Genomic DNA, 61,193 nt, shown 5'->3' with positions numbered 1-61,193 from the left:
GCCTCACTATGAGAGATCCAACCGTTGATTTGTTAGGTGGTTGGTCCATCATACGGTGTACAGAGATGACGACCTGTACCGTCTTGACATTTTATACGTTTTAATCAAAGGCCTTTCCGTTTTACCCGCCCTCAGGAATGGCTACTGGATAATGAGCAGGTGCGGTGGTGCGCATACCTCGTACTATGGCCTAACATGGGGAACAAAACTGACGTCGTACCAGAAAAAGCATTGTCATCACTTCTGTAATCTGACAGATATGGAAGGAGACCTTTCGTGACATCATATGGGGACTAAACCCATCCTAGGTCTTTTCGTAACCTGCATAAGCGCACTCAAGGAAGTCCTTGGCCTTTGAAGGATGCTTCCCTTCCCGGAGAACGCACTTGGGCTTTTACTCCTGGGAATAAGAAATGTCATGCATACTGACGCTCCACCTGTTGGGTTTTGTGCCCTAAATAAAACTCATTTTAATATAATCAGATTAACTTATTAATAAAAGATCATAAATTATTTTATGTTGCATGGTTAACATGATTTTATATTTAATGTATAAATTCTATGATTATAGTGCTGTCAATATAGTGGAATATAATCATGATTATATGTTCAAAAGTTTAAGTCTCATGATTTGTCAATACACTAGATTTAGACTGACATGATAATCAGCGATATGGTATACTTACAGCTTGGATAAGTGCTAGGTCCTTTCTAGGGCATTGGCAAAGTATACCAATATTGGATGTATGGAGTATACATTGGATTGGATCGGTATTGAACTTGGATAAGATATCATAAACTTATCGTTATATCTTTCTGAGTCAATATCACTGGTTGATCTTAGGTCTATAAATCTTAATCGTGATATGGTTAGGTTCAATCTTAATTGTACTATTTATGTTCTTCAATTTTTTCGTTAAAGTAGGCCAATTGGATCTTCTCGTGACATACAGATTAAGGACATGGTAGTTCAATTGAGTGGGAGCGCTAATCATAAATATAGAAATTCATAGCTTCTATAAGTATTTAGAAGTGAAACGATGATTTCCTTTGAGCTTGACTTAATAGAGATAAATGATTGAGGCCTCATTTCAGTAATTATATTAGTTTACTGAAATATCATTTATAGGTAGCTAAGTATTTTAAGGATAAAATACATTGAAGGGTAGAACTGTAAATTTATCCATATTCGATGTAGATCATCAATAGAGGATTTTTGACTATTTGGATTGTAACAATGGATAATTCATAATGTATCTATATCTTGGTACATATAGAGCGTTCTATATAATTAAGAGTGCAATTCCGAATCTATAATGGCACAAGGAGGAATTAATAAGTTAGAGAATTTACTTCGCAAATTCTAGATCTACTTATTGGAAGCTTGGTTATATAGGCCCATGGTCCACACACTAGTTGAGATAATAGTGCTTGCAGACTCAATTAATTGGTTTTAATTTATCAATTATAATTCTAAAATTAAACTATGCCTTAATTATGAATTTTCACTAAGCAATGGCTTATTTGTGAAGAAAAGAGATTTTGATGTTTATCTGTTAATTAAGAGACTTTGTTAAGTCTAACTAATAAATAATATAAATGACAATTTTATTTGATAATTAATTATAATTATTAAATAAATAGTTTTGATATTTATAGGATTAAAATTGAAAAATATGATATTATTGAAAGAAGAATAAGTGGTTGGAATGAAGTGGTAAAATTATAAATAGTGAGGCCCATTAGTGGTCGGCCACTTAAGTGTAACTTTTCCCATAATTTTATTATTTTTTAATCCATATAATTAAATCCTAAACCCTAATTGAAAATACTATAAAAGGAACATGATGCTCTCATCTCATTCAACAACTCACTTCAACCAACCTAAACATAGTTTTCATTCTCTGACAACTAGTAGATGAGAGACTCCTTTTCTTAGTGATTTCGCACCTTATGATTGTTATTCAATAATTCGAGCTATTGTGACAGGGTACCATGCCCACACATAGCAAGTCAAGTACTCAATCATAGTGCGGAAGACGGTGGTAACCAACCCGAAGGAGAGAAAGAGATCCAGGCTCAGATTTTGTATTACTCTGTGACAGAAAGGAACAAGGGTTAAAGATCTTAGCGGAATGAGTCATTATTATTATGTTGCATCAATGTAAGGTTTTCTAAACTCTTATGTGTTTAATTTCATCGAATTAGAAATTCATATTTAGGGTGTTAATGAAACATACATGTTAGTAAATCTAGATCCTGTTAAAATAAATTGCAACACCACATCCTCTACCTTACGATAAATGTATCCTTGGCAGAAGCCCCTCATGGGAGCCAAAGCTGCACTAATTAGTGGAAGATCGACTTGGCCTCTTCTGTTAGGTCCCACGTGTTACACTTACAAAAAACTGGACAACAATCATGTATATCTCATGCTCATTGTAGAAAGAATACCCCCTTAGGTAAAGCATTCAATATTTTGTGAGTAGAAACATTAAGACCATTGTGGAAAGTTTCCATTTGAATAGAATGTGGAATACCAGGTGGAAGCACTTTTTCAACAACTTTTTGAATCTTTTCCAAGCCTCACAGAAAGACTAATCCCCAATTGCTAAAAATACATAATCTCATTCCGAACCATGGCATTCTTGGTTGGAAGAAAATACTTCATCAAGAAATTTTCAACTTGTTCATTCCATGTGAACACCGAGTCGACAAGAAATGTATTGAGCCAAGCCATAGTTTCATTCCTTACCGAGAAAGGGAACAATTTCAATCTCAAGGCTTCTTCGAGCACCTCTTGTAACATGAACAAATCATTCACCTCCAAAAAATGATTGTAGGTGGAGGTGAGGATCTTTCGTGGACAATCCACTAAATCGATCCATCATTTGCAACATTTAAAATATCACGAGCTTCAACTCGAATTTGGGTGCTTGAATTTCAGGCCCAATAATACTCGGATTAAGCTCATTGAACAATGAGGCATCATACTCCATTGTAGCTCTCTCAATATATATATCACCCATAGCAATAATATTAGCGACATTGTTAGCACACTCAAGTCCTTCAACTAAGCTCATACTTCTGGTCAATGGAAGAAATTTCTGGTGAGCTTTGGTGTCGTTTCTTAATAACAATTTGGTAGGGTAATTTTTTTATTAGGTCTAACCTTCCTTGAAAAATGGACCGAAATATTTGAGTTCAACACAAATAATGCAAATAAAAAAAAAAAAAAAAAAAAAAAAACTTTTTATCTTAGGAAAAAGGGAAATTTCATTCCACAAAACCAGCTGAAATAAAATATATGAAGTAAAATAGATATAAAATATTATACTTAAAAGATTAATCTATATATATAAATAAAGAAAAATATCAAAGAGTTTAAGTGGCAATCTATATAAACTTTTCTTCTTAATCTCTTTTTTCTCATTTTTTTCTGATTTAGTTTATTTTTATTCTATCGATTATTAATTATTAAGTAATGCTAATAATGTATGGAGCGTGTTTATAAATTTTCCTATGCAAACATTAAAATTTAATGTCAGTTATTGAAAACTTTTGATTTTTTATATTCCTCAATTAAGTGGTTGTTAATTATGAATTGATTGTTAATATGTAGAAACAATTTTTCTTCATAAGAAAAATGAATAATGATTTAATGCTTTTAAAACGTTTCTTCTTATTATTTTTAAAAAATAAGCATTTCTTGAGTATAAAATATGCTTTATAGCAGACACATGACTGCCAAAATGAGGGAGGAATGGAGACAAATAATTCTTTTATAATTATTCACTTGAATCCTTGATTACTTTTTTAAGTTGGAAAAGGCTTATCAAAGAATGTTATAGCTTAAAAACTTAAAAAGGCTTGAATGGGTAAGTTGATTTATATTGGATTAAGATTACAAATTGTCTTATTTGTCTCTTTATAAACCATTAGTATTAGAATTAGTTGTACTTTAGTTTGTTTTGGTATGAGTTTTGCTGTTGTTTTTGTTGCTCCCTTGCTACTGTTGTTTTTGTTTGCTTTCTCTTTTTTGTTTTTTTTATTTGATTTTGTATTTTTCTCTTAGCAGGTTGTTGCTCGGAGTGTTACTCTTTTCTCTGGTTTTTGAGGTCTGTTGTGCAACGCCTATTCTATTTATGATTTTTTACACTATATTTATTATTCTTTCTTGACCTTATAGCTCACCCTTACCATAATTCTTATAATACTATATATCTATAAAAATGGCATTTTCAATACACCACAACAAAATTTCATATCACAAATTTAGTATATATGAACACTTATACATATATATAGTTTATATTTTATAGATATTTTAAAGATATTGTTCTGTCACATTTATATATGCCATGAAAAATATCTCTTGCTAATATTCACTTTATGGTTGTTGCAATGTTTTGAGGCTTATTTGCAGAAATAAAAAGTAGAGATGTGACCATTGTTATTGTTAGATTAACAATCATCTTATTGTGTTTGTCAATAGTTGAGTTTCAAAATGTGTTAATTGTAACAATTAATTTTCTCTATTAATTCCTATTCACATTAATTAATTCTTAACCCTTCCTCTTCAACTTTTCATTTTTTATAGGGACTTTTTCATTTTTACACTTAAAAACAGATTTTTTTTTTTTTTTTTTTTTACATTTTTACAAAATTCTACATAGAAATCTCTATTGCAATTAGCGCCGCAACCTAAATTGCAACAAAAAATCGTATAAAAACTCCTATTGCAACTAGCGCTGCAACTACTTTAGAAACACAAACCGCAAATTTAAAAACAAGTTAAAAAATAGTATATGGGGTAATTCCCCATAACTCATAATTTAATATTATTTTATCTTTTTCATTTCATTTTTATTAATTATTTATTTTATTTTCTTATTATTAAAATATATATATTTCTGCCATTTTTTCTTTAATTTTCTACTTTCTCTCATTTATATCTTTTTTTTTTCCAAATTTTAAAATAATAATAATAATAGCATTCCCTATTTAAATAATTTTAAGCATTATAAATATATATTATTTTCCAACCTAGGATAAATCTATATATCTATAAATATATGTTTATATATATAATCTTGATGTTAAGATGACATGACATCCTACATGTATATTTATTTATATTTTATTTGCTCCCTTTTTTTTTTTAATTTTCTTTTGTTAATTTTTTTTTTCATTTAACCATTTATGTTCAATAATAATATAGTTTTATTTAATTGAAAAAGTTAGTCGCCTTTCATTTTTATAACTCTAAATTCTAATACTATTTTATTATTATAACTCTTTTTTTATTTATTATTTTATTATAAACTCCATTCAATTCATAAAAAAATATAATTAATATCGGTTACAATACAACTATTTCACTCACCTCTTTTTTTTACTGGATTGAATACCACTATATATATATATATATATATATATTGGGATGTGCAATATGTAATAGTTTGTAAATTGTTATATCTTTTAAAATATAAATTCGTAGTTTTTATTACTATTTTGTTTAGTGTTTGTTTATATGTTTATAGTATGTATTATTTTTTTCTTTCTTTGAACCAATCAAACCATCTTTATCATTTTTTTAATTGGAGAAGTTCTTTAATGCTAACACTTTCTTTCAGTATACATTTTGTCTTCGATGTAGTCCACCACGACTCCAAGCACAAAGCTTATGGCCTCCCCGACAAGATTTCATCAAAGACTCCCATTTTTGGTAGCTCAAGTAAAATATCCTTTTGGGCTTTTTATATCCAACAATGTGAGTAACTCTATCTACTATATTTACATCATCGAGTTTAACACCAATAACGAAATCATGAATAAGAATTAAGTTATTGTATATCTATAATTGTGATATTAAAAAGGCGAGGTGATATCTTCTCTTTTTAATTTTCTTTTTTTTTAAAAAAAAAAAATGTAGTGTTTTCTAATTTTTTCTATTTAATGATAATAATAAAAAATGTATCATCCCTAACTCTAATTCCTAACAATACTATTAGTTATAAATTTAAACAACAGTATTTTTAATTCAATTTCTCTATTTATATATATATATATTTTTTTTTTTTTGAAAAATAAAATATCAACTTCATTGAAATTAGCATTCTAAATACAAGATGGCATGAAGATCAGCCCGAACATTATCCTCAAAAATGCTACGATCAGAGTAAAATCGAGAGCGTCTAGCCACAAAATAGACCACTCGATAGTTATTGGTGTAACTTATAATAATAATAATAATAATAATAATAATAATAATAATAATAGTAGTAGTAGTAAATTGATAAAAAAAAAAATATATATTATTACAATTAAATTATATGCACATAATTAATGTCTAACTCTTATTTATTGTTAAATAAAATTTATTTATATTCTTATTCTTATAACTAACATACATGCATGAAATTCATTAATATATATTGAAAAATATAGATATATTTTATAATTTAATTTTTTTTATATGTAGTTCATATATTGAAAAAATTGATATAAATTTCTATAGATTTTATTTTTTAAAAGATTTATTATTAATTAAATAATATATATTTCTTATGCATATAATTTTCTAATACTACACAAATAAGTAAAAGGCGGTTATATTTTCTAAATCACAAATAAGTTTAAGTGACATATTATATTCATTTAGTTAAAATTTTAAAGTTTTGAGAATAACACATATATTTGGTCCCAGAAAAATTAAATCGGACATGCATTCTGATATTAATTTTATAATAACAATTCAATGTATATTTATTTTATTTTGGGGGGCAAATATAAAATAATTACACAATATTTTTTTTCTTTTACATATTTTATATACAAGATTGTGTAATTTTTTTTCTCTACAGTTCTATTAGTTTGGTTGATTACAAGTTCTCTTTTTATTATTACACTTTAAGATACAAATTTCATATTTATATCATTTGTTAAAATTAATGCTATAATCTAAAATTCTAAATATTTATATAGTAACAATCTATTTGTAATATATTTTTTAGTAATTTTTTTTTTTTTGGTTCCTTTATTCATTGAGTCAAAGATATTAAGTTAGTTACACAAAAACAGTATTGCAAAATAATAAAAGATAATCATTCTTTGTGTTGAAGGAAAAAAAGGTTTTCTGTATCATCGGTCATAAGAAGAGTTTATTAAACTTATAAAAATAAGAGTTTACTATAAAAACACATGCAATTTCTCTGTTAATTCTACTATTTTTAATATTTATCATAAAATTACCATCTTTTTATATATTTTGACAATAACAAATTTCGTTTATAATTTTAAAAGTGTTATTTCATTTATAATACACACATCAAAATATTATATTTTATATTATATCGCTTAATTAGTACAAAAAAATCAAAATATAAAAAGATTATAAAAATTGGACAATTAATATTGCGCGAAGCTTAGTTCTCTAGTTTTAAATATACTATGCAAATGATACAAGCAAAAAATACAATATAAAGAGGTGAATCAAATCCACCATCAAAGTAAGCCTTCATTTTGGAACAAGAATAATATTGACAAAACCAAAAATTGAAACATTATAAGAGTAAAATCTGAAATTTTAAATGAATAGAAGATTGTTTCCAATTATATAAGATCCTAAAGTATGGTCAATTGAGTACTAAATTTTGTTAATTAAGGTGGCTTTTATTAATATTTTTTATTTTTTATTTTTTTAATCACAAAAATAAAAGTTTAATTTGTGTTTTTTTTTTTAAAAAAAAAAAGTATATTTTATAACCACTTTATTTTTTTATTTTATTTAAGTCGAGTCTAGGTTTGGATCCGGACCGGAGCCGCGTTCCAATTCCGAACCTGGGGTGGTGGCTAGAGTCCAGATTCCATAATCTAGGTTGGGGTCGGAGTCCAAAATATTAATTATGAAAAAAAAAAATTGTTTAAAAAAAATTTTGAAAGTTATTATTTTTTCAAAATTTTTAAAATTTTGACTTTCAACTAAAAAAATTGAAAAAGTGAAAATAGTTTTATAGAATATATTTTTTGAAGATATTTTCACTTTTCTAATTACAAAACAGAAAAATGATTAAAAAAGTGTTACCAAATGCACCGTAAATAACTAAAAGATTGAGAAATTGCTATTTTGTACATCCAATAAAATTTTAGTTAAATTAATTAAATGTCAATAAATTGAGTAATTTAAAGAGTAATTTGCGGTATAAATATCTAAGTTTAACTCTCAGTTGTTGATAAATATTTAAATTTAATTTTTTATGGTAATAATACCTAAGTCCTTATTTACGTGTTATTTTTTTATTAGTATATTTAAATTAATTTTTAAATAAAAAAAAAACAAAAATTCAATGACTTAAACCATTCAGGATTCACCACGTGATCATTAACTTGACACTTAACGTTTAAGTACTTACGAAAGTTTCGAAAATATAATTAAATTTAAGTATTTATACCGCAAATTACTCTAATATAAATTAGAGCTAGATAGAATATAAAATCAATGTATATATGGAATGTACAAAATAAAGAAAGGAGAATGGGAGAAATAACTTCATTAAATAAATAAAAAAAAAAAAAACAAATTCACCAGTACAAAAAGAACAGAAACAATATAAGGAGGCTAACAAGAGTCCACCAAAATGCTGACAAGAGAATCTTCAAAAATGGAAAATGAGTAGAATAATCATATTTCTGAACTCCTTCGCAATGGCAAACCATGGACATTGACCCAAAAAAGAATAAACTTAATGTCAGCAGGATTTAGCTGAACCGAATGAGGGGGCTCAGTGAAGACAACATGTCTTTGTAAGAAGTACCAAGGTTGCCCTTCCAAAATCCTAAGTTCTTCTGCTACAGAGCCATACGTTAGCATTAGAAGGGCCACCCGCATAACTATCTATAGCAAGACCATTTCTTATTTTGCACAGGCTGATCTAGTATTAGAGAGAGTTAGATAAATTGTGATATATAAGATGAATGAGCTACTCTTCTCATTGCTAATTGGTTTTGAGATGAAACTCCATTCATTTTATCTCAAATTCTAACATCTAGTAGATGATGAAGAAGAAAACTGCAATTGAGGAACACTTTCCTAGTCAGCCGCAATTTCAAGGAAGGATCTTGTGCTATAAACATTTCGTCTTCAACAGCCAAAAGAGAACCAGTAAAATCAACATAGTCACAAAGACAAGATTGTATTTGTAGTAGAGAAACAAGAACGATAAGTAGTTTTTGAACAAGAGAAGAGAAGGAAAGGTGACAAAAATTAACATTAAACAAATATTATTACAGCAAACACGTGGAATATTAAAAAAAAATATCACAAAAAGATATCATTTATCTACTAATATAATTTTCAAAACAAGCAATCAAAGATTATTAATTATTTGTTAAAAAGAAATAAATATTGCTATGTTGTCTCCAGTAATTTACAAATAAGAAATGGAACTTCAATCAATTTATTTTTGGTATTCTGAACTTTCAAGAGGTGGTGCCCGCTGTGATCACCAATTTATTTGCTCCCTTTTAGTTTTCTTTTGATAAAGACAAAAAACGAAGTGGAGCTTCTTTCAAACAGGACACTACACAAGCTTGTCTGTACTCTCATTACCAAGGAATTTCTTGACCATCCCAAGCAAAAAACTTCCCGTTGTCGCCGCTCTTTACATTTTTAATTATATGCAGGAGTTTCTGTGCTGAGAATTCTTTAGTGAATAGCTTGTCTTTGGCAACATTCCTCTGAAATGGCCTAGAGAGATCTGTGTCGACTGTGCCCGGATGTAGTAAAATGCATGCAATAGGATCCTTCTTTCGGGCTAGCTCAACAGATATGGTTTTTGTCACTGCAAGAATCAATGGAATTATGAAGCTGAAACACAACTTCTAAATCTAAGGCTAATTTTTGTTGGTTTCTTTTGATATCAAGACCCTTATCGATTTATTGCAAGATCTTATAGTTAATTCACAAGGCATAGAAAAGTTGTGGGTAAACTTGCACTGATTTAATGCGGTCTTCGAAGCACGATACGAGTGCCAACCCCCAAGGTGATTATCCCCAATGGATCCCACCCTTGCACTTAAATTGGCAATAACTGCAACATCTCTTTCTGTCCCAGAGCCACCTCCAATCTTTAGAAGCGGCCACATATGCTGTTTCCACAAATGACAAACAATATTCATTTCTCAACAAAAATGCAATCATGCTACTACAAGCAATCAAATAAGAAAAAAGTAGACTATATAACCTTATTCCTATTTGAAACAAAAGCACAAGAACTAGTGTCAAAACTTTTGTTTCTTAGAGACAGATAATAAAGGGAATTGTTTCTTGGAGGATTATAACAAACTGCTGTCAAATATGAAAAGATATGCCACTTTTTTTTATGCTTGTCTTGACTCTAAAATTGCAGTTTCTATAAATATGAATATGTGGTGTTGCATGTAGATTACTTGCCATATTTTGTTCAAGAAACATGTTAAACCACCAAATACAATGGAAACATTCACATTTATTTAGTTTTAGCACTCAAAAAGAAACCCTATATAAGTCGGGTCAATGGGAAATAAAATATACATGCATAGGATGAAACAGTACTAGTTTATGAGGAAAATCAAATATTCAAGGATAAAATTAGAGTACAGAATACCTTAATCACTAAAATAGGACCGATAGCATTAACCTCATAAGCAAACATCAAAGACGACTTTTGTACCTTGCTCAGTGTTGTTTCTGTATTGGAATTTAAAGACAAGAAAAATGGCATTCTTAGAAACTAGAAATGCGAAAAAGTTTTGCCAATCATAATTTAAGCTCCTAGTTGTAATGTTGTCAAATTTGTACCTGGTTGTAGAACATCGGGTATTGACAAAATCCCAGATGCGTTTATCAGAAGATTTAAGCAGCCATATTTTTCACTAATAGATTTTGCGGATTCCTGAATGTTTGAAGAGTAGTGCAACATAAGAAGATAATCCTTCTTGTTAATCTTTCAGAAGCATGAAACCAAAACAGAGAATTAATCATGTCTACACCAGGGAGGATTGAGGACATGAGAACCACTAATATATGATATCCGTTCATATAAACATCACTAGAAACAAGCAAGGACTTCTTTGAAACAACTCCTAGATAAGCCAATACAAGAGTAAAAGATTACAACTCAAGTATTGATACCAGTGCAACCAAAGGCGTGTCACTTTCAGTAATAAGTAAGATAATGCAGAATTATAGGAAGAGTGAAATAGCCTCAATAATGCTTTTTTAGGCAATTCCAACAAGAAGAGGCAAAACAAAACTAAAGAACTTGGAAACATTGATATCTCAAGAGCCACTAAGTTTTGAAATTTTGAAGTTATAAGCAAGATCATATACACTTAAAGGAAAATGAGTGAAATAACCTCAATGGTGCTTTCATCAGTCACATCCAGCGGCAAAATACTAAGGCGTTCTGCAAACTTGTTTTGTAGATCATAAAGCCCTTTTGCCCCACTAGGATTACGACAAGTGGCAACAACATGGCCTTTATCATCCTTCTCAAGCAGCTGTTTAACCTAAACATGAGATGGGACATAAAGCATAAACAATCTGTTGAACAACCTAAAACGACAATTAAGGTAGAACATTCAAAATTGAGCACAAGTATAAAGGTCATCATCAAATATAAACCAAAAGCCAGATAAATTACTGCAAAATATGTAACTAGAGACAAAGCCCAGAGGCTATAATGTCAATGAGTTGCACAAAACATAAATACAAATCAGTTTAACCAAAACCCATTTGAGAAAGGATTATTCTGCACGAATGTTGGTTATTAGTGAAACGATATAAAATTCTTGAGATATGAATAAAAATCAAAGAGAAATGTTAAATCATTATACAAAATAAAAGAAAGAAAGTGATTATACAAATTCAAGGCCGATTCCTCTGGAAGCACCCTGTACCATAGAAACCCCACCTTCCCGCTTAGCAAGAGAAGAAGAAAATGAAGCTGTACGGGTAACTGATCGCATCACCCGCGTCAGAGGATGATGGGTCGCCATGAATCTTTCCTGGTGCACCAAAAACTTCATCACATCCTATTCGAGCAATAATATATGCAGAAAGAGAAAAAAGAAGTGTGCACAAATTTTAATTTGAAGTGCGATTAAATATTTCCTAGTAAATGTGTAATTTTTTTTGCGATTACAGCTATTTGAAATAGTGTCAAAATAATTTTTTTTTTTAAGATTTACTAAAAAAAAAATATTGAAGGTTTCCATTTGATAGTTGTCAAAATTTAATGTAAATTTTTTAATTTACAAAGACATATTAGCATTTTAAATAATAATAAGACAAAATTTAATAAAAAGACTAAATTTCTTTAATTAAGAATTCTTAACAAACTATATATTTTAGAGACAAATTAGTATTGTCGAAAGTTCAAAGACCAAAATTACTAATTATTTTTATTACAAACTTAGTTATTAGGCAGGCCAATTTGGTATTATGGGACCTACATATTATTTATTTCTCCATTAGCAATGAATGAAACTTCATCAGCAATTTAATTAAGCACCCAATAATGTATAACAAATTATGTATAAGGAATTTAAAATTTCATATACAATTTTTATATTAATTATTTTGTTTAATTGGTGGGAAAGAAGTTAGAAGTTAGAGGATCATTTATTTATTTATTTTGATATTAATATTTTATTATCTATTTTTTTTTTTTGCCTATCTAGTTTTCTTTTAGAAATTATTACATAGAAAATATACATTGATATTTTATTTATAAAAATACTTTCATAAGGTGTGGACAACATTTATACCTTTTATGTAATTTTAATTACCAAAATACCACTTACACTATAACTTACACAATCAGACGATGGTTGCAGGGTAGTTGCTGCGTGGTTGCGCGGTAGTTGCATCAGACAATGGTTGCAGGGTAGTTGGCTGAAGGTTGAATCAGACGAAGATTTCAATCAGACGAAAGTTTCTAAGTGGTTGTTGGATGGTTAGTCGAAGGTTGTATCAGACAAAGGTTTCAATCAGACGAAATAACTGTTAGCAAAATGTTTATGCAACTATAATGTAACTGTTGTGAAACATTAAAAATTAGAACAATGTTTCTATGTACGTAACTCTATCTACATGTCTCTTTATGATTTAATATGAACAAATTCACCATTAGAAATTTAAAAAACAACAAAAATACACCAAGATAAATATTTTACAATAGTATTGATGAATTTTTTTTTGGATTATACTTGAGTTGGATTATTTGGGAACTCCAGATTAATTTTTTGAGATCTGCCTTTCATGAATCTGATAACTGAAGTCAGGACATCAGTTTTATGAAATTAAACTGAATTTTCGGTTGAATTTTAGTTTCGTAGTAGTTTTTCTACACTTTTTTTTTATGAATTCAAAACAGCCCATGTTTTGATTGATTCTGATCGTCTTCTCAGGTGAAGTCGTCAGAATTAATGGTGGTTCTCTTTCTGGTTGAATTTTCGTTTCGGTTACGTTGGATTGCTACATGGTTGTACGATAGTTGCGCGATAGTTGCTCAGGAAGTATGGATCCTGGGTTGAAGGTGTGTGTTGGTATTTGTGTATTTTCTTTTATTTGGATTGTATATTTGTTTATTTGGCCAGATGAAAGTATTTTTGTAATATTGTTACTTTTTTTTTTATTAAAACTGAAAAAAAATCCTTTAAAAAAAGAAGATCAAATTGTATTTAATCAATATAACTATTATTATATCTAACAAAAAATATATATAAGGTGAAAAAATTAACATATACAATTAATAAAATAAAAAATGGTAATAAAATAATTAATATTAAAAATTTAATATAATTTGAACAATTGTATGAAATATAATATCATAGGATAATACTTAGGGAGAGTCACAAAAAACGTGTTTACATACAGACATTTTTTTTATTATGTGTCACTCTCATATTTAATACCAATATTTAATTAATTCCTTTCATATTATTTTTATTTCGTTTTTTTTAATAATTTCGTGATATCAATAAGGAAAGTTATTAATTCTGTTGTCGAGTGAATTTCGCAACACCAAATTATATTATTTTGTTAATATCAAAGAGAATTTTATGTGTAAAGACAAGTGCGAGTATTCAACCTAAAATGGCGAGTACTCGACTGGGAATGGGAAAACAATCAACGAAAGCTGGAAAATAACAATAAACAGAGAATTATAATGGTTCAGTCAGATTATGATCTGCTTAGTCCACTGTAGCAAGGGATTCGTAGGTGCCATTTCATGGTGGATCACCTCTTTATATACAAAGCAGGTGTCCAATCGGTTACACAAGGATCACATTCATTGTTAATCCATTATTTACATATTCAATTGCAATAATTAAACCCAAGCAACGTTAACATTAATAAATGAACGACAGTTATCAAGTCCATCAACGTATGCGTCTTCCACATCTGCGAGTTGACTGTTCATGTTCCGTTGTTGAGCTCGCAGGGTCACCAGTACGTTTGGAACGTCTGTACCCTTAGGTAATTGCCTCTTGTAGACATCGCATGTCGAGCTGGTAGAACCTAGACATGCGAATCTATATCGTCTTGTCAGGGCTATTGGGTCGTTGGGACCAAATCGCATCATAGAGAGTTGGTCTCTATGCTTTCGTATAAGTATAGAGGGGATACTCGCATATGTCCTGGCACATGCGAGTTGGTCTACCTTGCATAATGCGAATTACGGTTATGCGATCCGACTTAGGTCATACTCGCTGGCTTTATCCTGGCGAGGTTAAAACTTCGAGTAGTCTCTCACAGATATTTCAGCTTTCATTGGAAATCTGAATACACCTGTCCCTTAAATAGGAGTATGGTCTCGAGTTTCTAGGTGAGAGAAATCTCACTATAACACATGCCCCTAGTTTCGCGATGTGACAGGTGCGGTCACAGAGGGAAACTATTGCTCGAGAGACAGGTGAAGGGTTGTCACGAGGAGGTGACCTTTTGGTTGTCCCATCGAGGGTTTCGAAAAATGACGGCTGTAATTATTACCTTTTATTGCATTTATGGTGCCACGTCACTAAAACTCCTCGATTTTCGTGTAGGCGTGGCCATCGTTGGCTGTTGGATTGGGTGACCTTATGTATTCTGGTTGCCGCGTGTTGTGATCCCATTAAGTGAGGGATATGGGTATTTAAACCCTTTGATACGAATCAAATTCCCCATTTTTCCCTCTTGTTTCTTAACTTCCTTCTTCCCTCCCTTACAGAGACTCCAAAACCGTTTTCACCTTTTGCCCAGATTTCTACCGATCTTCTAAAGCATCCTCAATCTCAGAAGTAATCGAGAGCAACCGCAGGAACAACTTGCCAAAACTAAAGGTTAGTTTCGAGTTCCATTGCATTTTTTGTTTTCTGTGTTCGAGAAAGAGTGTTTCTTCTGGGTTTTGGTATTTTGGGGCTTCTTAGGAATGTATGTTTGTAAGGGATATGTATGAGGTTACGTTTTTTGGGTAAAAAAACTGGGTAATCCTATGAAAAATGACCTGTAAATTGGAATAACCGGATACTGTATAAGAAATATTCAAACAGGCGCTGTTTCATACTTTGAATACTCGCGGGTATTCGGATGAACATTTCGAATACTCGCACACTGACAGAACTTATTTACTTCTGATTATTGGCTAGATCTTTTAGGATTTTATATGCTGTGAGTTGAATTGCGAGGGTATTAATCGCTATTCCAAATGGTGGGTGTGTCACAGTATTCTAATGGTCATATATGCGATTATATGCCCCTTGAGATACTGTGATACACCCAGTCATTTGCGACATGCGTTAATATTCAAATGAGCATACTCCTTGGCTGATAGGTAGTCTCAGAACGGTGGGAGTAACTCAGTAATTTCAGGGTCATGCTTGAGAGCGCATGCCCCTTGAGTAACTGAGTTTCTCCCAGCCGTTTCTGGAGATATATCACTTGGCCCAGGATGCGCGACTTACTCGCATCTTAACTCGCATACAAATGGGGTGGTCAGCATTCGTAAGGATGCTGACCATTCTAGCAACTGCGATTTTATAGTTTTAATGCGGGTGAGATCACTTATTTTTGTTTTTCACACATTCATCACACTGAAAAGATCTTCTATCTTTCAGATGAGCGACTTGTCGGATAGCCAACTGCTCGGCTCGGGAGGCCATGCATTCGATGGCGACGATGACCAGGAGGAAGACAGCTTTCTCCCAACCTCGATTTCAGAAGAAGAGGCCGCACCAATAGAGCTAGGTCCGATGTCTTCTGCAGACATCGAAAGAATGGTGCAGGAACTCGCCGATCCTGGGACCATCGACATTCGAGACAGCGAGTCTACGGTGTCGGCCCGCGACTACCTTATTCACTTGAGGCATGCTCCTGACGTCGAGGTCGAGGAGATGGACGATGACTGGACGGCCCCGACTCGCGAATCAGGCGAGGATGAAGAAGAGGCGGAAGGGAGTGGGACAGACTCGGTCGACGACACCCAGCTGAACGAGCCCTTCGCGTGCGAAGATTTGATTTCGAGGGTCACCAAATCAGACTTCACTACCTTTACGAGATTAAATCTGCTACGACTTGCGTTTTAGCGACCTAATCCAACCCAGAGGGCGCATCTCCCTTTTACCAACCCTGCGATTATTCCCACAGAGGATGTGGTAGTCTCAATACCCATTCTCCGATGTGGGGTATCAGTCCCCTTCCATCCTTTCATCGCAGCCATTCTTAAACGGTACGATGTATCACCTTTCCAACTAACTCCAAACATTTATCGCACTGCCCTAGCCTTTTACTCGATGTATATGGAGTACGTTCATAGGGCTCCCTCAGTAGAAGAGTTCAGCTATTTCTACGATATAAAAAGCGTAGGCCTTCATAACGGTTTCTACTGCTTTAGTAAATGGGCGACTTCTGAAATTAATGGAGTAGAAGGAATGGTGTCGAACATGGGGAACTGGAAATCAAAGTGGTTCTACGTCTTTAAAGTCCCTGGGATTAGAACTGACTTTAATCGCAGACCTAGTATGTCGCGCGTTTTTTAACTTAGGCATTTTTTGAATTACTTTGAGATCTTATGCTAACTCGCTCTTTCTTATTCTCGCAGATAGACCAGCTCGACCGGCACTTGACGTGACTCGCAGAGAAACAGCTGAAATCCTCGGGAGCCTCCCGGTACAAGATCACGACTGGCAATTACTGTGTACGACTGCCAAGCTGCGAGAACATCAGCTGATTCTAGAGAACGCAAGTCTTCAAAGAGAGCCAGTATACAAAGAACCGTCTGAGAGACAACAAGAGCGGATAGACAAACACCTCTCTAAACAAACTTCTCGACCAGTCTCAGGTAATTTATCTCATGTTATAAACTGATGCCTTGAATTTTATTTATACTTATCTTTTATTATCTTCGCAGAGATGACTTTTCTGAAGTCCGCGCCCGCCCTTAAAATCAAGTCGAAGAGTGGAACAGCGACGACATCACCCGTTGTCGCTCAGAAGAGGAAGAGCGATGTGGTGGCTACTCTTGCCGCAGATTCTTCTAAGAAGCTGGCTAAGACCACGCAGGACAATGGGAAGAAAGTTCTGATCGAGCCAACCGTTCGAACCCGCGACTTCCTGGCTATGCAGGAGAAGTTCGTAGGCGAGGAGTTCATATCCAAGGCGGAGAAGATCCCTTCTGAGGAGCTTGTTCCGCGTTCTGTGGAGTTGGCTTCGCAGTCGATGACCTTGTTCCTGAAAGCTGTTGCCGCTGGTTTGAAGGAAGCTGACTCGCTGAAGAGGCACAATGCCTAGCTTCAGGAGAACATGAAGAGGCTGAAGCAAGAGGCGGCTAGAAAGGATAAAGAGCTTGAAGAAATTTGCAAGGCTAAGGAGCAGGCTGAGCTCGATGCCAAGAACTCTCGGGCGAAGATCGAGGAGATGACTCGCGACTTGGAGGTCGAGAAAGAGAATGGGAAGAAACAATATGATCAGGTAGTTTCTAATTATATTTACACCACTCTTTCCAAAGTCCCAGACTTCGACTTCTCGATCCTCAGAGCAGAAGCCGCTGAGATGGCCGAGGCTTTTCGCGCTATGTTGCCCACTCAAACTCAAGGTGGTGGAGGGAACCTTCCTGAAAAGGTCGAGGGTGCGGATGCTGAGGAAGCCGAGAACGAGGCCATCAGCAAAGTCGCGGATGAGACTGCTCCTGTTGCTCCAGATGCTTGACTTTTCTATGTTAAAACTGTTATGCTTTTTAATTTTACTTGTTTAGTTTTTATGCGGTACAGGGGTACTCGCGCTTTGTACTTAGACAAATTTGCTTTTTACTTTGGACAAATTTATATCCTCGCGGGGATAATTATCCTTTAACATTTTCGCAGTACACGAGTACTCGCGTGTTTTAATATATATATATATATATATGCGACTTTAATTACAGCTTGGTGTAATAAGTAGAAATATTTACAAGTCTTTGACAAAATTTGAAATTTGAAAATTCAACAATCATGAATCAATTTCCTTTATATAATCAATAATACATTCTAGCATATATACCCCCCTATACTTAGGATTTTTTTTATGAAAAATATCTAAGTATAAGTACAAGAGTAAACATAGTTTAATAATGCGAGTACTATTGATAATATAATTTTAAATTCTCGCCATTCCAAGCTCGTGGAATCGCAGTTCCATCGAGTGTTGCGAGTCGGTATGTGGCATCACCAATTTTTTCTGTGATGAGATATGGTCCTTCCCAATTATCCCCAAAGACCCCATGTGATGGGTTTTTGGTATTTGGCATTACCCTTCTAAGGACCAAGTCTCCTGCTCGCAGGACTTTTACTTTCACCTTGGAGTTAAAGTATCTTGCAGTTCGCTGCTGGTAAGCCGCATTTTTTAAGTGCGCTTGATCACGCTTTTCCTCCAGAAGATCAAGGCAGAATAGCTGTTTCTCGTTGTTCTGCGAGATGTTGAAAACATCTCTGCGTAGGGAACCTGCCCCAATCTCAACTGGCAACATGGCCTCGCACCCGTAAGAAAGTGAGAAGGGTGTTTCGCCAGTTGTAGATCGAGGGATTGTATTATAAGACCATAGGACTTGCGGTAACTCGTCTGGCCAAGCCCCTTTGCGATCTTCTAGTTTCCCTTTCATGGTGTGCTTGATTATTTTATTAACAGCTTCAGTCTGTCCATTGCTCTGCGAGTAAGCAACCGCGGAGAATGCCTTTTTGATTCCCAAATTGTCGCATAGTTGTCGCATCTCTTTGCAATCAAACTATCTTCCATTGTCTGAGATGAGTTTGTATGGAATGCCAAAGCGACAAATGATGGAGGTATAGACAAACTCGCGCAATTTTATTGTTGTGATGGTTGCGAGTGCTTTGGCTTCGGCCCACTTCGTGAAGTAATCTACTGCGACTACCGCATATTTGACTCCACCTTTCCCTTTAGGTAACTCGCCGATTAAGTCAATCCTCCATATTGCAAAGGGCCATGGACTTGTGATAGAATGGAGGTTACTTGGAGGTTGGTGGGTATACGTGGCTATTCGCTGGCACCTGTCACACTTCTTCGCAAACGCGAGAGCATCTTGTCGCAAGGTTGGCCAGTAATATCCTTGCCGCATGATTTTCAATGCAAGGGAGTTACCTCCGGTATGATTGCCACAAATCCCCTCGTGTACCTCACGAAGTATATAACCACAATCCTCTCCGCTAATGCATTTGAGAAGAGGTTGACTAAAACTTCTGCGATACAACCTTTGGTCATATATTACATAACGGGCGGCTCGCTGTCGCAACTTTCTTGCTTCTGTTTTGTCATCAGGCAAGAGCCCTTTTTCTAGATATGCGAGGATAGGAGTCATCCAGGTGATCTCCTGAACAGTATCTATTTCCATGATCACTTCTTGATTTATAGTTGGGTGAGCCAATACGTCTACCGGAATCACATCGAGCAATTCGGCTTCTCTAGTTGAGGCCAAACGGGCCAGTGCGTCTGTGTGTGAATTTTGAGCACGCGGTACTCGAGACACGACCACTTTTTTGAACTTCTGCATTATTTCGCAGACAATGGCTAAATATTTAACCAATCTCCCGCCTCTTGCCAGATATTCTCCATTCACCTGGCATACCACAATTTGGGAGTCGCTGAAAGCCTGAAGATACTCGACTTTCATCTCGAGAGCGAGTTTCAATCCTGCGATTAATGCTTCATACTCGGCTTCATTGTTAGATGCAGAAAATTCAAAACGTAAAGCAGCGTGTACCTTGAAATTATTAGGACTGATTAACAAGATCCCACTACCGGAACCTTCGCTATTTGAGGCTCCATCGACGTACATACGTACATTGTCCACGTCTCTCTATTTGCCATAGCAATGTCGCTTCTGTCTTCAATGAGTGCTACCTCGGTGCTGGGAAATTCAAGTATAAAATCTGCCAAGGCTTGCCCCTTGATCACAGTTCTTGGTTTATACTTGATGTCAAACTGACTCAACTCCATTGCCCATTTCAACAATCTCCCCGATGCTTCTGGTTTCGCCAGAACTTGTCTTAAGGGGTAGTTCGTCAAAACTTCAATACTGTGAGCCTGGAAATAAGGTCGGAATTTTCTTGATGATATTATCAAGGCAAATGCCACTAGGGTTGGTGGTTCCGTACTATTGACGTATCCTGTCGGTACAGGCTGGAGTATGACCAGCAGCCGGAGTATGACCGGTTTGACCGATCAGGCAGATATTGTAACACGTCGGTACAGGCTGGAGTATGACCAGCAGCCGGAGTATGACCGGTTCGACCGATCAGGCTGTTACTTGTCAATAGTACCGTCCCTATGAACGTTCAGAACTCAGTACCGTGTTGGACACGGCAGTAGTGGGACTCAGTATCGTGTTGGACACGGCAGTTAGGGTTATGATCAGGGGTATGGGCGTCTGATCATGACCGGGATTTATGTATGAGTATTATTATGCTTTTCTTACTGAGTCTGTCGACTCACAGTTCTACGTTTATGTGTAGGTAAAGGCAAGGCTAGAGCTGATGGACCGTGAGCGAGCTTATGAAGATTGTACATGTCGGGGCGGTTAGGCCTGGAGCGTACGATCCTCGGGACAGCAAGGCTGATTTTTGTAACTAGTCGCTAGGCGACATTTATTTTGTATGAACAGTAAACTTTTGTAAATGTTTTTGTAATCGGGATCCCGAGTCTTTTGTAATTATATTTTACAAGTTTAATTAAAAAGCAAAAATTTTAATTAATCACGTTTTCCATAAACCTCGTTGATTAGCAACGAGCTGCACAGCATGTTTAAAAATCACGTAATACGCCTATGTTAGTTAGGGTGTTTCAGCATTATACGCTGAGTACTGGTCGATAACTGTGAAATCTGCCATTGACTTGGCTGTCACTGGGGTAGTTCCCAAAGTGATTGGGAGTTTGATCATTCCTTTTATTGTTATGACGTCTCCCGAAAAACCATAAATGCTCGACGTCATAGGTCGTAGATCCCATTGTCGACGAGTATGCGATGGACATTATCCCCGCCAATATTAGCGACTATGACTAGTGCATCGGAATGCGGGTGATGGACCCATCTCGCATCACTCTCCATAAAGGTGATGTCGTCGCATTCCTTCTTAAACAGGTTCTCGGGCCGCTCACTAAGATTATTCACATTGGTAAGCGGCTTCTCCTTGGCTTCTCTGGCATATCGCTCTTGTGACTTGCGAGAGTCCCCTGCGATGTGAGGTCCTCCAATAATAGTTAGGATGTTGCGAGGTGTTCTAGACCCACTCGCGTTTTGGTTTTCTCCTTTGTCGTCCGCTTGGGGACGACTTTCCTCGCTCTTTTTATACTTGTCGAATTTCCCTCTCCGGATTAGCTCCTCGATTTCATCCTGCAAGACCCAACATTCTAAAGTAGTGTGACCAATGTCCTTGTGGTACTTACAGAATTTTTTAGGGTCTCTCCTGTCGCGATTTCCCCTGATGGGGGGCGGCTTCTTGAAGACTCCGTTTCTTTCTTCGATTGAGTAGATATGGTCTCGGGGGACTGCGAGTTCAGTATAGTTGACGAAGCGAGGTCCACCTTTCCTTTTCGGCGAGGATTCCTTCTTTGGAGGAGACTTGGCCAACTTCAGACTTTGCTGTCTCCGCGGGCTGCGTCTTCTTGGGCTTCGGCCCCTGGAGTTCTTCCCTCGGGGACTGGGAGATCGTGAACGCGGTATAGGTGACCGGCGCTTGTCCTTTCCCTTTTCTAACTCCGCTAGAGAATTCTCGATTCTCTTGTGAGGTTCGGCCATGGCGAAGAATTCAACTAAGGATTCGGGCCTTCGAGCTTGTAACTCCTTCCAAAAGTCGATCCTCGGCAAGATACCTGTTATCAGCATGCAAACAAGCGAAGACTCGGGAGCCTTCTCGACCTTTGTTACTTCTGCATTAAAGAGTTTAAAATAGTCTTGTAAAGACTCACCAGGTTCTTGTTTGATGTTGGCCAAAGTCGTATAAGGTGGCCTATATGTCATTGTGGCCTGGAAATGTGTGAGGAATAAGTCGACGAAAGTTTCCCACGTCGATATCGAAGCCTCAGGTAATTGGGTAAACCAATCATGGGCATTCTCCTCGAGTGTTGCCGCAAGAATGCGGCACTTTTCGAGCTGTGGTACCTGATCCACTTCCATTATAGTATTAAATTTTTCAAGATAATCTATCGGGTTAGAAGTACCTTTATATTTGAGGGATTCGGATAGACGAAACCCCTTTGGAAGTTGAGCCTGTCGCACTTCTGTAGTGAAGGGAGAGGTACCATGCAACTTGTATATAGGCTTTCGTTGCTGCTCGAGCATTTTCAAAGCCTACAGAAGCATGCTTTGGTCAATCCCTCAAGCCGCAGGAGCCGGGGCTACTACGACTGCGGGACTCGCAACTACTGCGGCGAGATTTGCTGGGACATTGATCCCAGTGGTCGCGATCGGCGCGGTAGGCGGGTTATTATAAGTATTGGCACCCTGATCGTCCGCATGGGGATCACAGAGTGTCTCAGTATTACGTGGGACGCGAGAGCGTGCCCTGAAAACTGCATTGAGGTGATCACGCAGATCACCTCGATGTACCTGATAATGTCCTCCCTGTTGTGTCTGTACAGAGCCGGACCTTGTGTACCTGCTTGGAGTGCGACCATGCGATGACGAAGAGGCTGATTCTGCCTCGTTGTCTCTTGATGGTCGACTGCGAGGATTACGCCGTTCAGGGTCTTCATCAACTTGTGTGCTTTGGTTTGGATACCTTGCGGATTGATCCCTCGATGTTGGATGGTTCAGGTCCAAACCTTCAGGGTTGGTTCTCCGTTCCCTGCGTACACGGTTAGTATGGCGTCTAGAAGTCGTTACCTGAGGGTTATTGGTGTGAATAGCAGGAACTCGAGGAGGGCGTCGGGCTCGGTTTTGTCCATCTACTTCGGCCTGTAGCGCGCGCAGTTGATCCTGAATCGCAGCATATTGATCAGTGGTGAGCTGGATCATTCCCTCGGATACCACTGCCGGAGTGACAGGGGAAAAATGCATGGTTGCTGGTGGCGTGGATGTGTCCCCGACTTGAGGGTCAGTCGTTTCTGGGAATAGGTTGAGAGGTCTGATATTGCTTCTCCCTACTCCACCGTTAATGACGTCTACAGGTGGCGCTCCAGCTCTAGATAATGGTACGTTCATCATCCCAATGTTGATGGACCCGTCGTTAACTCCTCCGTTGGTGTGATTTCCAGCCATGATGATATTTTTCTTTGAAATGAATGAAATCTTAGTCGATTTCCCACAGACGGCGCCAAATGTTGTCGAGTGAATTTTGCAACACCAAATTATATTATTTTGTTAATATTAAAGAGAATTTTATGTGTAAAGACAAGTGCGAGTATTCAACCTAAAATGGCGAGTACTCGACTGGGAATGGGAAAACAATCAACGAAAGCTGGAAAATAACAATAAACGGAGAATTATAGTGGTTCAGTCAGATTATGATCTGCTTAGTCCACTGTAGCAAGGGATTCGTAGGTGCCATTTCATGGTGGATCACCTCTTTATATACAAAGCAGGTGTCCAATCGGTTACACAAGGATCACATTCATTGTTAATCCATTATTTACATATTGAATTGCAATAATTAAATGCAAGCAACGTTAACATTAATAAATGAACGACAGTTATCAAGTCCATCAACGTATGCGTCTTCCACATCTGCGAGTTGACTGTTCATGTCCCGTTGTTGAGCTCGCAGGGTCACCAGTACGTTTGGAACGTCTGTACCCTTAGGTAATTGCCTCTTGTAGACATCGCATGTCGAGCTGGTAGAACCTAGACATGCGAATCTATATCGGCTTGTCAGGGCTATTGGGTCGTTGGGACCAAATCGCATCATAGAGAGTTGGTCTCTATGCTTTCGCATAAGTATAGAGGGGATACTCGCATATGTCCTGGCACATGCGAGTTGGTCTACCCTGAATAATGCGAATTACGGTTATGCGATCCGACTTAGGTCATACTCGCTGGCTTTATCCTGGGTGAGGTTAAAACTTCGAGTAGTCTCTCACAGACATTTCAGCTTTCATTGGAAATCTGAATACACGTGTCCCTTAAATAGGAGTCTGGTCTCGAGTTTCTAGGTGAGAGAAATCTCACTATAACAAATTCAATATATGACACACCTTAATAACTTTAAAAAAGAATTTTTTGATTAATGGGATTCATATATATAACTGTGTATATATTGAATTCTTTATTCAAATAATTATTTTAGACTTTTACGTGATTATTTATTGTTCATATATCTAGAACCCTATTTGATTAAAGTTAAGATTATAAGATTAATTAATTTGTGATTTCTTCTTATACACATAATGATAATCTCACCTAATAACTAATAATATTTTTTTCTTTAATTTTTAATTGTATCACTTTCAAATAACATAGAAAAAAACTAGCATAAGCTTTTGCTGGTATATATATATACTAGCAAAAAGCTACGTGCGAGGCACATATACTAAATTTTATGCTAGTTTTTTTCTATGTTATTTGAAAGTGATACAATTAAAAAATTAAAGAAAAATATTATTAGTTATTAGGTGAGATTATTATTATGTGTATCTAAATATTATAGTTTATAATGTTGTTAATTAAAAGTGAATACCGAATGCAATATATTAGTGTTTAAGAAAGCTTGATGATTTAAATATGTTCTTAAGTTAGTCCAAAAATAAATTAAAAATTGATGTTCCAATACTTAAAGAAACATTACTTAAATGTGTGTAAGATAAAAAGAAAATTAAAAATGAATCTCTAAATTATTGATAATTGAAGATAGCATTTGTCTAAAAATTGTAGATAAGAAAACTAATGATAGTTATTGGTGGATTTCAATCTTCATTTGCTTCGATAGAGACAATAGTGTAATTTTTGTATTTTGCACTTTTCATTCTAACTGGGTCCGCATATATCTGGATTGTCTATTTTTTCGTTGGTAAATTGAATATGGTAGTGTCGACAAAAAAGTAAAAACCATGTTTAACAAAAAGTGATAGTATTCTATAACAAAATACTATTAAATTATTTTAAAATACTATATTTTATTAAAATAAAACTCTATACGATTAAAATTTCATATTTATCTTTATTAAAAAAGAAATCAAATTGATATAAAAAAAAATGAAAAGTTTCTATTATTACCTCTACTGCCTTTCTAGATGTGAATAATGATCTCTTCTTTCTTCCATATTTTTCTTTATTTTTTGTATATTGTGTTTGCAGCATATATGTAAATTATTACATAATTTTAAAAAACTTTGCTCCTGGAAACTAATGCATATGCCGAGCACTTACAATCATTTGTTAGCTATAAATTTTGTTGGGTTTTTTTCGCCATTGATGCTTGGTTTTGTGAACTTTGATAAAAGTCACACTTCTTTTTTATTATTATTATTACTTATATATTTTGTTATTAAGTTGTAAAGAAGAAAAAAAAGAAGTGCAGATTGGAATATTATGTGTGATCCCATGGGAATGTCCAAATTATAATAGGAAAATGAATACAATAATAATTAAAGAAAACCCAATCGTAGATGTAAAAACCCAATCATATATTTTTTTTTTTGAATTTAATGAGATTTATTTTATTATATATAAATAAAAAGTGATCTATCAATTTCTCATAAACCATTTTATTTTTAATAATAAATCATTTTATTTTTAATATAAATAAAAAGTCACTCATAAATTTCTCATAAACCAAGAATTCTCTTACACTTTATATAGAATATATATATATATAGAACACTTCTTAATGGTATTACCCATGAATAGATACTAAACAAATTTAACTATAAATATTAATTTTAAAAATATCAAATTATCGAATTTTGATCAAATAACGAATAATGAAATCACAAATTTGAATTTTTATGATTACTTTAACTACTTAATTAAGAAAAATATAAAAAAAAATATCTCTTTTTACACTATATCAAAAATATGTTCATACAAAAATATTTAACTCAAACTCAACTTTTTCTTTTTTAATTTTTCTTGCTAAAAACTTTTTTTTAATTTTTTTTTTACTGATGGAACAATCTCAAAATAAGAGATTTTTTTTAATTAGATAGAAAAATTAAGTATAAAAACTCAAAATTTTCTAATTTTATCCTGGTAATCCCCCTTAAGAGAGCATATATATATATATACTAGATGAAAGTTACGTGGCAAGCCACGTAAATATTAGTTTTATATAAGTTCTAGTAGATTTTGTTTAAGAATTTAGTAACTAATTGTAAATTATTTTATAAACGATATGTTTTATGAAAGTAAATTTGAATATACACATTGTAATTCAAATGTTATAATAGGGATTTCAACCCATCCCGTTATACATCTCTCACACACTCACACACCTAACCACTTTGAGCTATCTCTAAGTAGCTACACACTTAATTATTGTACTCTCAAAATGACAAAATATTCATATATAAAGAGATATATAATATGAGAGTGAGAGTGAAAAAGTAATATGTATACGGATGTTATAGTCAATTTATGTATACGGATGTGCGTGCCCTGATATCTCAAAGGGAAAAAAATCAATTAACATATATATATATATATATATTATAGTCAATTTACAAATAAAAATTTCTATAGACGATAAATAAGAGGAAACAACGAACATACCATTTGGTTTCTTCATTTTTCTTAATTTTACAAAAGTGAATGTATATATATAATAGAAAATAAAGAATCGAAAAATTCTAGTAAACCATATTCATTCTCAATTTTAGAAAAAGACATCCACTATAGATAGAAAAGAAAATAATAAAGAATGAAAAATTCTCATTGCTGTCACACATACCCTCAAGTGTATATATGATTTATCATATAGGGAGCCGTTGTTGTCAGGCAAGATAGCTAACACAAGCTCTAACTCTTTTCCTTTTGATTTGTTTATTGATGCATGGTAAACATGCTTCAATGCCTTCTCTACATGCTCAGGTCGAGCATTGTAAAATGGAATAACAGGTTCTGTGTTAAATTCCTGCAAGCCCACACCAAAATTGAGAAGAAAAGAATTTCAAATACCGAACTATTATATGGAAATATGCAGACAAAATACACAAAACTTTACCACACCATAGTTGAATACGACTATGGTGGATACATACACAATTACCATACCTAATCATAGATATTTATTGTCACAGTCAGATATTTAGAGCTTTTAGTTTTACAACATGATCAAAGCCAAAGAGCCATTATCCTTCGAAAAAACCTGTCTTCGCAATCACTAATTTTATGATGATTATTTTTTATTAGCAAAGATGCATAGCAAAAAACATAATCACCCTTAATAAATTAGCAAAACAAGCTTTTTTCAGCCAATGACATAAGACATTTATTGCTTAATTATACAAGAAAGTGACATTGAGTTGGGCCCCATGTTAAGTTAACTCTCAGCACTAATTATACAAAAATCACAAGTATTTTTATAGAGAAGAAACAAAAAATTGGATTAGTAATTTATGCCACAATTATAATATTTTCTTCCATTTATTTAGGATTGAAAAACAGTAAGAGGAGTCTACGCAATATGGTGCAGCAGTGAAAGGAAATTCAAAGCAGAGGAACTTACCAGTCACTTGCAATGATGAGGTCGAAAGAGTAAGAAATATTTGAAATTTTATCCTGATTCCAGTGCAACGTCATGGACTTTACTTTTGTGGCACCAAATGCTTTAGAATTGGCATCAATATTATGCTCAATATCTGAACATTTAGGAATCTCCTTAAAGAAATCGAAAAAAAAAAAAATTATCGATATCAACAACATTCAGAACAATAAATGCGAACAATCTTAAAAGTGTAATTAGGACTCATGAGAAATCAAACATAGAATTCCCATTTCAAATTTGAAGTAACTGATAGTTTGATCAAGAGGAAAAAAGGATACAATTAACAACTTGAGGATTTCCATCTGAGATTATGACTTCTGTAGCGTCGGTAACTGCTGCAATAACTAAACCAGCTAAACCATAGCCTGATTCAACTTCAATAACCCTTTTGGACCTGAGTAATGTAAGAAAACAAAAGTGAATCTATTCCCACAAACAGCACAATCAGAAACAACAGTCAATACATACATAAAATACCTGAACAAGTCAGCGTGAGACAAGCAAAAGTAAGCAAGAACATCTTCTGATGGCCACTGACCTGTAGAACATTTCAAGGTATAAATTCATACAAACAGAGGACCTTATAAGATTACGATCAGTTGAACTAATTCAGCCTAAGTAATTTCGTAACAACAACAACAGTAGTTAAGTAAAGCACTAAGAGTCTAAATTCATGTAATTACATTATTAAGGAAGACAATTATCTCTAATGCATGTTCCAACCACATTTGATCATAAACTATTAACATACAATGCCTGAACATCACAATATACACTTTACTGAGCTTGACAAGGAAACACAACAATCATGAAATTTAACAATAGAACTTAAGGATCGAGGTTTCAATTGTTTATTAACTTGTAAACATAATAAACATGAGTGCTACTGTAAAATTTAAGTTCAGTTGGGTTCAAACCAAGTTTGTATAGCTTCAAAGTGTACTATATGGGGGACTTACATACAAGGCCAGTATTATCGATGTCATGCTTATTACAAAACTCAAGATCACTGATGTCAGCAACGTTGTTCACTCTTTGGCTGCACAAAAGGATCCATATCTAATCACAATCAAGCTGTAAAAAACCTCACATTGCCTTGCAATCAAGCAAATTACTTCCCAAGTAACTCTTTTCAAATTTATTGTATAATGTAAATGAAAAAGAGTCAATCTTTGAATTTTGCACCTGAACTTTTTAATAAGATCGTGGCCCCCGAATTATTAGATTTTGTTAGACTTCTGTTAATAATTAGCAATTTTACCTTCAAAATATGACCACTATCATATGTTTCCATTGCCAAATCGTGCCCCCGAACTTCTATTAAACAAAAATGGTACGATTTGACGGTGATATAAAATCGGTAAAAGTTGAGGGGACATAACTTTTTAGGGCCAAAGTTCAAGGGTAAAATACCCCTATTTATTCTATCTTCAATTCAACTATGGTAAATTACAAACCGAAAAAGAAAAAAAGATCATATATAAAAATGTAAAGCGTCCTGATCTATTCTCACATAACAAAATTCAATTTTGTATAACTACAAAAGCATTAGAAAAAAGTTAAGCTTAAAATCAGACAAAGTGTTCGATAAAATGTGTGATAGACAAGTAAGTAAGTAAGTAGAAACACAACATAAATACAAAAGCTTTCACTTCAGAAACTCACTCACGTCAAGAAAAGCTTATTATTAGGAGCTCCATATCCATGAATGGGTAAAGTGTAGCATAAAGTAGCATCCTTTGAATTGTAATTTCCATTGCGACGATTCAAGATAATAGCCTCCTCCTCGGAATCTTCGTTCTCCAAATGATATGGTATCATGTTAAATCCCTGCATGGCTTTTCTAGAAATTCTCTTTATAGTGTTCTGTGATTGCCCTTCTGCTTCCATAGCTCACAAGAATCAAAATCAATCATTTATATATATATTTTACCATTCAAAAATAATAACAATATATTTTACCTTCGTGAAGAACATTGCTAGTAGTGAAATGTCAAAAATAAACAAATAGTGGTATTTTACCGCATTGCTTGACGACGATGCTTGGATCGGAGGGAGTCTGAATGAGGTGAGAAGACGGAGTGAGAGAACGAAGGGGCAGATCGTATAACACCAGCTGGTCATTGTCTTCAATCGTATAATACCATCGGATTCTAATTTTTTTTTTTCTTAATATTAATTTATATTTTAAGGTTTAACGTAACATTAGGGTTCGGTCTATTTTTTAAATATAAAAAATGTAAATTTTGATGGTATAAGCGAATATTTAATATGAGTTGAAATGTTAATAGGATTTATTTTATTATTATTTTATTATATTTAAATAATATTTTATTATTTTATTAAATAAAAATTAAAAGTTACCCATGAATTTCTCATAACCCAAGTTATTTAGAGAGATATGTAAGTTAATCGTAAATATTATTTAATTTTTTGATTTAATTATTGGGTTTATTTTTTTGAAATTTGAATTTAGGCGTGTAAAAAAATTCAAAAATGGTTGTTAGAGAGATATGTGGGTAAGATATTTTTTTAATTTAAAAAAAAGATTATTTAATTTTTTGGGTTTAATTATTGGGTTTATTTATTTGTTAACGTTTAAAGCTGTTAAGTTAATCGTGTAAGGCTAAATAAAAAAAAGAATCGTTAAACCGTTACATAGTCACTTTTAATATAATGATTAGATAGATAGATAAATGATCCAACACACCTTTACACTCTTCACGAAAAAGGAAACATGATCAAAGCATGCCTATAATTTACCAGTTCGATTTCCTAGCTACATATATCACAGCAGAATTTTATTCTTAATAAGATGAATAGCTCAATCGCAGAGGAAGAACAAATTACAAAAAAAAAAGAAAAAGAAAAAATCAACTAAAATTAAATCTTAGGTATGTTTTAATGCATCGACATATTCCATAATTAAACGATGCGTATTTGATTTGAAGTGTGAAACAAAACGATCAAAAGAAGGTTGTATCGAAATAATAATAGAAACAAGACGATTCAGAAATGTACAAAGAACCACAACCGAACCTAAATGAACATCTGCCTTGGCCGATTGTAAGCGCGAAGAAATATTTGGTGATAAATCAAGTAAGTCCACGACAACGATAGAGAAGAGCCCAAAAATAAAAGTGAAAAGGAAAATGGTGAAAACAACAGACACGGCAAAAAGAAGGATGGCCACTATGAAGGAGCCATGGATGAATGCAAGAAGGAAGAGATCTAAGTTTGGTATCATATTTGCTGCTTCTGCTAATTGCTGAAAGGAAGAAAGAAAGTGTTTGTGAGTTTGGAGAATAGTTATAAGGTAGAAAGGAAATGGGCAACTTCATTTGTGTCTAGGGAATGAGAAGGAAACTTGGAGAGAGGGAAGCAAGGATTCTGTATTCGGAAGACATTGATATTGGAATGACTTGGAGTTGAAGAGTCAAAGTTTACTTTAATAGATTTAACAAATAAATAAAAAAAAAAATGCATAATGAAGTTTCTATTTGATTTCAAATAACAAAAGAAGGAAAAACGTCGACAGCAGGATTCGAACCTGCGCAGGCAAAGCCCAACAGATTTCGAGTCTGTCTCCTTAACCACTCGGACATATCGACAAGTTGTAGACGTTTGGCATAGATTTCTAAATATTATGTATAAACAGATGGGTTTGTTTGTCATCAAACTAAAAAGGAACCCGAAAATGGCTTTGGAAAATAATAAGAGCCATGCTTTTGCTTGTTTGTACTTATTTCTTTAATTACATTGAACTGTGTAGGCTTTACTTGATGAACCTTTATTTTAAGTTTTGTTCTTCCATCTTCATGTAAACAAGGAAAGATTAAGTTAGCATACTGTGATTTTTTTTTTTTCAAAAAAAAAAAAATGTAACTTGAATTGTGTATCCCCAAACCTTATGCTAGTTTATTTATTGTAAAAAGTGAGCCTAAAACAAAAATTAGCGTACAGAAAGATGCACGAAAGTAGTGTTAAAGAATCTTTCGAAAGACACCCTTAAATTAGAGAACAGGTACAATATAATATACTAGGCTATACCTCAAAAGACTGACTATTAACAGTAAACATTTTGCCTCAAAACCAACTCATAGAGTCAAAATAAGAGAGACAGCCTCCTTAAACTATGTTCCAACACATAACTGACACCACATTCAAAAGCTGTTCTATTTTGAAAACTCATCAATTTATGACTTGTCCACACAAACATGGGATTACTAAGGAAACTCCAAAGCCATTATTATTACCACCTTCTAATAACTCAGTTTGCGGTCTAACTCTACTGATAGAGCCAGAAGGAGTGGATGGACATGGGGCAACTAAGCCGTCAACAAACAGCGAATTCACGTTCGAAATAGTGGGAACTGGGGAGTAATCATTAGGTCCATAATAGAGTGGACTTTGACTCCTCCTCTTGTGAATGTTACTACCACTAGTTCTACTTCTAGTCCTCTCTGTCTCTAGAAAGTGGCCAAGAGAAGGAGTGCTGTTGGAGTCAGTCACAGCATCAGTGGTTAGCTTTGAGCAAAGTGATGAGAAGAGCCAAGGCTTGGATTTGAGGATCTTTCCACCACTAAAATTTTCTGGTGTTCTTCCTCTAGTGGATCTTCGGGACAGTTGAAAAATACTAGAGACGCCAATTAGATTCCCCAGTGTTTTGCTCTTGTCATGGAAGAAAGATCCAGTGGACTGAAAACAAAATATTATACAAAAAATGATTTAATTAAGAAAAGAGAGCTGCAAAACATTTTAGGACACAAATTACTGCTACAAACAATAACAGTTGAGATAGACCCAAAGGTGAGCTCCCTGCCGATACCCTCTTCTCACAACAATGTGATTCAAATGTGAGGTGCTCTTATGATCAGTTATGGCATTTGATTTTTAGTAATTGAGCGTGGATTGGCGTCTCAGATCACAATGTTCAGAAGGCCACTGGCCACATTGATTATTTAAATTTGAATAGCATCTCATAACTTTGTGACTTCTTAAAACATCTTTCAAAAATAAAAGACTACAACTGCATACAAGTCTTGTCTATTTTTTTTTAAAGTGATACATTCATGTCTTTTCGCATTATGTTTTTCATGTGATGCAAACTATTCATTTAATGCCAAAGACACAATGGATTGGTTATTCGTTAATGTTATCGACCAATTAAAGAATGAGAGCACCAGGGGCTTTGAAAGGGTATGAGAACCTCCATATACATAATACAATACACATGTATATGATAAAGAACAATACAACCAGTGCCATGAAAAATATGATGTGTGAAAGAAAATGGTAGTTTCAAAGTGGATTTTAGGCTGTAGAAATGGTACCCTTTTATTCATGTAAATCTTCACAAACAAACGAAAATAGAAATATAGTTTCCTTCTTCAGTGAAGTAAATGGTGTTGGCTTAGAGAAACGCTAACCTCTGTATCAAGATCTGAGGAAGATATGGTGGAGGAGGTGGGAGAAGCAGTTAGAGAAGTGTTGAATGATGCTGATCCAGAAATATCGAGGGTACTTATCAACCCAAGCCTGGCATTAAGTGGTCTGAGTCCGAGTGGCCACCCTTCTTCCTGCACACAACAAAACTTCAGTGGAAAATCATTGATTGGTTTTCCATAATAGCACAAATCATTTACACCGTTTTAGTGTTTGATTAATGAGAAAAATAGAGATGGATATTACTACCTGTTGAGCCATGAGTCTTACTATTCTCTACTGAAATACCAGATTGATGTACCAGGAGAATTCAGGGTGAAGAGAAGTTACTTCAGAGAGAAAGAAGTGTCGTTTCTACCAATATGCTTAAAAAGACAGAGAACGAATCCCACCAGACAATAAAGAAGGATAAGGATATAAGACCAAAGAAAAAGGAGAATGACAAAGCTTTATAAGGAAGCCATATACAGGTTTTTGGGGTTTAGTAAAACACTTTATTAAAAAAGGAAAGAGAACTGATTGTTATGAGAAATGGCTTTGTCATTGGCAGCAGCATGGCATGATGGCCAAATGGTATAAGCCTCGTGAGGATCAAAGAGTCAGCTTGAACCAACAGCATATAGAAGAAGAGGCTATGGAATTATGGAATTGAGGAAGAGAGAAGAAGAAGCTGAGAGTGACGTCTTAGGGTCTGTTTTCGACGATTGAGCAGACAGAATAGATACTGGGGTGTGGTATCAACACAACAGCAGCAAGAACTATTCTGTACGGGCGTCAGATTAAAGGCCACTCTGCACAAAACAGAGGGCCCCAGATACAAGCTCATGCACCCACCGTAATGTGGATTGACAACAATGCCCCGCCTACCCTTATTATTATACTTATATAATTTTTCTATTCAAGTCATGTTACCCGACTCCCAATTCACTCACACACTATGCCACTATTTATAACTGTAGAATTAAAATGTGAATTTATTGTGTAACTGTAAACTAGGAGTAATTTTACAGTTTTGTATTTAGGTGCGTACACATCCATAGTAAATTTCAAAATTGGGAGAGTTATTTTTTTACGGTAGGTTAGCTATAAGAAATCTTATACCCATCCAACTTGAGCTCTACTATATTATTATTATGTCCCTTTCAATGTGGGCTAACATAACAGAATTGTAACATGTGGTACAGTTTCTCCAGATTAAAAAATCTTTATAAGACTGTCCCAATAATGAAAAGTTAGTCATCTCTCGAAAGTATGTTCCCGGATAGCTAACTTGTGCATCCGGAAAGAGTCTTGTAGAATAATAGTTGCCATCCGAAAGGGCGTTCTCAGATAACTATTATGTCCACTACATGTGTAGTCTTCAAGAAATCTAACCTTCCTCTAGAAAAGAGTTCTCGATGGCTAGTTGTTCCTTTTGGAAGGGTGTTTCAAATAGTCGACTCTAGCTAGCTCTTTTCTTATCCGAAAGCTCCTTCAGCATTTGCTTCAGTCCGTTGTCCAAGAAGCGTATGTATCATCCGGGAGCAGCTTGTGTTGTACTGACGTGGAGATTATGTTACAAAGAGTTTGTTAAGTTATTTAAGTCATAACTAACTTAACAACTTAGCATGTCCAGCCATCGACTTAGGATCTTCATCTTGAGCCTACAAATACCACCAACACTTATCTTTTGAAGTACAATGGATTGACGAGTTTTAAGAGGAGACTTTGAGTTTGAGTGAGAAAGAGATTGAAATGTACAGAGAAAAGAGAGAGTTTGGGTTTGGATTTTGTATGAAGAATCTTCTGTAGATGAAGAAGATTCTTGAGCAAGAGTGTGAGAGTTGAAACACTTTGAAGAGATCCAACATTTCTCGACTGTATTTTTATACCTGTTCTTACTCAATCAATAAAGAGGATTCGGTGGTGTTCCAAAACTGGAGTAGAGTCATAGATTACATTGAGCTATCGAATTTGAACCAGTACATATCATGGTATTGATTTTATCGTTTTATTGCTTTTAATAGTTTCTGATTTTAGATAACTCTGTTCATCCTTATTTTTCTCTGATTACTGTTTGCGTTTAATTAATCTTGTCATTGCTAAATGTTATGCGTGTTTCCAGCATTGGAGACGTGGATTCCAGGTCAACACCCAAGACCCACCAGTGGGACCCTTAATAAAGGTAAAGTGGGTCGAGCCCACCTAGATATGTCCTTCAAGGAACGTATTTGGGTTTTGCACTTGCAGAGCCTTTTGCCTTCAGCAAGCCGTACCCAGAAGCATGTCCGGTACCGCGAGACCAAAAGGACGAGACAATGTGCGCCCGGAAGACCCTTCCTGTTTCCCTTTTTATTCCTGCGAACAAATAAGGAAATTCCTATTTTCATATCACAACAGAGTATTGTATCAAGATTAATGTGGAAACCTCTTATAACAAATATTATGAAATCAATTCAGATTAATTGCCCACAATCAGTGCAGATGGTGTTGACCAGATCAATTCAAATTCGATCCGCCTAATCAGCAGATCGTCTTCTTTATGGGTTAGACTTCATGAGAAAGCCTAAGGGTATTATTTACTGTAAACTCTCCAATAGAGAGAAATGGAAAACTTAATGTAATTCTCAAACTACTATAAATACCATACGAATCCTATGGATTAGGGGTTGAACTCTCTTGAAAACTTTGCTCAAGAACTTGATAACATACATTCTTTTTATTCCCTAAGGCATTTACAAGAGAAAGACTTGCTAAATAATACTGACTCGTGCACTAAGGCTAGTTAACGCCCTAACCACGTAAAAAACTGTTTGTCTCTTTTTACTCTTTCTCTATTGATTTTTGTTCTCCAGTTCTTATTATTTATATTCTGTTTTCAAAAATCTCGATAAATATTTTGATGCTTTCATTGAGAACTAAAGAAAGTAGTGAGACCACTTGCAGATTACGTTCAAATAATCATGGCCCTCACTCGAACCAAGTCTAATCTTCGTTTCAATGTCCCTAGTGCCAGAGCTAGAGATTTTAGTGACCCCAAAGAGGTGACTAGTTGTCAGAAAAGTCGTTTGGATGAAGATTAGAATCGAGACAATCCCATCATTGAGGATGCAAAATTTAGAGAAAGTAGTTCTGAAGATGCTGAATGTAATACCAACAAAATACCAGAGGATATGCATGAAGATGACCCTTAGGACAAAGTCACTAATGATAATGTTGGAAAGAAGAGCCAGCCTGATGAGTCAGACCCCGTGGACATCATGGCAAGACAACTGCAGCTGGACAAAAGAAGGTTAACTTGACAAGATCAATTCAACGAGTTACTACTCAGCAAGATGACCAGAATGGACGCTGTAATGACTGCCCTGAATATACTATCTTCCAACGTGTTAGTGTTGGGAATATTTTACCAAGATTTAGACTTACTAACAAGTATGTTGAATTAACATTGTAAATATGAATATCTCCAAAACAATGAAAATAAACACATAAGGGTTTTAAAAAAAATCTTACATTGATTGCAGCGGAATATAATGACTCATTCCATTCAGATCTTTAGCCCTTGATTCCTTTTTGTAGCAGAGCATTATCAAGATCTGAACTTGGATCTCTTTCTCTCCTTCGAGTTCGGTTACCACAGTCCTACTCACTATGATTGAGTACTTGACTTACTATGTGTGGGCATGACACTCTTGTTAGGTTTTATGCCCTAAATAAAACTCCATTTCAATGTAATCTATTTTATTCAACATCAATAAAGAAACAGAAGTATTTTTCATTCATTTGTGTATGTTTTGGTTCACTTTATCAATTGCTTGTCTATTTGATTTATAAATTCATCTTAAACCCTTTTCACATACTTGATCATGTTTATTGTGCTGTCATCACATTGGAAAGTAAACATGACTATGTGAATAAAGTTTCCTAGATTTATCAGACACAGGGTTTTACTGATATGATAATCTACAACAAGAGTTTACTTGCATTTGGAGAAATGCTATGTTCTTTCCAAAACGTTGGTTAAAGTAAAGCTCAGGTTGGATGCATGGAGTATGCATCGGAAGGGACCGATATTGAACTTTGACTTAGATTTAATTAAACTTACCGTAAAATCTATTCAAGTCAATATCGCCAAGTTGATCCTAGATCAAATGTTCTTAATCCTGTTATGATTAGGCTCAATCTTGAAAGGCTATTCGTGTTCTTTGATTTGTTAGTTAAGCCTACTTTTAGGTCAGGATGATACGTACATTTTGGGAACACGGTAGTGCAATTGAGTGGGAGCACTAGCATAAACAAGGAATCTATAGCTTCTATCTGGCGAATAGTAAGCAAAGGATGATCTCCTTCGAGCTTGACCAAACGAAAATAAATGGTGGAGTACTCATTTCACATAAGCTGAAATATCATTTATACGGGGTCAAGTGTTTTAAGGATAAAATACATAGTAGGGTGTTATGGTAATCTAATCCCTTTACAGTGTAGATCATTCATATAAAGGATCATTGATCACATTAGAATTATAACAATGGATAACTAATGATGCGTCTATATGGTGGAACATATAGAGCATTCTATATACTGAGAGTGCAATTCTAAGTTCTATGCGTGGATTCAACGAAGAATTAATAAGTTAGTGAATTTTAGTGCTAAATTCTTGATCTACTTATTGGAAGCTCGGTTATATAGACCCATGGTCCCCGCACTAGTTGAGATACTATTGTTTGTAAGACTCATGTAATTGGTTTTGATTAATCAATTATAATTCTCAAATTAGACTATGTCTATTTGTGAAATTTTCACTAAGTAAGGGCGAAATTGTAAAGAAAGAGTTAATAGGGGCATATTTGTTAATTATGATACTTTGTATGGTTCAATTAATAAATATGATAAATGAAAATATTATTTAATAATTATTTATAGTTATTAAATAGTTAGAATTGACATTTAAATGGTTGAATTAGAAAATTGGTATTTTTAAAAAAATGAGATACAAAAGTGATAAAATTGCAAAATTGTAAAAAGCAAGGCCCAAGTCCATCAAGCCATGGCCGGCCACTTTTGTAGGCATTTTAAACTGATATTTTCATTATTTTAATGCCAAATAATTCAAACCTAACCCTAGTGGAATGCTATAAATAGGTAGTGAAGGCTTCAGGAAAATTACACTTCTGAATCAGAAAACCTGAGCCTTTCTCTCTCTACCTTGGCCGCCACCCTCTCTCTCTCTTGTTCCTTAGAATTTCAAAACTACCTTAGTGATTAGAGTAGTGCCCACACACAGCAAGCAATACCTCAATCATAGTGAGGAAGATCATGAAGAAAGATCATCAGCTAAGGAGTTTCAGCATCAAGGATTCAGAGAAAGAGATCCAGGTTCAGATCTTGATAATACCTTGGTATAGAAAGGATACAAGGGTTAGAGATCTGAACGGAAGGAGTCATTTAATTCCGCTGCACCCAATGTAAGGTTTCTTAAACTTTATACGTGTTTATTTCATCGTTTTAGAAAGTTCATATTTAGGGTGTTAATAAACATACTTGTTAGTAGATCTAAGATCCTGGTAAAATAAATTTCCAACAACTGGCCTTAGAGCGATGGTAATTGATTTGCTTGCAAGAAATTTGGACTTTAAAACGATTGTTTGATGTTTTGGATGGTATCATGTTGTATTGAGTGTTATTTGATGATTGATTGATGTTTGTGAATTTTTGTGAAAAATAATTGAATATCTGTTTCTGGAATTATTTTTATTCGATAGTATGGAAAAAATTCAGCAAGTCACTTTGTTACAGAACTCAATTTCGATTTAATTTGAATTAGTTATGATTTTTTGAAGATTTGAAAAAAAGATAGGGTTGTTGGATTTCCCCCTGCGCGCGTGGAAATCATGCGTGACACGCATTCCGTCGAGAAACCTCGGCCCAGCACCCAGCACGCGCGCGCGGACGGGTATGCACTGCATCCCGTCCGTACAGCTTGCAATTTTTTCGTTTTTCTTCGTTTTTTCATGCTTTTTCATGGAATTAACTTCCGATTTTTTGTATAGTTCTGTATTTATACTATTACTATTCCTAATTCAACTCTAATTATCATAATGAATTAATTTAATATTTTTTAAATTTAATTCAAGATATTAGTGTAATTTGAATTTAAAAATAGTTAGTATCTATCTTTTTTGCTTAATAATCTATCTTATTTTTTAAATTTGATTATATCTTATCTTATTTTTAAATTTAAGGTCAGATTTTAAAATTTTAAATTAATTTTTTTAAGATAATTTGACCTTATTTAAATTTAAAATAAGATAACTATAATCATGTAATTTTAAAAAGATGTAAGATATTTTGCTAACTTTTAAATTTTGTTATTTTATTTATTTAAATTACATTTAAAATCTGAAAAAGATATTCATTTATTTTTATTTTAATTTTTATTTATAAAATAACATTTAAATTTTAAAAGTAGTTAGCAAATTTTGAAATGATATTTAGGCTGGTTGAAACCTATTTTTTCAAAATTGTAGGTTTAATTTTAAATTTTTTTTTTTTTTTAAATTTCGAATTTTTTTCAAATTTTTTATTTAAATTTTTGAATTTTTTTTTATTTAATTAATTATTTCAAAATTAATTTAAAATTAAATAAATCCTACATCCAACTATCCAGCTAACCTTGTTGGAGGAGTATGTGTTTTAGCTTATGTGTAAGTTTTCAAAACCTATTATTGCTTGATTGCAAATAGCCATGGTTAACTTGTTGACAGATCCAATGATATGATTTTAACTCATGGCTCCCTTGGTCAAGTAAATAATTTGTAACATGTATATTTACAATCTTCTTTCATCTGTGTATGACCTAGCAACATGATAGGACTCATCCAAAGTGTGCCTGTGTGAGCCTATGTGTTTAATTTCATTATAGATGCTTATAGGTTGTTGTTGCTAAATAAATTATTATAGTTCTTGATAGATTTTATTTAGGCCCATTTAGTTTTTGGGCCTATTCAATTAATAATAGTTGTTCATTTTAAGGTTAAATTCCTCTCTTTTGGGTCTTGTGTGAGAGTTGGGAGCCATAGTAGTGGGTACGACATACTGAACCCAGCACCTTCTCACATGAACCACCCCAATTGTGAAGACCCATTTGCCTAATTTGAATAACTGTACTAGGTTAATTACACTAGTTTAACCTAATAAAATTGACTAGCAACATAATTAATTTCATTTATTTTGAAATTAATTTAAGAAAAACATAGTTTAAAGAATTTTATATTCTAAGCTAAACTATATGTATTTTCTTGTATTTAATTAAATATAGAATTATAACCATCTAGATTCTTTCTGAAGCTTAATTTAAATTTTTCATTAAATATTCCTATTTAAGTTGATATTTAGTTATCTACAACTAACCAACTTAAATCTGAATATCTTTTGGATTTAAAATTTCAAAATTAAGTTGAGGAATTTTAGGCATTGGTTATTAAGATTCTTTAGATATTTTTTAAGTTAATATCTTTTCGAATATTAACTTAAAATGGAATATTTTAGATATTTTTTAAGTTAATATCTTTTCGAATATTAACTTAAAATATCTTCAAATTAAGTGGTTACAACTTAATTTTAATTTAATTAAATCTGATTTGAAAGATATTTAAGTTGATTTTTTTAGATTATTCTAAAACAACTTAAACAAGATATTTTCAAATTTGTTCCATTTATTATTCGAATTTATTTTTCGAATTTAAATAATAATTGAAATTTAATTAAAGTTGATTTTTTATTTAAACCAACTTTGATTTGCAATTTTTCATTATTATAATATGGAACTTGTTCGATATTTATTTGAATTTATTTTTCAAATTAAATAATAATTGAAAATTAATCAAAGTTTATTTTTTATTTAAACGAACTTTAGTTGTAATTTTTCATTATTATAATATCGAATAAAATGATTATACAAAATACATATATTATTTTTAAATAATGAGCTTTTAATCAAGAAACATTCGATCTCCGTTGTTGGTTTTACACCGCGTTTGTTTTAGTGAGTAATCCTCCCTAATGGAGGAACGTTCATTAGCAATTTCGCACCGTTTAATCTCGAATGATAAGTAGTTTGTAAGTGTTTTGTATGGTATGGATCACCCTAATGGTGGCGACCATACTTGACTTGCAAATTATGAAACAATGGTGGAAGCTCATAAGATAGAATTGCCTTGACTCTCGCCTAAACGGGACAACGCTGAATTCCAATCTTGATCGAATAAAAGGTTGCTAGAATGGTTATCATTTTAGATGAGCTGACAACTCTATTCAATGGATGATGCTTTGACTCTCGCCTAAACGGGACACTGTATCAGTTTGTTGAAATACCTTGGAAAATAAACTATGTTAGATTTAGTATTTCTATAACATATGTCATTACTTGTTATTTTCTGAACTGTGTATGAATTTATGAACCAAAACCTTACTTCTGTTTTATTGATGTGTTGTAGTGTCATTATGAATAACCCTCACCCCGATCCTCTCCTAGTTAATATCTTAGCAGAAGAAATTTATAGTGTGAAAATGCATCCTGGTAGTTGCATAAACTTGCACCTGTTGATGATGAATCTGAAGTTCCAAAAGGCAAATCTACTGGGAATTGATTTATCAAGAGAACAATGGGTCCAACTCATCCTTAATAGTCTTCCTCCAAAGTATAATGAATTTGTTATCTCTTACATGATCAACAATTCTAACTCCTCCGACATGGACAAGCTCAAAGCAGAATTACGAGCCCATGAACGGAATCTGATTGCAATGGGTCCCCCTGGGTTTGCAATTCATAACGAAGGAAAAGGACTAGGTATGAAGGATCTAGCAAAACTGCTTCTTCAAGTACAATTATCAGACATGATCTTCTATGTTCGAATTGTAATGAAAAGGGACATCAAGAAGAACGATGTCCCAGGCTTCTAAACAATTCAAACAAAGGTAATGCTTTTGTCTTTGAATCATGTGTTTTAGAGAATGAAAAATCAGTCTGGATTGTTGATTCTGGGTCTACTAACCATGTATGTTCTTCACTACAGTTGCTTGAAACTTGGGAAAATCTTCCAGGAGAGTTAAAGCTTAAAGTTGGCAATGGCGAATTAGTGTCGGTCAAAGCTAGAGGAAAAGCCCGCATAAAGTTTCAACAAAGATTTTTAATTTTAGAAAATGTTTTATTTATTCCAAACTTTAGTAGAAACTTGATTAGTGTCTCATGTTTGCAAACACAATCTTATATATTGAATTTTTCGAGTACAAATTGTACAATTTCTCGTAATGGATTTCAAATATGTGTTGCTATAATGGAACAATGGCTTTATGTTTTAAGACCGAGTACTCAAATCTCACTAAATAGTGAACTTTTTAGTGTAGCTAGACCTAGAAACCTCAAAAGAAAAGAGATTGATAATGATGATCAAACATATCTATGGCATTTACGTTTAGGTCATATAGGCTTTGATAGACTCAATAGGCTAACCAAAGACGGTCCATTAAAAAATGTCGTCTTAGGTGAACTGCCAGTATGCGAGTCCTGCCTAGAAGGAAAAATGACTAAACGTTCTTTCTCTGCAAAGGGAGAGCGTGCCAAAATCCCTCTAGGGTTAGTGCATTCCGATGTCTGCGGACCTTTGAATTTCAAAGCTCGAGGTTGTTATGAGTATTTTGTCACTTTCATTGACGATTTCTCTAGATATAGTTTTCTTTACCTAATGCAAAAGAAATCTGAAACGTTTGAAAAGTTTCAGGAGTTTCATGCTTTGGCCCAAAACAAATTATGTAAATCATTAAAGATCTTGCGAACTGATAGGGGTGGAGAATATATGGATATGCAGTTCAAAGATCATTTAATTGAACTTGGAATTGAATCCCAATACACTGCCCCAAGCACTCCACAACAAAATGGAGTTGCAGAAAGAAGAAATCGCACTCTTTTGGAAATGGTTAGGTCAATGCTGAGTTATTCAACTCTGTCTACGTCCTTCTGGGGATATGCTATACAGATGGCAAATGACATTTTAATTGTTGTTCCATCTAAAGCAGTCCCTAAGACACCCGTCGAACTTTGGAATGGTCGTACACCTAGTTTACGCCATTACAGAATTTGGGGGTGCCCTGCTCATGTCTTAAGAAAGAAAGAAGGCAAACTTGAATCACGTACCGAAGTATGCATGTTTGTCGGAAATTCTAAAGAGACTAGGGGTGGACTATTTTATAGTCACAAGGATAACAAAGTGTTTGTTTCTACAAATGCTACATTCCTTGAAGAGAACTATATTAAAGACTACAAACCGAAAAGTAAAGTTGTTCTAGAGGAATTGCTGTCAGATATAAGTCCTTCCAATGTTCCGTCCTCTTCCACTCGTGAAGAAGACAATCCCACTGCCTCAGTTGAACAAACTGAGAAATCTACTACTAAAGTTTCTGTTCAGAAGATCACCGCACCTCGTCGTAGTGGGAGGGTTTCAACAAAACCTGCTCGTTATGGCTTGGATGGTGAAATCAATATGGTCATAGGTGACGGTATTGAAGACGATCCATTAACCTATAAACAGGCAATGGCTAGTCCGCAACGGAAACGATGGTCGGTCGGCATGGATTCAGAAATGGATTCCATGAAAAAGAACAAAGTCTGGGAATATGTAGACGCACCTGACGACTAACATCCGATAGGATGCAAGTGGGTTTACAAGAAGAAAAGAGGAGCTGGAGGCGAAGTCGAAACTTTTAAAGGTAGACTTGTAGCCAAGGGTTACACCCAAAGAGAAGGCGTGGACTATGAGGAAACTTTTAGTCCTGTTGCCATGCTCAAATCCATCTGAATTCTTCTCTCCATAGCTGCTGCTTTCGATTATGAAATCTGGCAAATGGATGTCAAGACTGCCTTCCTTAATGGGGTACTTGAAGAAACCATCTATATGGAGCAACCAGAAGGTTATGTTCTTCCTGGGCAAGAAAAGAAAGTTTACAAATTAAACAGGTCTATCTATGGACTTAAGCAAGCTTCTTGCTCATGGAACAAAAGGTTTGATGAAATCATCAAGACCTACGGCTTTCTTCAGAATGAAGATGAACCTTGTGTTTACCAACTCAAGGAAGACCAAATAGTAGTATTCCCGGTCCTTTATGTTGATGACATTTTGATTATTGGAAACAATGTCAAGAAAATGACTCACATCAAGGAATGGCTTAACACTCAATTCGATATGAAAGATTTGGGTGAAGCAGCCTATGTTCTTGGTATTCAGATTATTAGAAACCCGAAGAACAGATCTCTTGCTCTCTCTCAAACAACCTACATAGACAAAGTCTTAGAGAGATTCTCCATGAATAACACCAATGGGGCAAACATGCCTTCTAGATATGGTATTCATCTATCTAAGGAACAGTCTCCGACTCATCCTCAAGAGATAGAGGACATGGCAAAAATTCCCTATGCCTCTGCAGTTGGAAGTCTAATGTATGCAATGTTATGCACTAGACCTGACATACGCTATGCAGTGGGAATCGTGAGCAGGTATCAGTCTAATCCAGGACATGAACATTGGAATGCAGTTAAGTATATTCTGAAATACTTGAAGAGTACAAGGAATCTTATGTTAGTCTACAAGGGTGGTGCCTTAAATCCCATAGGCTACACTGATTCAGATTTCCAGGCAAGTCTTGAAGATAGGAAATCTACATCTGGGATGGTGTTTACTCTTGGGGGTGGAGCAGTGGTTTGGAGAAGTGCTAAACAAACTGCGATATCGGACTCAACTATGGAAGCTGAATACATAGCTGCAGCCGAAGCTGCTAAAGAACTTGTCTGGCTAAGAAAGTTCTTCACCAATATAGGTATCGTTCTTGGAATGGAGAAGCCTCTGGTCCTACTTTGTGATAACAATGGAGCAATAGCAAACAGTAAAGAACCTCGAAGCCACAAGAGAAGCAAACACATTGAAAGGAAGTATCACATTATCAGAGAATACGTGGCAAGAGGGGATGTACTAGTTGAGAAAGTTGACACAGAGGACAACCTAGCTGATCCATTTACCAAAGTCCTGGCCGTGACAGCCTTTGAAAAGCACCGTCAGAATTTAGGATTAATTGATATGTACTAATTAGTTTTATATTAGTGCAAGTGGGAGTTTGTTAGGTTTTATGCCCTAAATAAAACTCCATTTCAATAGAATCTATTTTATTCAACATCAATAAAGAAACAGAAGTATTTTTCATTCATTTGTGTATGTTTTGGTTCACTTTATCAATTGCTTGTCTATTTGATTTATAAATTCATCTTAAACCCTTTTCACATACTTGATCATGTTTATTGTGCTATCATCACATTGGAAAGTAAACATGACTATGTGAATAAAGTTTCCTAGATTTATCAGACACAGGGTTTTACTGATATGATAATCTACAACAAGAGTTTACTTGCATTTGGAGAAATGCTATGTTCTTTCCAGAACGTTGGTTAAAGTAAAGCTCAGGTTGGATGCATGGAGTATGCATCGAAAGGGACCGATATTGAACTTTGACTTAGATTTAATTAAACTTACCGTAAAATCTATTCAAGTCAATATCGCCAAGTTGATCCTAGATCAAATGTTCTTAATCCTGTTATGATTAGGCTCAATCTTGAAAGGCTATTCGTGTTCTTTGATTTGTTAGTTAAGCCTACTTTTAGGTCAGGGTGATACGTACATTTTGGGAACACGGTAGTGCAATTGAGTGGGAGCGCTAGCATAAACAAGGAATCTATAGCTTCTATCTGGCAAATAGTAAGCAAAGGATGATCTCCTTTGAGCTTGACCAAATGAACATAAATGGTGGAGTACTCATTTCACATAAGCTGAAATATCATTTATATGGGGTCAAGTGTTTTAAAGATAAAATACATAGTAGGGTGTTACGGTAATCTAATCCCTTTACAGTGTAGATCATTCATATAGAGGATCATTGATCACATTAGGATTATAACAATGGATAACTAATGATGCATCTATATGGTGGAACATATAGAGCATTCTATATACTGAGAGTGCAATTCTAAGTTCTATGCGTGGATTCAACGAAGAATTAATAAGTTAGTGAATTTTAGTGCTAAATTCTTAATCTACTTATTAGAATCTCGGTTATATAGACCCATGGTCCCCGCACTAGTTGAGATAATATTGTTTGTAAGACTCATGTAATTGGTTTTGATTAATCAATTATAATTCTCAAATTAGACTATGTCTATTTGTGAAATTTTCACTAAGTAAGGGCGAAATTGTAAAGAAAGAGTTAATAAGGGCATATTTGTTAATTATGATACTTTGTATGGTTCAATTAATAAATATGATAAATGACAATATTATTTAATAATTATTTATAGTTATTAAATAGTTAGAATTGGCATTTAAATGATTGAATTAGAAAATTGGTATTTTTGAGAAAATCAGATACAAAAGTGATAAAATTGCAAAATTGCAAAAAGCAAGGCCCAAATCCATAAAGCCACGGCCGGCCACTTTTGTAGGCATTTTAAACTGATATTTTCATTATTTTAATGCCAAAATATTTAAACCTAACCCTAGTGGAATGCTATAAATAGGTAGTGAAGGCTTCAGGAAAATTACACTTCTGAATCAGAAAACCTGAGCCTTTCTCTCTCTACCTTGGCTGCCACCCTCTCTCTCTCTTCTTCCTTAGAATTTTGAAATTACCTTAGTGATTAGAGTAGTGCCCACACACAGCAAGCAATACCTCAATCATAGTGAGGAAGATCGTGAAGAAACATCATCAGCTAAGGAGTTTCAGCATCAAGGATTCAGAGAAAGAGATCCAGGTTCAGATCTTGATAATACTCTGCTACAGAAAGGATACAAGGGTTAGAAATCTGAACGTAAGGAGTCATTTAATTTCGCTGCACCCAATGTAAGGTTTCTTAAACTTTATACGTGTTTATTTCATCGTTTTAGAAAGTTCATATTTAGGGTGTTAATAAACATACTTGTGAGTAGATCTAAGATCCTGGTAAAATAATTCCAACAACTCTTTCACTCAAGGGTTCGAATGGTGAAGAACAATGAAGGAGGTTGAAATCACTATGGAAGGAACTCTCTCATCTAATTTGAAGGAAATAGTCAAATTGTCAAAAGTGCATGAGTGAGAGCTGTTGGGTTTTGTGCCCTAAATAAAACTCATTTCAATATAATTAGATTTACTAATTAATATAAGATCAGAAATTACTTTTATAATGCATGGTTTACATGATTTATTTTATTATTATGTTTAATGTATAATTTCGATTAAGTCCAGAACATATATATTTGTTCATGATTATAATGTCATAAGAACTGTGGAATATAATCATGATTATATGTTCAAAAGTTTAATTCTCATGATTTGTCAGTTCACTGGATTTAGACTGACATGATAATCGGCGATAAGTATACTTACACCTTGGATAAGTGTTAGGTCCTTTCCAGGGCATTGGCAAAGCTTACCAGTATTGGATGTATGGAGTATACATTGGAAGGGACTAATATTAATCATAGATAAGATATCATAAACTTACCGTTATATCTTTCTAAGTCAATGTCAATGGTTGATCTTATATCTATGGATCTTAATCCTAATATGGTTAGGTTCAGCTTAGTTGTATTATTTATGTTCTTTTAGTTGTTCGTGGATGCTAACTTATGGTTATGGCGGATATTTACATCTAGGGAACATGGTAGTTCAATTGAGTGGGATCCATGATCATAGATATGGAATCTATAGCTTCTATAAGTATTATTTAGAAGTGAAACAATGATTTCCTTTGAGCTTTGCTGAATAGAGATAAATGATTGAGATCTCATTTCAGTAATTATATTAGTTTACTGAACTATCATTTATAGGTAGTTAAGTGTTTTAAGGATAAAATACATTGAAGGGTAGAACAGTAAATTTGTCCCTATCAGTGTAGATCATCTATAAAGGATCTTTGACTATTAGGATTGTAACAATGGATAATCATAACGCATTTATATCGTGGTACATATAGAGCATTCTATATAATTGTGAGTACTATTTAATTCTAAATCTATAGTGGCGCAAGGCAGAATTAATAAGTGAGAGGATTTACTTGGTAAATTCTAGATCTACTTATTGAAAGCTCAATTATGTAGGCTCATGGTCCCCTCACTAGTTGAGATAATACTGCTTGCAGACTCAATTAATTGATTTTAATTAATCAATTATAATTCTAAAATTAGACTATGTCTCATTTAAGAATTTTCACTAAGCAAGGGCTTAATTGTGAATAAAAGAGGTTTTCTAGAGATCTTGAATGGAAGGAGTCATTATATTCTACTGCAACTAATGTAGGGTTTTCTTAAACCCTTATGTGTTTTATTTCATTATTTTAAAGATATTCATATTTAGGATGTTAATCAACATACTTGTTAGTAAATCTAGATCCTGGTAAAATATTCCCAACAATTGGTCTCAGAGCCATGGTAATAATTTAATTTCATGAAATATGGATTTGAAACGATGAATATTGTTTTTGTGTTGATTTGGATGTGTTCATGTTGGTTTATGTGTTATTTGATGAATGTATGTGAATTACGAAATTTTTCCATGAAAATAATTTTATATTCGTTCTGAAAATATTTTATTTAGATTCCTTGTAAAAAATTAAGAAATTTTAGTTTTTACGGAACTCAATTTCGATAAAAAATGAAGGAAATATGAATTTTTAAAAATCGGGAAAGGAGGTGTCAATCTTGGGCGAGATCCCTCGGTCAGTCCTTCCTTCCGCGCGCGGAAGTGTGCTCAGAAGCTGAGTTTTCTCAGCCGATGCTGCTTGGACGCGCACGCGCATAGGGACCTTGCAACGTCCCCTGTTTCCCTCTATTTTTTCTTCGACCATGTGCGTGTTTTTCGGACCATAAAGCTCTTGTGCATGCTGAAACAGGGCAGTTTGCATGGTGTCCGATTTTCATGCATCTTTTGATCAAAAATTCATTTTTTGGCAAAAATAAAAGCCAAAATTTATTAGATTTTTATGTATATTTCAAATTTTCAATTTGAAAAACTGAAATATCAGAATAAAAAATATTATATTAATTTTTCACATAAAACTTTATCATTAGATGTCAAAAATTCATTTTTTTTTTTATATTTGAAGCTTTAGAAATTTAAAAATTAATTTTTCACATAAATTATTATTATGGTTAGATTTTAAGATTTGTGAATTTATTTATATTTACAAATTATTTAACTATAAGATTAGATATTTTAATGTTAGACATATTTTAAATTAAATGATAACATTATCATTTTAATTTGAAATATTATATTAAAATTATCTTATATGACAAATTAAATAATAATAAATTTGAAATTAACCTAGATATTTTTATAGATATCCTAACCATAATATTTTCAAATTCCTAATTTGATTATTTAGTGTGTTGACCTCGCTTTTAGCCAACGACAACGAGTCTATTTTATAAGCGATAACTGATTTATAATAACAAATATATGATAAAGCAATATAAAGACACATGAATTATATAGAGGTTCAGCCCCGAGCAGTTCGGTAATAGCCTAATCCTTGTTACTTGTATTGACTTAAGATCAAGGAGAAAGATTCCTTTTCTTATAGCTCTTACAACAGTATCTCTAAATATATAATTCTTAGATAATATATTTAGGGTATAGTCTTAGCTCAAATGCTTTTCGACCGATCTCTTGCCTAGTGAATATGCATCACTATTTATAGGGATAGTAAGCTTGGGGAGGAAGAGTTTCCCCTCTCATTACAATGCGTGTAAACAGAAAGATCGTGGGATCAATGCTGAATGCAAGGATCATGGGATTGAGGCTGAATACACTAATAGTGGGATCGTGTGTATCCCATATCCACGCAACTTGATCACTGAGTTATAGGGATTGTGCTGATGACTCACGATGCGAAAGCTGAATTCGCTAAGTGTTGGTCGCTCTGCGCGGATTGCTGAATACTTTGCTCTGGGCATGCCAGCGAGGCATCCTGCTCGGACTATGCTTGCCGAGTAGATGTTCTAAGTGGATTCCTCGTGTCACCATTCATGTGATGCCACGTCAGAGTGCAAAAATTGGGATAACATTTGCCCCCCAAGTCTGTACGGGACTTCTGAAGTTGCGTGTAGACTTTATCCGAGCTGCTTCTGCCTTTGGATGGGGACACGTGTCGAGCGCGACCATCTGAGACTCGATGTGAGGCTGACTGGGCGTCCCTTCAGTTTTCGGCTAATAAATGCTCTAACAATTAATATTTTGAAATCTGATTTTCTCTCTCCACGGCTGACGACTGCACTTGATTATTTTTTATTTCCCATATTTGCTTTTAAGGAGGGAAACTGAGACGTCTGAGGTTCCTTTAAGATGATTACTTCTTTTCATGACTTGCCTATAAATATCAAACAACATTGGCGCATAAACTCATTTTCATCACCCTTCTTTGCTAAGTAAGCTTCAGAGCGAAAAGAGAGATTCTTGGCTTCAAAGTTGCCAAAGTGTCCTTATACAAATTGCTTGTTGGATTGACGTTTCTCGAACCCAGACATCTGACTCTCGAGTAAGTTTCTGATTTCCTTAATGCTTATCTTTGCATGTTTATATGTCAAATGCACCCTCTACTTTGCTGTAGAAAATGTTTAGGAAACCCTAGGTCCAGAAACCTCTGCTATTCTTCTTTATCATGTCTTCGTGCGATTTTACAGTCATAATACTTGTTTCTGAACTGCGTAACGTCTATCTTTCATCTTGCTTATTCTAAGCTTCATGAACTTTTTTGTCCTAACTCAAGAAAATTTTTGACTTCTTGAGTTCTGACTTTTCTTCAAACATAATCGTCCTTTAATCTGTTGAGTACTCCTGGTCGGCATATTTTCTTATTTATCGTTCGATATTTTGACCAAACACTCATCTTGTGTGTTGTCTTTTGTAGATGAACTCAGGTGAGTCTTGGGAAAACGGACATCAGATCGACCAGGACTTGCTTCAACTTCTGCACGAGGATCATCCTCGTCTTTGTTCTAGCCCACCTTCCTCTAGCGAAGGACATTCTTCAAACCCTGTAGCCAGCCATAGAATGATGGCTCGTACAAAGAAAACCACGCGTCTGGCTGACGCATCTGACCCTCAAGTGGCTTGGCACGCCACTTTGCCCAGCGCCGAACAGGATCCAGCCGTCCAGATGGAGGAGGATCATGAAGGGGACGCTGAGGTCTAAGAGATTGAGGGGCAGGATGATGTACGTCCTGGCAGTTCCTCCGAGGAGGAGGAAGAGGCAAAGGTTGAACCCCCAAACTATGGGCAGTACAACGAGGCTGGGGAGCCAGTCGATGCTGACAAAGACGTCCTGGTGGAGGACGTGGACTACGTCTGTGAGGAACTGCTGTTGCGGTTCCTCATAGAAGGCAAGGTGCCTTGGGTGCCAGGTGGGTAAGCCCTCCGTCCAAGGTTACTGAGGCGCGCCTTCGGTCTCTTGACCAGGACGGATACCTGGACGACTTGGATTACTACATTCCCACCTACAACAATCGTGCCACAAACCCTGAAACGGGAATGTGCGCCTAGTCGGGTGCCCATGGTCAACAAGGGGCATTGATGCCTTTGCATCAATACTTCAAACATGTGGCGGACTTCTTCGGCCTCTGCCCGGCCCAGTTCACTCCTAAGGGCATCAAGTATTTGTTTGCCCACTTCGTTCTCTATGCCTCCCATAAATGGGGTATGCCCTCTCCCCACGAGGTTGCTTGGTTCTTTGATTTGAAGTCAACCCCCGAGCAAGGCAGGTCGAGGTACTTCTACTTCTCTCAACCAGACTTCAAGTGGTTGACGGGCACGGACGATACGGCCATCAACAAGATCAGGCATTTTGCTGATGAGTACTTCATGGTGGATGGCACGTGCATCACTCGCACTCGGTTCCAGCAGATTCTGACATATCACTGCCCTCCCCTCACTCTTGCTCTTAGGGATATAGCTCAAAAACTTGCCCGGCTTTCGGGGGAAGAACGGAATATTATCCAGTTGACCTCCAAGGATAACTTTGTGAGGTATGGGCTCTATCCCAAGGACTTTACTCCTATGTCCGTGATGGGGAAGAAGAGAAAATTTGGTGTTGGCCGGATCGAACGAGCTCATCAGGAGAATGAACTCATTCAACTTAAGCGCGAAGCTAAGCTGAAGGGAGGTGCAAGGGCCAAGCAGTATGCTCAAGAGCCCTTGAATCCTGAGGATGAGGCTAAGGAAGAGCAGGTGACTCCACTGAAAAGGAAGAAGAAACTCCCGGCCCCGCCCAGGCCTATTGAACATGCGATTCGCATAAGGGAGCCCATTTCACCTGTTCGGCCATCCCCTCCCGTGTTCCGAAAAGGGAAAGCTGTTATGTCAGAAATAAGATCGATGTCAGGTGATGATGGACTTCTGAGTCTTGTTTGGGCAGTCACCTTGCATATTACTTTGTCTTGTTTTTGAGCTTCTTGATTTTCATGCCTTATGATTCTGATGTCTGTTTTCTAACAATGTTGTTTTTTGTTCTGTACAGACATGTCTTGGCAGATGCTTGACGCTCTGAGGAAGAGAATAGGCGGAAGCTCTAGCCCCTCTCCTCCGGCCAAGAAGTCTAAGGGCAGTTATTGATCTTTCCGAGGAGCTGACTACTGCAAACCCCTCTACCCCCAAAGCTGCTAAGTCCAAGGAGTCTGGACTCGTCAAGAGTGATCCTAAACGGGTGCGGGCACCTACTCCACCTTTTTCGGTGCTTCTGGAGGCCAAGAAGGGCAAGGAGATGCTGGCCCATTACATGAACCGACTGGTTCTTGAGGTTAGTGAGCAACTGGCTGGTGCTGACAATGACTCTTCTTTGGAATTGCTGGTGGGCGAAGTCTTGAAGAAGTTCACCAGGGTAAGTCTTTTTGGATACTTCCCTTTAATCTTCCATACTTAGCTCAAATGCTAAAGTTTTTTTCCTTGTGCAGGTCGATCTGAAGTTGGCCTACACTTACTCCCGGGCTAAATCTGCTGCTTCAGGAACACGGCTCTGTCCGACACCATGAGGGCGGAGGCGGACTTGGCCAGGAAGGATACTGAAGAAGCCAGGGGGAAAGTCGGAGGTGTTCGGTTGGAGTTGGGTGAAGCCAACAAGAAGCTGTTTGCCGCTCAGAAGAAGATCACTGAGCTGACTAAGGATCTCGAGGTTGCTGACCGTTTTGAGGAGACCATCGAGACCTTATCTGCTGAGGTAAACAATCTTCAGGATGAGAGGACTTCCCTTCGAACAGTTCTTCATCGGATGAAGGAGGAAAAGGAAGCCAAGGAGGAGGAACCTTCGGCCGAGGTGGCCAGGTTGAAGGAGAAGGTCAATGCCTTGGAGACAGCCGGTCTTGAGCTCTTCTTTGATTTTTGGAAGGCTAATCCTCAGGCCAATTTTGACTACTTGGGTGATGCTAAGGACATGTACCTTGAGTTCTGCAAGTCCCAAGTGGCCTATGGCGAAACTAAGGCGGCTGCTTCAACCTCCGGTCAGACTACTGATGTACCTCTTGCTCAAGCAATAGATCCTCTTGCTCTGATTGGCCCAGAAGAACCGAACCAAGAGCTTGGGACTCGAGCTGCCTAAACACTTCTCTTTTTATCTCTTTACTTTATGTATCTTATTCGGCCTCAAGGCCTTTTCTAAGACATCATAAACAACCAAGCGGTCTTTAAACTTAGAATTATTTTTCATTTTTCGGACAACAGGCTGACCGGGCAGCTTTTAATCCCGGTATTACGTGCTTTTTTTATCCTTAATGAATTTTATTCTCTGTTTATAATTGTCGTGCAATTGTGATTGTTTTATTTTTACCAAATACTTTGTACAGGTATACGTGCCCCCAAGTGATCGAGCAGACGTATGACTCTTGGTCACTTGTCTTTTACAAATATATTGTTTATCTGTTTGGTGTTTTGGGTTTGACCAAACCTTTTGTATGCATTGTATGGTAAATTAGAAACATAATGATAATTTCCACTCAATCTAAATTTTGATATATCTTTATTCATTTATTGATCGAAAAGTGTATTTGTTACTGTAGTAACTTACATCAGAGTCGTTTGATCTAATCGGATCTTTTAGCTTAACATGAAATAAAACAAATTGCAGACATAAGAAACTGTACTTTAAAGTGGTCACCCGATCTGATTACTTTGTTTCTTTTATCGAAACCTTTGAGCATAGTCCGCCCAGAAGGCCATTCACTTAAAAGCAAATGTTCATTTAGTACTTAAAGTGGTCATCCGACCTGGTACTTTATTGGTAGTATTTTCTTAAATGTTCTCCATTTCAATACCGTGATACTAGAATGAGTTGCATTTTTTTGGTCATACTTACCTAACTTTATGTTGGGTTTTGTGCCCTAAATAAAACCCTTTACAATCTGATTAGTTATCAATATAAGAAATTTGAAGTGACTTATGTTTGCATGAATTTTATATGCTTATGGTTTAATATGTTTATTATGTTTATACACAAAATCTGTTAAGTCCAGATCATACGTTTATTCACAATTACAGTATTGTTAACACAGTGGAATGTGATTGTGATTATATGATTCAAAAGACTAAGTCCCTGTTTCATCAATATTTTGGATTTACACTGATGTGATAATCAGCGATGATTTGTACTTACACTTGGAGTAAGTGTTATGTTCTTTCCAGGATATTGGTAAAGTATACTAGTTTCGAATGTATGGAGTATACATTGGACTGGACCGATATTGAACTTAGTTAAGATATTATAAACTTACCGTTGTATCTTTCCAAGTAATTATCAATAGTTGATCTTAAGATTAAAAGAATCTAAATCCTGATATGCTTAGGCTCAACTCAGGAGTGCTATTCATGTTCTTTGATTTATTAGTTAAGCCTACTTTTGGGTCAGGGTGATACGTATATTTTGGAAACATGATAGTATGATTGAGTGGGAGTGTTGTACATAAATATGGAATCTATAGCTTTTACTAGTGTATAGAAGTCAAGTGATGATTCCCTTCGAGCTTAGCTAAATAGAAGTAAATGGATGAGCTCTTTTTTAAGTGACTAATTCTTAGATCACTAAACATCATTTACAGGTAGCTAAGTGTTTTAAGGGGCCAAATACGTTGAGGGGGTGAGAACGGTAAAATTATCCCATCTCGATGCAAATCATCTATATAGAGGATCTTTGATCACAATAAGATTATAACAATGGTTAAATGAGATAGCATATCTATATTGTGGAACATATAATATGCTCTATATACGTCTGAGAGTGCAATTCTAAGTTTTAAGAGTGGATTCAACGAGGAATTAATAAGTAGGGATTTACTTAGTAAATTCAGTTCACTTATTGGAAGCTTAGCATATAGATCCATGGTTCCCATTCTAGTTGAGACTATACTGCTTGTAAGACTCAATAATTGATTTGTAATTAATCAATTATAATTCTAAAGTTAGACTATGTCTAATTTGTGAATTTTCACTAAGTAGGGTTGAAATTGTAAAGAAAAGAGATTCTAGGTTTATTTATTAATTAAGAGACTCTATATGTCGAATTAATAATTTAATTAAATGACAATATTATTTAATAATCTATTTTAGTTATTAAATAATTAGTTTTGGCATTTAAAAGGTTAGAATTGGAAAATTGGCGTTTTTGAGAAAATAGAAATAAAAATTGTGAAAACTGCAAAATCCAATTGAGGCCCAGTAATACTTGTGGCCGGCTACTTAAGCAGATATTTCGAGTTGATATTTTCATTATTTTAATGCCAAATAATTGCTAACCTAAACCTAGTAGTTGCCTATAAATAGAAAGTGGTGGCTCAGTTCAACATATCCCTTTTGGTCAGAAAATCAGAAATTGCCTTTTTAGAAAAAGTGAGCTTTCCACTTCTCTCTCTATAGCCGACCCTATCCCTCTCTCTCTTTTCCTCTTCTCAATTTCAAAACCTTAGTGATAGAGTAGTGCCCACACACAGCAAGTGGTACCTCAATCATAGATTGGAAGACTGTGAAGGATCACACACAAAGAGAAGGACATTCGGGCTCAGATCTTGATAATACTCTGCGACAGAAAGGATACAAGGGTTAGAGATCTGAGTGGAAGGAGACATTATTCCGCTGCATCAATGTAAGGTTTTCTTAACTTTGTATGTGTTTAATTATCGTTTTAGAAAGTTCATATTTAGGGTGTTAAACAACATACTTGTGAGTAGATCTAAGATCCTGGTAAAATAAATTCCAACAACTGGCCTCAGAGCCATGGTAATTGATTTTCTTGCAAGAAATTTGGACTTTAAAACAATTTTTTTGTGATTTGGATGGTTTCATATTGTTTTGTGTGTGATATGATGATTGATTGATGTTTGTAAATTTTCGTAAAAAATAATTGAAATTCTGTTTCTGGAATTATTTTTATTGGATAGTATGGAAAAATTTAAGCAATTTATTTTTTTACAGAACTCAATTTCGATTTAATTTGAATTAGTTATGATTTTTTGAAGTTTCAAAAAATATCAGGGTGATGCGTCTTCCCCACGCGCGCGGAACCGAGTGCTCCTCGGTCAGTTGCTTGTTCGGACAGGATTTTGTCCGAGATACACACCCAGGGGTGTTTGAAACCCCTCATCCGTGCACGGAAATGCTGCAGATGTCCCTATGCGCTGAGTTTCCTCGGTCGTGCACCTTCCCCAGCGCGCGCGGACAGTATGCAATGCCTACTGTCCGTACAACTCGCAAATTTTTTCGTTTTCTTCGATTTTTCATGCTATTTCATGGAATTAACTTCCGATTTTTTGTGTAGTTTTGTATTTTGATTTTTATTTTTCAAATTTCAAATCTAATATCAGAAATAAATTAATTTGAATTTTTTAAAAATTAATCTTAGATATTAGTGTAATTTGAATTTGAAGACAAGTAAAAATCTATCTTTTTGCTTAATTTTTTATCTTATTTTTAAATTTGATTATATTTTATCTTATTTTTAAATTTGATTATATTTTATCTTATTTTTAAATTTAAGGTCAGATATTAAATTTTTTAAATTAAGTATTTTTTTTTAATTTGACCTTATTTAAATTTAAAATAAGATAACTATAATCATGATATTTTGAATAGAAATAAGATATTTTGCTAACTTTTAAATTTTGTTATTTTATTTATTTAAATTAAATTATAAAATCTTAAAAAGATATTTATTTATCTTTTTTTTTTAATTTTTATTGAATATTTAATTTATAAAATAACAATAAATTTTTTAAAAGTAGTTAGCAAATTTTGAAATGATATTTAGGTTAGTTGAAACCTAATTTTTTAAAATTGTAGGTTTAATTTTAAATATTATTTTATTATTATTTTTTTAAATCCGAAAATATATTTTTTTTTTCGAAATTTAATTATTTAAAATTAAATAAATCTTACTTCCAACTATCCAGTTCATCTTGTTGCAGGAGTATGTGTTTTAGCTTATGTGTAAGTTTTGTAAAACCTATTATTGTTTGATCTAAATTGACATGGTTAACTTGGTGACAGATCCAATGATCTGATTTTAACCCATGGTTCAATTGTCAATAGGTCAAGTAAATAATTTGTAACAGGTAAATTTTACAATCTTCTTTCATCTGTGTATGACCTAGCAACATGATAGGATCCATCCAAATGTGTGCTTGTGTGAGCCTATATGTTTATTTTATTATATAGATGCATATAGGTTGTTGTTGCTAAATAAAATGTCACACCATGATAGATTTTATTTAAGTCCATTTAGTTTTTGGACCTATTCAATTAATAACAGTTATTTATTTTAAGGTTAAAATCCTCTCTTTTGGGCCTTGTGCGAGAGTTGGGGGTCAATAGAAGTGGGTACGACATACTGAACCCAGCTCCCCCTCACATGAACTACCCCAATTGTGAAGGCCCATTTGCCTGATTTGAATAACTGTGCTAGGTTAATTAAATTAGTTTAACCTAATAAAATTGATTAGCAACATAATTAACTTTTAAAATATATGAAATTTATTTTCATTTTAATATTTTAAAGTTAATTTTAAGAAAAACACTCTTAGTTTTAGATATTATTTCTGGACAAACTATTTGTATTTTTCTTGTATTTAATTAAATAAAGAATTTTAACTAACTAGATTCTTTCTGAAGCTTATTTAATTAAATATTCATATTTAAGTTATAAATTAGTTATTTTAACTGATTTTTTCTTATCTAACTTAAAGTTGAATATTTTTTAAATTTAAAATTAATTTGAGGAATTCTAGGTATTAGTTATTGAAGATTCTTAAGATATTTTTTAAGTTAATTTTAAACTTAAAATGAAATATTTTTCAAATTAAGTGGTTACAACTTAATTTTTGATATTTAATTAAATTTAAATTTGAAAATATTTAAGTTCTAGATTTTTTCTACAACAACTTAAATTAGATATTTTTTCAAATTTTTATTGAAAAGATACTTAGTTGAAATAAGATATTTTCTAGATAGTTATTTTTTTTTAGACTACTTATTATTTCTAATATTAAATAGGAAAATATTATACATTGTGAAATTAATTATTTAAATAATTAATTTTGGTACAATTTAAGTTAAGTATATTTTTCTAGAGATTAATAATTAAGCCTTCTCTATTTCTTGAATTTAATACATTTAATTAAATTGAAAAATTAAATATCTAAGTTGATTTTCATCATGATACTTAAATATTTCTTTTTCATGATACTTAATTAAATAGAAAATTATTTTTAGTTGAAATTTATTTTTTCAACTTAAATTTAAATGATTTTCAAAATATATTTTCTTTATTTTATTAATCAATTTCGAAATTGCATTTAATTATGCAAGATAATTTTGAATTTATCTTGAAAAATAGATTAAGCTGTGAATTAATTATTTATTTTAATTAATTTTTGGACCAACTTAAATCAATGATTTTTTTCATTTAATGATTAATAAACGAATTAAAGTATATTATTAGAAATTGAATTAATTAGTCAAAAGAAAATCTAGATAGGTGATATTTTTGCTTGAAGTATTTTTTCTAAGTAATTATTATTTTAAGTATTTCGAAAATATTAAAGTTTTATACTTTCCTTTTCAAAATACAGTAAATATATTCTCATGAAAATTTAAATTTGAGTTGCAAATTAATTTAAATTAATACAACTTAAATTAAATAATTTTCTTAATATTTATTGAAAAATTATTACTAAGATGGAAATAATTCAATTTATTTTAATCACCATCTAAGTATAATTTTATAAATATTATATTAAATTCTAATTTAGAATTTTATTCTAAATTTGTACTTAATGAATATATTTTATTATAAATAATAAAGAAAATACATTTTAAATAATGAGCTTTATTATTATTATTAAGATATTCGCTCTCCATTGTTGGTTTTACATAGCTTTTGTTTTAGTGAGTAATCCTTCCTAATGGAGGAATGTTCATTAGCAAGTTAGCACCGTTTAATCTAGAAAGATAAGTAGCTTTGTAAGTTTTTTATATGGTATGGATCACCCTAATGGTGGCGACTGTATTTGACTTACAAAATATGAAACAATGGTAGAAGCTCATAAGATAGAATAGCCTTGACTCTCGCCTAAACGGGACAACGCTAGATTCCAATCTTGATCGAATAAAAGGTTGCTAGAATGTTTAACATTTTAGATGAGCTGACAACTCTATTCAATGGATGGTAGCTTTGACTCTCGCCTAAACGGGACACTGATATCAGTTTGTTGAAAACCTTGGAAATTATTTAGGATTGTATTTTTTTTAGTATTTTCTATTACCATTCCTACACGCTATGTGCTTATAATTTCTGAATTGGATTTTGTGTTAAACCATTATTGATTTCTAATTATTATTTTGTAGTATCCTGTATAACCATGTCGAATCCCATGTTATCACTCTTGACCGAAAATAAGCTAAATGGATCTAACTTTCCAAAATGGAATGAGAACATTAATATTGCTCTCATAGGAGAAAGTGCCTTTTTGTGTTAACTGAGCCGTCTCCTGATCAGCCGGGTGATAATGCAACCAAAGCTGTTAAAGAGAAGTACGAGCGTTGGCAGAATGCTAACAATAAAGCTCGATACTTCATGCTTTCCAGCATGGTTTGACACCCTTAAAACTCGGTTTGTAAAAACCGAAACGGCTGCAGAAATTATGACGAAGTTAACTGAGCTATTCGGTATGGCATCAATTCAGTCTCGCTTTGACACGACTAAGAAGTTCATCAATGCACGAATGGAATCCCATCAGAATGTGCGTGATCATGTTCTCCTTATGGCAAGTTATTTCCAAGAAGCCAAGGATCATGGTGCTGAAATGGATCACACTACTCAAGTAAGCCTTATCTTGAATAGTCTGACTCCATCATTTCTGCCCTATACGTCAAATTATGTCATGAATAAAAAGGACATAGACTTTCATGAGTTAGTCAATGACCTTCAGACATATGAAAATTTGATTGGAGGACCCAAA

At 34.2% G+C, this 61,193-nt stretch overlaps 3 protein-coding genes and 1 non-coding gene across 6 annotated transcripts; all 4 read right to left on the bottom strand.

Annotated features, from left to right (window-relative positions):
- Positions 1 to 9,304: 9,304 nt before the first annotated feature.
- Positions 9,305 to 12,255, bottom strand: LOC115697938 (uncharacterized). 2 transcript variants are annotated; one of them, XM_030625112.2, is made up of 6 exons: positions 11,905 to 12,255; positions 11,398 to 11,550; positions 10,841 to 10,934; positions 10,647 to 10,729; positions 9,996 to 10,149; positions 9,305 to 9,842 (listed from the first exon to the last, which is right to left on the bottom strand). In XM_030625112.2, the coding sequence occupies exons 1-6, from the start codon at positions 12,067 to 12,069 to the stop codon at positions 9,607 to 9,609; spliced, it is 885 nt and encodes a 294-aa protein (XP_030480972.1). In that variant the 5' UTR covers positions 12,070 to 12,255; the 3' UTR covers positions 9,305 to 9,606. The 2 variants fall into 2 exon arrangements, with proteins under 2 accessions (XP_030480972.1, XP_030480973.1); XM_030625113.2 differs by having other exon boundaries at positions 10,713 to 10,729.
- Positions 12,256 to 26,702: 14,447 nt separating this feature from the next.
- On the bottom strand, positions 26,703 to 30,361 carry LOC115696580 (calmodulin-lysine N-methyltransferase-like). The gene is made up of 5 exons (XM_061118806.1): positions 29,876 to 30,361; positions 29,166 to 29,245; positions 28,684 to 28,744; positions 28,485 to 28,600; positions 26,703 to 28,300 (listed from the first exon to the last, which is right to left on the bottom strand). Exons 1-5 carry the CDS (start codon positions 30,094 to 30,096, stop codon positions 28,164 to 28,166), a joined length of 615 nt encoding a protein of 204 aa, XP_060974789.1. The 5' UTR covers positions 30,097 to 30,361; the 3' UTR covers positions 26,703 to 28,163.
- Positions 30,362 to 31,735: 1,374 nt separating this feature from the next.
- On the bottom strand, positions 31,736 to 31,817 carry TRNAS-CGA (transfer RNA serine (anticodon CGA)). Its single transcript has one exon. It is a non-coding gene; the product is annotated as a tRNA-Ser (tRNA).
- A 287-nt stretch (positions 31,818 to 32,104) lies between these two features.
- Positions 32,105 to 34,491, bottom strand: LOC115696935 (uncharacterized protein At3g17950). 2 transcript variants are annotated; one of them, XM_061118805.1, is made up of 3 exons: positions 33,901 to 34,491; positions 33,636 to 33,800; positions 32,105 to 32,904 (listed from the first exon to the last, which is right to left on the bottom strand). In XM_061118805.1, the coding sequence occupies exons 1-3, from the start codon at positions 33,910 to 33,912 to the stop codon at positions 32,398 to 32,400; spliced, it is 684 nt and encodes a 227-aa protein (XP_060974788.1). In that variant the 5' UTR covers positions 33,913 to 34,491; the 3' UTR covers positions 32,105 to 32,397. The 2 variants fall into 2 exon arrangements, with proteins under 2 accessions (XP_060974788.1, XP_030479689.1); XM_030623829.2 differs by having other exon boundaries at positions 33,636 to 33,785; positions 33,901 to 34,484.
- Positions 34,492 to 61,193: the final 26,702 nt, after the last annotated feature.

Source organism: Cannabis sativa, chromosome 7, assembly GCF_029168945.1.
Source record: "Cannabis sativa cultivar Pink pepper isolate KNU-18-1 chromosome 7, ASM2916894v1, whole genome shotgun sequence".
Lineage (NCBI taxonomy): Eukaryota > Viridiplantae > Streptophyta > Magnoliopsida > Rosales > Cannabaceae > Cannabis > Cannabis sativa.
This window is presented reverse-complemented; position numbering and strand designations above follow the sequence as displayed.

Excerpts from the sequence above, each read along its gene's own strand:
- LOC115697938 (XM_030625112.2), bottom strand. The coding sequence starts at position 12,069 with ATGAAGTTTTTGGTGCACCAGGAAAGATTCATGGCGACCCATCATCCT. Across the intron at positions 11,551-11,904 it reads GAGGAATCGGCCTTGAATTT|GTTAAACAGCTGCTTGAGAA; the intron begins GTATAATCACTT and ends TCTCATGTTTAG. Across the intron at positions 9,843-9,995 it reads GAAGACCGCATTAAATCAGT|TGACAAAAACCATATCTGTT; the intron begins GCAAGTTTACCC and ends TGATTCTTGCAG.
- LOC115696580 (XM_061118806.1), bottom strand. The coding sequence starts at position 30,096 with ATGGAAGCAGAAGGGCAATCACAGAACACTATAAAGAGAATTTCTAGA. Across the intron at positions 29,246-29,875 it reads AATAATAAGCTTTTCTTGAC|CCAAAGAGTGAACAACGTTG; the intron begins GTGAGTGAGTTT and ends CCTTTTGTGCAG. Across the intron at positions 28,301-28,484 it reads AAATCCTCAAGTTGTTAATT|ATATTGAGCATAATATTGAT; the intron begins GTATCCTTTTTT and ends CTAAATGTTCAG.
- LOC115696935 (XM_061118805.1), bottom strand. Across the intron at positions 32,905-33,635 it reads CCTCAGATCTTGATACAGAG|TCCACTGGATCTTTCTTCCA; the intron begins GTTAGCGTTTCT and ends TTTTGTTTTCAG.